Source organism: Vigna angularis, chromosome 6 (assembly GCF_016808095.1).
Source record: "Vigna angularis cultivar LongXiaoDou No.4 chromosome 6, ASM1680809v1, whole genome shotgun sequence".
NCBI classification, from domain to species: domain Eukaryota; kingdom Viridiplantae; phylum Streptophyta; class Magnoliopsida; order Fabales; family Fabaceae; genus Vigna; species Vigna angularis.
The window spans coordinates 1,296,799-1,368,887 of NC_068975.1; the positions used below are offsets into that span (position 1 = coordinate 1,296,799).

Sequence of the window (72,089 nt, forward strand, 5' to 3'; positions counted from 1 at the left end):
ACTCTCGCACTAGGGAGTTTTTCCTGGCCCGTTTCACCTCGTCTGTGCCTTCATGCGTTACCTCAAGAACTTCCCACATTTCTTTGGCAGTCTTGCATTGGGAAATCCTGAAAAATTCATCCATTGTTAGTGTAGAGGCAATCACATTCCTAGCCTTAACATCATACTGCACTCTACGGTTCTCATCCTGAGTCCACTTTGAAAAGTTTTTCAAAACGGTTTTTCCATTTAGAATTTGAGTGGGCTCATATGGACCGTTTAAAGTTGCATTCCAAACTCCTTTATCCACGGATTTAAGAAAAATCTGCATCCTAATTTTCCAAAAAGCATAGTTCTCACTAGCAAATAGTGGTGATCTATTTGTGGATGCACCTTCACTAAAGGTTTGAGAATTGAAATTCATTTTCGAGGATCAATCGATTAAACGGAAATAGAAATCGATTAGCTTTTCAAATATTTTATGAAAACCAGCTCTGGTGCCAATTGTTAAAATAAAATGGCTAAATTTCTCACACCGAGAGAGGGGAGGGAGGGGGGAGGGGGGGGGGGGGGGGGGGGGGGGGGGGGGGGGGGGGCAGGGGGTTGAATTGGTGAAGTGTAAAAACAAAAGCTTTTAAAATCATTTTCACAAAATGTGATGCCTTTACAGTTTTCTTGAATTGCAAGGTAAATGATTCGCAATGCAACGAAAACTTAATCGAATATGAAAAGAACTTAATCGAATGAATAAAAAAGAGTAGGGATCAAAAAATTCAAACGCTTTGTTTTTATACTGGTTCGGCCAAGCCTAAATCTAGTGTCCTTCCAACCACAGGAAGCAAATGCACTATAAAGATCAAGGTTTTTACAACAAGGTTTTTATAGAGATCTCATGTCAAAAATATAAAACACCTCTCTAACCCTCTAATCTAATATAGGTAGTAAACAACAAGACCAGCAACAAGAACACCCTCTTCTGCTGTCTAACCCTTTGAGGCACCCTCAAAGTCAAGAACACCATCATTCTTCTTCCTGTAATCACAACAGGGAAACCAAGTTAATCTTCAAAAGATTGCAAATCTTGATCATGCAGTAAACACCGAAATGTGCAGATTGATCAGACATTTGAAACACAGCAAGTTCTGCTCCTCAACAAATCTCAGATTCCTTGATCACCACGGTCAATCTTGATTCTTGGAGCTTTTCCCTTCTCTATAAGATCACACAACTTTCTGTAAAAATATGAAAGTGTTAGAATCACAAAAGTTCTTACTAAATTCAAATCAGCGTCAATTTATAGTTAAACACATATCAGACGCATTTTAATCGACTTTGCTACTAATGTAATCGAATACACCATTCAGTTATAACAGTTTAGCAGCAATCACAACAATTAATTGAATGTACAATTAATGCAATCTACTATCATTTAATTCTTGGTCAACACAATTAAAAATATGACCGTTATGTTAGTTGTGACAAGCATTTAACAATTTTTCAAAACATCAACCAACTTAGTTGAATATAAATCTCATGCAATCGATTAAGCAACAATACTTAGCACAATTTTGAAAACTTTTCTTCTTGAAAAATCTCACAGAACACTTGAAAAGATTCTGTGCAAACACACAAGTTTTAATTGATTCACCCCATAATGTAATCGACTTAAAACTGTTGTTTTACCACATATTTAAAGTTCAACTAAAGTGCATGTGGTTTTCCTTTTCCAAAAATATGTCATACATACACATATAAAATCACATATTTAACACATATATGCTCATACAGATTTAACATAGTAAAGAACAACATATAACATGTAAACACAGAACATGTAACAATGAATATACATGTGTTATTAATTATGTGTTGTCATCATAAAAAACACAGATATTTTTGAGATTGGGTTAAGCAAAACCTGTGCTTCTCCTATCAACAATCTCAACAAAACTAATTGCCATATCATTCTTTATTATACTACCCTCTTCGAAATATGACAATCTTGAGTTATTGTTACCCTTAAGGATACAAGAAACTCAAGACAAAAAAAAAGTGGCTTGTGAAATCGGACTTTCAAATTTTCCTAAAATTATAAAACAAAATATAGAAAGTCCTTATTCTAAAGTTACTTCCATAAAAAAATTCTTTGTTGGATTAGTACTAATTAGAAATCTATTTGATGCTTATTGTAGATATATTTTTGATCCAGGAGGAAAGCAATAAACCAATGTTGTGCTTCTTTATACCTTTCTGATTTGAGGACAAATCGTTTTTCAAGAGGGAGGGTATGATTAAAACCTATTTAGGAATCCATTCAATGGAGTATCAACTTAAGCCAAGGCTAAGAAAGGGAAGTAGAAGAAGGACTTTCAAAAGATCTATCTTTGTTTTCTTTCTCCAAGTGTTAGAAAGATTCTTTAAAATACTTATACTGTTGTTTTGTAGGGTCTAATAAGGCTAAGAGATCATGGATCAACCAGCCAAGAAGCTTGATTACCGAAGCAGAGCAAAACAACTAAGATAGGAAGCAAAATGGGTGTTTTTCTGGATTTGGCAGCATAACTTCCAAATTGAAGATGTAAAGGAAATTCTAGAACAAGAGGGGTGCCCAACCAAAACCCCCTAAAGCCCAGCCGCATGAGAAAGGTTTTTCCATGTGACCTTGCTGACTTGGATTGAAGCATGGAACATGTTCTTCAAAGAGATGGCGCCTCCTACACAAAATAATTTGAATTTATGAGGGAAATTAGCTTAGAAACATGGCCCTTCTTCACCTATAAATAGGAGGGTCATCCCTTTGTATTTTCTCACCTTTGAAGTATAATGAAATGTTGTTGAATTTTTTTCAAGCTTCTTATACTCTTGGGTCAAACTTTGAATCTTCATTCAATCACTCTCCTCTAGCTTCCTTCCTTATTAGGAAGACCTTCTAAGCCGTGAGACCTCATCCACATACCTCTCCTCCACTTAAACATATCAAATACTTCATTTACCTTCAATTTTCCGCTACATCCATGTCCACTGTTGTACTTCTGTGTTTGGAGCTGCTTCTGCGTGACTCATGCTTTGAGTGCCATCCATCAGAGTCTTTAGGTTCTTAGAAGTCCTCATGCATAATATTGTACACATTCATGTTAATGTATTATGATATATTTAATGTGTTTAAATATTTGACTTTACATGTTTTACTTATATGTGCCACGACTATTTGTTATATATGCTCTGATTAATTATTATATAAGTTTGATAATTAAAAATTAACCATCATGATATAAGAAAATCTAATAATGAAAATAGTATAGTAAAGTGTTTAAATAATGTCTACAAATCACACTAAAAGTTTTCAAGAGATTTTGAAATACAAATGCACTTCTACGCTAACTAAAAACCATATTGTATAGATGTGTATTTGTTAAAAATCAAAAAGAGGAAGCTTCCCAGCTTCCAACACGTTGAACTACACTTTCTCGTCTCCTATCGCCGATGTCAATGATCTTGTATGTACATTTATCTTGGTTTCTGTTGTCCATAAGGGACCAATGAGTGGTTCTTTAAAGGACCTCAATTGCCCAACCATTCGGCCTCAATATTTATGTTCAGCGACCGTGGATCTTCACCAAATGATTCTCGGCCGGCCTCACCGAAGGTCGGCGATCGTGGATCTTCACCAAGTCCTCTTTTCAGGGCGTCCTCCCAGGTCGTACTTTAAGCCTTCTACCTAGGTCGTCCATCCAGATCGTCCTCTCTTGTCGTTCTCCTAAGTCGTCTTCTCAGGCCGTCCTCCCAAGCCGTCCTCTCAAGCCACCCTCCTAGACTTTCCACCTAGGACATCCACCTAGCCGTCCATCCAGGTCGTCCTCTTAGGCTATCAACCCAGACTGCCCACCCAAGCCGTCAACCCAAGTCGTCAACCCAGGTCGTGCTCAATATGACCTAATAGTATCGTCAAATTATCAGTGATAATGACTCATTAAGTTCCTAATGCAAATTAAGTTGTGATTGGGTCGTCATTAGACCAACGAAAGGTAAAGGCCTATTATAACTAGTATAAATAAAGGTCTCAGGTATGACTTTAGGATTGTTAAGCACATTATATGCATCACTTGTTGTGCTAGCCAATCGGTTATTTTATTGACTTGCACGCCAATGTGCTTTTGACAGGTATCCCCACCCACACGACTTCTGCAAGAAGGAGGAGAGCGAACAATGTAACTTGAATGATAGATGACCTCTAAGAAACTCATTCGGTTTTCAAAACAACTTGAAGTGCTTTGAGTAAGAGACCTCAATCCCATATTCAAAACAGTTAATATTATCCTTCCCATTTTTTAAAAAAATTATGAAGATATGAAATTTTTGTGGTTATTTGAATTTCCTTCATAATCTTGGTTTCAAAATTTTATCCTATATGTTATTTATTAATTAAACCATTCACACTTGTACCCAATAGCATCACTTATCATAAAACTTTCATTTACCAACATTTATGTTTAGTATCAACTTGCTCAGACCACTCGGCCGAACTTGGCCTCAAGTGTTCGACCTTAACCGTTCGACCATACCATGACCTTAACTACTTTGCCAACCATGGCCTAAAAGGTACTCGGCCAAACTTTGCCTTAACCGTTCGGCCATACCTTGGCCTCAACTACTCGGCCACCCATGGCCTCACAAGTACTCGACCAATTTGTCTCAACTGTTCAGCCATACCTTGGCTTCAACTGCTCAACCACTAATGGCCTCATAGGTACTCAACAAAGCTTGGCCTCAAGTGTTCGGCCTCAACTAATAGGTCACAACTGTGCGGCCATACCTTGGCCTCAACTGCTCGGGCAACCATGGCCTTATAAGTACTCAGCCAAACTTGGCCTCAACCGTCCGGCCACCCATGGCCTCACAAGTAGTCGGCCAAACTTGGCCTCGAGTGTTCGACCATACCTTGGCTTCAACTGCTCGACCACCCAAAGCCTCAAAGGAATCCCAGCCAAACTCAAAGAAGGTCGGTGACCATGGATTGTCAGCAAAGGAATCCCAACAAGCCTCACCAAAGGTCGGAGACCGTGGGTCTTCACCAAAGGAATCCTGGCCAACCTTACCGAAGGTCAATGACCGTGGATCTTCACCATAGGAGTCACGATTGGCCTCACAAAATTTGATGGTAGATCTCCACGACATGTCACTTAAGCTATCCGACTCAACCGTCAAAGGCACGACCCGTTTTAGTCTTCCAACCACTCATCTTAATCAACGAACAAAGAGGACACAAAGAAAAAATCCAACCGGAGAACTCATCCTTATTAGGAATAACATGTGAAAAACCTCTTCGTAGAATAACATGATGCTCGGGCTGGAGAGGCTTGTGTACCATACGGTTTGCCACACCGGTGTGTACCGTACGGCCTACCTTGGGACCAAGCACCAACCAGGCCGTCCACCTAGGTCATCCTTCCAAGCTGTTCACCTAGGTCATCCACCCAGGTTGTCCTTCCAGGTCATCCTCCTAAGCTGTGCACCTAGGTCGTCAACCCAGGCCGCCCACCTAGGTCGTCCTCCCAAGTTGCCCTCACAAGGGTCCACCCAAGCCATCCTCCTAGAGCATCCTCCCATGTCATCTACCTAGGTTGTCCATCTAGGTCGTCCTTCTAGGTCGTTCTCCCAGGTTGTTGTCCTCCCAAGTCATCCACCTAGGCCGTCCTCCCAAGTTATCCTCCCAGGTCGTCCACTTAGGCCATTCACCCAAGTCGTCCATCCAGGCGTCCTCCCAGGTCGTCCTCCCAAGTCGTCCACCTAAGTCATTCACCTATGTCGTGCACAATATGACTTAACAATATAGTCTGATTATTAGTGATAATGATGCATTAAGCCCCTAATGCAGATTAAGTTGTGATTGAGTCGTCATTAAGTTAACAAAAGGTAAAGACCCATCACAACTAGTATAAATAAAGGTCCCATGTATGACTTTAGGATCATTATGCGCATTATATGCATCACTTGTTATGCTAGCCGATCAATTATATTATTGACTTGAGCGTCGATGTGCCTTTGATAGGTACCCACCCACACGATTTCAACAAGAAAGAGGGAGAGCGAACAACGTAACTTGAATGATGAAGTACCACTAAGGATATCATAGGACAATTTATACTGCTTTTAGTAAGGGACCTCAATCCCATATCCGAAACTGTTATTATCCTACTTGATTTTTTTAAAAAATTATAAAGATATGAAATTTTTGTGGTTATTTGAATTTCCTTCCGAATCAATTTTGCTTTCAAAATTTTATCCTATATGTTATTTATTAATTAAACCATTCACACTTGTACCCAGTAACATCACTTATCATAAAACTTTTATTTATCAATACATAACAAGATTGATTTGTAGTCTTTATTGTATGCTTTCTCTGGTGTATCATATCATATTACTTTTAAATGGTTCATATTGAATTTTATTTTAATAAAAAACCTTTAAAAATTTTGCATTTTAAAATTTAAATTTGATTATGATACAGTATAATATTTATTATTGTTGATGAAAACTTGAATAAATATTATGTTTTATTCTCAAGGAAAGTTTACTTTTGTCAGATAATTGCTTATTTAAGCAACTCAGCATCGTTGGAGAGGTTCAAGTACTTGTCAACTAAATTTGAAATTTTCAAATTCAACTTACTCAAACCAAATGAAGACTAATATATAAAAGAAAGACAAAAAAACTAAATTTCATTTATCATGGAGACTTTGAAAACACACTGTAAACGTGGAAGCCAGGGTATCTTTCATCAAGTCCAAACAGTCGAAAATTAGGGTCTTTAGTTAAATAATTAATACTAAATAATCCATATTTGATATCTACTTAAGTATGTGAAGGAATAATTTGAACTTCAGCTAATGTCCATACCATTACATGACTTCCACAGTAACAAATCAATCTACATAATCCGATCCGACAAGGAGGGCAGTCTTTTGAAGAAGTTAACCGCTGGCGAGGGAAGGCGGTCACGGAAGACAGGGTGTCGGAGATAGTAAAACCCGCAAGCCATGGCAACCATCTTCGACGGCACCAAATAAAGCACCATTGCCACCACCAAGCACATGAAAACAAACATCCCCGTCGCACGTGGGTCGCGCCACGTCACCACCGCCTGCAACCGCTCCCCCTGCGTTGCCAGATCCCCCAGAACCGTCTGCACGCGCGCTCCCAGCGTCCGCAGCCTCTCATACCTCACGCGCACCACCTCACTCGCCCTCCCACTCGGCGCCGCGTCGAACTCTTCGTCCAGCTCCTCTCTCTCCACCACCTCCGCCAGCGAAATCTTCGGGTCAAAATGCGGAAGCGGGTCACGCGCCCGGAACCTGTAGTTCCACGCGCCCACCACAAACACGTAGAAACAGAAGCTCGGAATAATGAGGTCAGGGAACCACACCAGCATCACCAGCAGCGCGTGCACCAAAACCGTGGCCGTTGGATTCCTCCATCCTCTCGTGTCCTCTACCCACCGCACGATGTCGATCACCCCCGCCACCACGTTTATTATCCTGTACCAGTTCGCGCGCACTTTCCTCATGCTGAAGTTGTGCGAATCCTCGTCCAGCATGTAAAACACCACTTCCTTCCTCAGAGGAGGCTCCGCCCTTTCCAAGTGTCCCGCCACCATCCTCACTGCTGTGCTCCGCAGCGCCTCCTGCTGCACTACCCCCAACGGTTTTATATGGTGCATCAACGGTAGCATCGGCTGCATGTAGAGATGGAGGAGATCCAAGCGTTGAGTGGTTAGAACGAATCTGATCGCTATCTGGATTTCACCCATTTTTTTCAAACCCGCGTTGGGAGTTAGCACCAGCAACGGGTAAGAATTTCTATACACTTTCCCAGTTTGCAGCGTAGAAATACGAACTCGTACTTTTCCAATGCGGAAATCAGGTTCGCCAGGGTTTTGATCACTGATCTTATCATTGTCGTTATCAATTATCAATGGCATTGTCCAGCTATTGAATACTCCGATGGTTAAAACAGATGAAGGATCGTAAACCTTCCACGTGTACTGTTCGTTCCACTTGGGTTCTGTGCTTTCCGAAACGGTTCGCGTACGAACCCATTTGTTGCCGTACTTGGCCACGCAGTACGCGTTGGTTGTGGTTTTACCCTTTACCGTCGTCTTCATGGGTAACAAGTTCTTGCAACCGATGATGCCAAGCTCGCACGTACCAACCGGAGGCTTCGAGAGCTGCCTTGCCGTGGGGCGGTAGTCGCTGCACACGTGCGCTGCCTCGTCCATCACGTGATACCCTCCGTCGAAGCACAAGCGCAGGTGCACCCTAGGCTTGTTCTGCTCCTTCTCGTTGGGGTTGTCGAACGTGAACCACCGCGAATGGACCATCCTGTCATCCACCCTCCTCTCTATGGCGTGCAAAGGTATTCTGAGCACCCCCATTGTCACTGGCCCGTCTGGTTGGCGGTTTTCCAGAGTGAAAACGAGGTGGTCGCTTACTGGCTCTGCCACAACGAATATGAAATCCTCGCCGTTCCATGAAACGTTGTCGTTTCGAGTGAGCACGGTTTTGGATTTCAGCACCTGGAATCCGAGTTTGGCTTTCACTTGAAAACATGCTTCCTTGGATGAGTTGAAGGGCAGCGAAAGAAGGTCTTGAGCCTCGAGAAGAGTTGCGCGGAGGTACCACAGTTTGGGCGACTGATAAACTTTGGCTCTGGAGTTCACATTTGCGAAGGTGTCGCTTTTCCACGCGTCGGGGAATGATTCGTCAGCCTGGGTTCCGATCCACGTGGCAATCATAAGGTCGCCATGGAGGGCGCCACCGCCTTCCAGCCTATACCACTGAGGTGCCAGAGGGCTGTCTGGCGGGTCCCGCACTGGAATCTCGTTGACGTCGAAACACACTCCTCCTAGTAAGGCTTGAGTCGCCGGTGGGTCCCACACGGAGACTTCCAGCACCGAAGAGGTGGAATCAGGTGCGTTGCGTGCGAAGGCGAACGTCTGGTTCCATTCAAAGACTGTGGTCTTGCGAGCGGGCCTGGAAGTCACGTGCTGCTGCCCGGAAACCACGATCTTCGCGACAGGGTTACCGTTGGTGGGAAGGTACCGCGCTTTCACCACTTGCACGAAGAGGTAGTGCATCTTCTCGACCAGATCAAACGAGGATTTTTCCATCAACAAGCTGCTCTCACTCGACGACTCTGAGGCTGCGAAACTCCCAGCTGATGCAGACCTCCTCATCGCCGGAGGAGGAGGACCGTTGGTTCCACCAAACCTTATTTCCGAATTGGACCTCGACACAGACGCTGCCTTAACGTCCAAATTCACGCCGGCTGGTAACGGAACCACCTGGTCTCCACTTTCTGACTGTTCAGGTATGTGCTCTGCTTCTGTTTCTCGTTCAACTAGCTTTTCCGACATTATTGGATCTCTAGGAGGTTCAGCTTCTGCCTTTTCTTCTTCTTTAGGTTTCTCACCTTCAGCCGTTGGTGGTGGTTCTTGCACTTTCTCCACAGTCTCCGTTTCGGTTTTTTTCTTTGGCGGTGCCTCCTCTTTCTGCGGCGTAGGAGGAACTGCCTCTTCGTTGATGTAGTAGATTTTCAAGCCTATTTCACCTTGGATCATGCTCAGCAAGTGCTTCTTCTCCAACTCGTAGTAAACCAAAGCCTCTTCGCCTTTGTTGACGAACTGCGAGGAACTGAGGCGGATTCTGCCGAGGGAGTTGTTCCGGCGTGTGGCCCCGTAGTTCTTGTCGTGGTAAACGTCGAGTTCGAGCATGTCACTGAAGATTTGAGACTGAGAGTGCGTGTCCACGTTGAACGACAGCGTTTCGTTCCAGACCGGGTTCAAGTCGCGAACCGCGGTCCTGGTCTTCCTCCGCTGGCCGTAAAAGTCGACGACCACATAGGGACTGGAGCTGCCGTGGCCGTCCTTCGGGATAAGGTGGTGAGCGTCCACAATCTCCACGATGAGTTTTCGAACAGTGCTCATTCTCTGAGGTTAGTTTCCTAACGTTGCGTTTGGATGACTTAGAGTTTGTTTGTCTATCTGATGGCCTAACTGATAGAAACCCTACTCCGGCAAGTTCAGGGTTTTTGTTGATTACCAATCCTTTGAAGCTTTTTGTGGAATTCTTTGATGTGAATGGCTAGAATATGGATTTGTGGAGCATAGGAAGGTCTACGAATTGAAATTAAAATTAAAAGAAGTTCTTATCTTGATCTGCAAGCACCTTTAGACCTTTCAAGCCTTTGGGGTCTTTTTGTCTGTCACTACAGACATTTTATTACTATTTTCTTTTCCCTTTGCGTGTCAGGGATTTACAGAGTTATATGTGTAAGATATGGAAAATTTGAAACAGTTATTTAATAATATTTTGACAATATATATATAAATTTATTATTTATTTTTATTTTATTTACGTATTTTAAATTCAATAAAAATAACACATGCCATATATTAATATATTAAAAAAAATCTATGTTAACATAAAGATAATTACAATTATATGTGAACATCATATTTATTTTATTATGATGTAATTGTAGTATATTGTGGTTGGAACAGTTTTATATTTCAAAGTTTGATCTAATTAGAGTATAATACAAAATGTGATTCATAAAGAAAAAAAAACGATAACAGCAACGATAATAGTTGTGTTTTTCTTAGCATTGAAGATTGTTTGTCAAAGCTTTGCTTTTTGGCCGTCCGAGTGACGCGGGAATTTTGGGAGAAAGAAATAGGGATGGGATTGGCTTTTGTGTCACCCACCGTTATGTTCAGCTCATCACTGGACGTAGCTTTAATATAATTATTCCTTATTTTGACGAAGACATCACACTACCTCTACCTTTTCACACAACCCTAGGAGGTAAGGATCCCTAATTCTCCATCTCATGAATTGCACCACCAATGCCTCTTTTTTTTTCTTTTCTTCACGGTAGTGGGTTGTAAAGCACTTGCTTTCTCTATCATTATTTCACCTATTCTTATGTTTAATCTTACAAATTGTTTCCAATAAATATGGGATCGAAGTTCACCCTCTCTCATTATTTACACATGTCACCGTTTATTTTTTTTTACTCTGTTTATTCATATTGGAAGACTATTTACAAAAGATATTATAATGTTAAAGTCGGTAAAAATTGATAGTCTTAGTAATAAATGTGTATTAAATGTAACCAATCTACCACACTACCTTGAACTTGTATTTATAAATTTTAGAATGAGTTTTGGATTAGCGTCGGTCTAATTACGATCTAACCAGTAATGATCTTATTTTGACTTAAGTTAATAATGATCATCAATCCTAATTGTCGTTTAAGGCTGACCGTTAGGTTCGAGTAGTCTTACCAATTGGTTTATGGGATATTATCAAATGGTTGGATCGTCCCCTCCTAGGTTGACCAGACGATCATACAATACATATGACCCCCAAGCCCGATCATATCTTGATGTGTGAAGGAGTTTGTAGTTAAAAGGGTTCTTGCTCTTGGGATTTGACCTCATTTCATAATCGATTGGTTGGTAATGGTTGATCACATGGGAGGTTATCCTGGGGATGTGTCAGTTGGGAGAAGTTACAACGGGTGGGAGTGGGACACGTGGCACATTAGGATTCGTGCATTCATTAAAATGAAAGGTCGTGAGGTGTGGGCCGTCAGATCTTCCATGATTTAACCGTCAGGATCTGTTCGTTAGAGCGCCCATTTCAGCTATAAATAAGGGTGGAGCTTAACGTCATTTTTACTATTGCTCTCAACTTTCTTTACGAGAACAAAACGGTGCAAACTTCTTTTTCTAAAGTAATAATGTTGATTGTTCTGCTATCTTCGTCTGAGGAGTGTGAAGGGAGGGGAGGCTGGGGTTATGCTGATAGCGATTTGGCGTCATCGGTACCATCTCTCGGGTTTTCAATATTCAAATCAATCGAGTGGGAGGTAGATTCGAGTGAAGCGGTTGTGGGTGTAAATATGAATAATGTCCCCGCCCAAGCCAATGTGGGTGAGATAGGTGCGATTGAAGTGGATGTAGCTGGGGAGTGGACTAGGTCCTATGCACCGGTCCCGCCTGTTTGAGGGTACGGTGGGGTTCCTCATGAGGTTGGGAAGTACGTGTCATACCTCATCACTAGATAGTTCTTGGAGGAATTTGCTGGTATAATGAACCTAGTTAGGGCAACAGCAGACGCCAAGCATTTCAAACCTATCGTGTGCAAGAAAAATGAACAAGTCTTCCATGGCAAGGAAGGTGCTACGCATGATTTGTTCTACATGTATTCTACCTTGTTCAAGGATATGGTCGTCTGGTTGCCCTTCAGCAAATTCCAGATGAATGTCTTAACACTTTGATACACTGTCATTGAAGCTATCAAATTAATACTATTTTACAAGACAACTTCAGTATTGTCAAGCTAGTAGTCAAGAAAATAGATAGGGTTAAAGTAACCTTGAGTCATTTCCCAACGAATACGAAATTGCTTTTCAATATTTGATTCTTATGGAGATTCTGAAAGGTTAGTAAATGTTATGTAATGAAATTAATGTTTGAAGAATGTTTGAGTTTAATTGAAGAAAAAATAGGAAACTTAGAAACAATTATAATGAAATAGGCTAATTCTACTACTTTTCCAAGAAAGATTCATCATTGGTTATTCATAGATTATTGTTCAATTGATTATTGTTTGGGTTTCAAATTAATTAAAGTAGATTCTTAATTAATTTGAGGGTGATCTTACAATCAATCAAAGTAGATTCTCAATTAAAGTAGATTCTCAATCAAAAGCGAGATCTTTTAGATTATTCACAATGAATTCAACCAAAGTACATTCTCAATCGAATCCTATTGTGTTTAATCATGTCTATTCTTAAATCTCCTAACCAAATTAAAAATTAATTAATCAAAGTAAATTCTCAATTAATTATAGTTGAAATTCTTACCATCAATCAAAGTACATTCTCAATTAGTAGCAAAAACCCGTTTAATCATATGAAAGTTCCTAAATTCAATCAAAGTACATTCTCAATCAAACCTAAAAATCTTTGAACTCATATGATCAATATGCATGTAGATTCAAACACCTTATGATGAAAAAATCATTACTTTTAACGTGATTGAGAGATGAAAGACAAAAGAAAGGGATAACTCAAATCAATAATCAAAAGAAACAAATACATTAATTCAACTTAACCTCAGAATCCATAATGAAATTACAGTGGAATAGTCCTATAAGATTAACACTCCATGAATGGAGTGGAATACATAGTAAAATAAAAGTGAGAGGAGTGGTGAATGATTGCTTCCACTGGAGGAGTTTGAGTGAATGAATGAGTTCTTGTTTCTACTTCCCTTGGGTCTCTTTATATAAGAATTTGATTGGGCTTGGATTCTTAATATTCTATTGATAAAATCTTTTATCTAATATCTTCCAAATAATTAATAGATTTAGATAATTATAAAATTATTTGGAAGATATTTTCTATTGATAAAATATCTTTTCTAATAATGTAATATCTTCTAATTATATTCTAAATAATCCAATATCTTCAAAATATATTTGATTATTGTGGAGATCTAAAAATATTTGAGAATATCTTTTCTAGATTCAAAAAGATTTGAGAAATATTATCTTTTGGTATTTATTGATATAGTTAAATATGGTAATTATTTAACAATATAAAATAAATTATCTTAAGATATATTTTCTCCAAATTATATTTTATCATAAACATTTATCAATTATCAAATCCCTCACGCTCCCCAACCCACCTCCATGAAGTACCTTAAAAACACTAGGAGGGGAGGAGGGGGGGTTGAATAATGTTAATGGAAAAATTCTTTTCACAACCTTTCTAATATAGCATGTTGTCAAACTTTATGATTTTCTTTTAAACGTTGACCTAATAAAGGATTATAATAAGAAATGTGTTTGGCGTGCTATTCAGAATGTACACTGTAGAGTTTGTAAGAACTTCCTTTGTTGAAGAGTAATTGTTTAGTTTGGAAGGTTCTTGTATTTTAGAAATAAAAACACAACTGTAGGTTTTATAAGAGTAATGTTTAGTTAAGAGAAGAGATGAATGCACATATATTTTATACTAGTTCACTCCTCTTGAGCTGCGTCTACTCTCCTCTACAGAGGATTCCACTATAATCTTCAATAAGATTACAACTGAGTATTCTCACCACTTTTGGTCTTAGTCAGCAAATAACCACCTGTTACCCTAGATTGGATGAGCATTCTCACCACTTCTGGTTTTAGTCAGCGAATAACCACTTGTTACCCTAGACTGGATGAGTATTCGCACCACTCCTGGTACTAAGCAACCTTGCCTAAATTTTCTCTAACTCAACCGAGTTCAACAAGAGTTTTAATTCTCTTCAGAATTACAATCAAAGATTGCTTACAAGTCGCTCAAACTATTACTCTCATAGAGAGGATGTAATTATAATATAATGTAGTCTAAACACTTGCAGGTGTTTCTCACTTTTCTCTTTCTCTCTTTCTTTCAATTTTTAAGCAATATAAATGAAGCTTGAGAGTATTTCTTTTCTTTCCTTCTCTTCTTTTTCTTTTTAGATGTATTTTTTTTTCTTGAGCTTTTTCTTTTCTCTTTTGAATGTTTCTTAGGATGAATATTTCGTTGTATGTTATCCTCTTGATTCTTCATTTGAAAGCTCTTTTATTTATAGGATTTTTGGATAAATGCTCGTTAAACTAAGCTTTTGGCCTTGATTCTTGTGCTTTCTCTTTCTTCGTGTACAACAATCGTTGGATAAAGCCAACTTGTTAGAGTAGACATGTTTTTTCAGTACTTTTCTTGAAGTAGGTTGTACATTCTTTTGGACATGGCTTCAAGTGAAGAACTTTCTTTGAGTATCTCTTTATTCTCTAACGTCCACTTCTGATATTTTGATTTGAAGTTTTTGGAGGCGTGTAGAATAGCTTATCTACAAAGAATAAAGTAGATTATGCATGCAACAAATATGTCTTTTCTTAACACTTTTGTTGCTTTTGAACATTGAGCATTTAATGTTTGCTCAGAACAACAAAGTGTTTTTAGATTTCCTACCGTTGAGGTAACATTTGACAATTAAGGTTTTCTTCTACAGAACCAAGCATTGATTAAAGACTTCATCGTCTGATTAAGTAATGTTTTGGCTCATGGTATCGTTTAAATAGAGTAAATGCTTCTAGTGATTTTATCTTTTCAGACAAACAACATTTAACTTACTTTAAGTTTTCTCTTGGTGTTTTAAGTTTTAGTATTTTAGTGTGTTTTGTCAATGACATCGTCTTGACATGTTTTGTTTTCCCGAGAGCTAAATTGAATACCCTTTAGGTATGATAAGCTTTATACATTTAGCTTCAACTCTCTTAGACACTTTTGACTTGTTAGTCATTTTAGCATTGTGTTTAGGTGTTTTGTCTCGGTTGTTTTTCTTTTTCCTAAAATCCTAGGTGTTTTCCTAAGGTTTTTTGTGTTGGGAATTTTGGTTCTAAGTCTTATGTTTCATCCTATGTTTTTTTCAAATTATTATTCTGTTGAATGTTATTTAGTTAAACTTCAAAACATGAGAGCATTTAGGTGTATAGACGATTTTGTATTGACATCGCATACTGATCGTTCCTCAAACCGCCCAGGATAAAGAGAAGAGGAAGTTGAATAAGGAGAAGTCTTCCACTTCTCAAAAGAGGAGTAGGAAGAAGTTACATCGAGCAGAACCCCTAGTTACCTAAACCCTAAACCATCTTGGGAGATCCATCTAGGGAGCATCAACTTATGCTTGAGCTTGGAGAATGGAAGAAGAAGAAGGACTTCAAGCACTTCAACCCTTGTGGAAGATATATTTTCAAGCTTGTTCTTAATTTCTCTTAAACCTTGTAAATATGTAATATAGTTTCATTAGGCCTTGTATTTGGCCAAAACATTTTGTTTCGCTTTGTTTTAAAATCGTAGCATCCTTAAAAGAAAGCTAGCGCACCAATAGGACATGTTCTAGAGGATTTACGCCTAAACTAGGTTTTTGGAAGAGTTTGGAAGGGTTTAAAAGGTGTCAACATCAAGGAAGGATCTCCTACATTGAATGTAGACGGTTAGTTAGAGGGAAGACTCTCATTCCTCCCCCTTTCCATAGTAACCTTATAGTCTCTTTGCAAATACAATGTACTCTAGCTTCTCCTTCACTTATAAAAGGAAAAGCATCCTTTGTATTTTCTTTAGAACTTGATTGAATGACATAATACTTTGCCAAATTTTCAAATTTTCTCTTCTTGGGTTCTCACTTTGGAGATGTCTTCTACAAGTTCTTTTCATACTTTTTCCTTCAATGTTGGCCCAACCTTGTTAGAGGAACTACAATAGACCACAACATTGAAAGCACCATCTTCATCTCTTCATCAAATTTTCTTTCACTACTACATCTCTTCATGGAGATCATCAATTTTGAATGAGCTCTCTCAACCCACATAGATGTAGTAGTGAAAGAAAATTGATGAATGATGATCTAGGGATAGGGAGAAAGGAAACGAAAAGTTGAAGTGTCAAGTAACAATAGAAGAGGGGTTGAATAATGTTTTTGTAAATCCTTTTTTAAGCTAATGTTTGACCATGGTGGATGGATGATCCTCATGATCAACTTGGTTCTTACGTTATAAACATTGTTTTGATCAATGCGTTTATGGTTACGATATTTAGCTTATCTCCGCAGCGTTTAAGAGAAGTGACTCTTAGATAAAGAAGTTTCTATTAATAGTCGTGCATGTTAAGGATTTGCTTTTCAGATAGGCTTAAATGCCTACTTCGTCCCCAAGTTAAGAGATGAATTTCAGTTTAGTACCCGGTTTTAAAATGAAGATATTCGGTGCCCATATTACGAAAATTGTAAGACTTGAGTCATATTCATTTAACGACGTTAAAATTGAAAACATTGAATTGAGTGTGGATGTGAGGTGTGCAAGAAATGTGGTCGTGGCAATGAGTTGGGCTACGTTAGTTGATGTGGCAGGCAAAAGAATACATTACGTGTTATGAAATTGGGGAAAATAAATAATTAAAGTTTTTAATCTTCGAAATTAAAACATTACGCAAGTTAAGTCATAGATTGGGGATTTTTGAATCGTTGAATGGGTTGATAGTGCGGAAGGATTGGCATTCTGGAAGGATTGACGTTGTGGAAGGATTGACGTTGTCGATGGAGATTGTTGAGCGAAAAAGATTGGTGAAGGAGATTGTTGAGCGAAAAGGATTCACGTTGCAATGATATTTCTTCGAAGCGAAAAGGTGGAAGGTGCGTTTTTTATCACTTTTTGATGTAGTTGCTTTCCCCCATGAAAGTATCTTGTCTTGTTGTCCCCTAAGTATGTTCTGTTGTGGTCCCCCTTGTTGTGTTGTGGTCCCCTAATAACGTTGGATTTGTAGTTGTCCCATTCTTTAGTGCTTTTTGTTTTGTTGTGCATACTGTCTGTATGGTTTTGGTCCCCAATTAGTGTGGACTGTTTTGTGGTTTTGTCCTCTTAGTGCATAGTACTATTTTGTCTATCGTTTTGTTGAATCTGTGGTTGTTGTTTAACTTGTGGTTGATGCATATTGATTTAAGGTTTAAGCCAAAATTGAATGTTGTAGGTGAAACAATGAATGCGTGTGATTAATTTTGTATGCCTACACGTGTGATAGTTGTTAGTAACGTGGCATCTTTACAATGTAGATGCATGTGGAGGTCATTAAATAATTATAGTAGAGACATGTGAAGGTCATTAACCAACTGCATGTAGTCTGACACTTTGTTTGGAGAAACTATATAAACAATGGAATGAAAGAATGAAAGAGATAGAAAAACCCTAGAAAGAGAAGAGGAGAGTTTTCACATCCCCAAATCTACCCCCAAGGGGTGAAAAGTGTGTTTCTATGCTCAAGCCATCAAAAGATACATTCCCTAGGATGTTCAACTCCTTAAATAGAGCAGAAAAATAACATAAAACAGGTCCAAGCCCACTAAATAACAGAAAACGGGTCCAAGCCCACTTATGACGCTCAGCACCCTAAGTGGGGCGCCCAGTGGTGGTTGCGACACTAAACTGACGCTCAGCAGTGGCGCTCAGGCGTGAGACAGAAGAAATTGGCGCTCAACGCCATTTTTCTACGCTTAGTGCCATTTTTCTGCACTTTGGTTGACTTTTCATTTTGGTTGACTTTTCTGCACTCTGGTTTCCAACTATTTGGTACTTTAACTCTTCTTTCAAATCATTCCAATAGCCTACAAAATCAAGGGAATTTAGTAATAAAATCATCAAGTATAATCAACTCTCTTATTCACAAAACTAAAGCAAAAACATGAGTTAAAGCAAGTTTCTAAGTCAAAAAAGGTGCATTTAGTATCAAAATTATATCACAGATAACGGTATTTTCAACCGTTATCACAACCCCAAACTTGAAACTTTGTTTGTCCTCAAGCAAAACGTAACTTAGCTTAAACAAAATAATAATACTACAATGATCTAGCACACCAAAAAGCATTTTCCTCTAGGACAAGTAAATCACTCATTTTTGCTTATCATAGAAAGATTAGTCAAGATATAATGATGCTTTAGCCAATCAAGCTTCAACTATGGTGCTCACATAATCAAGACATACACAACAGATGCAAACCTCATAAATAATCAACAACCAAGCAAGAATGTTATCATAAAGTGTATGGAACTATTCCTCACCAAAGACAGTGTTTCACTCAAGCACTCAAAAGTGTTTCACTCAAGCACTCAAAAGTGTTTCACTCAAAGGTGTATAATAAGATGACACTCTTACACTCTACCATCACAATGTCGCATGAATCAACTTTGCCTTTCATTTAATCACATATCAAACACATTCATAAGCAAGTTATCATCACAAGGACTTTTCAAGGCTTGTATTGAGGCCGGGCTAAGAAGAAAATTGGTTTTTCTAGACAACAAAATTCTTGAGTCAAGAGAGTGCACAATTCATTCATCCACATTAACAATTAATCTCTTTCTTCTTTTAAGTGAGAAACCACTATTCAACTCATTCCCAAACTTTACTTGCATTGAGCTTCACCTTTTCTTTTCTTCTCTTTTGTTTTTTTTTCTTTTGCCCAATGCTCTTTAATGAATTTCAAAAAGTTCTTTTCGGTTTCTCACAACCCCAAACTTGAACCAGTCTCCATTACCACAAAAACATTATGTACTTAACTCAAGGTAAGGATTTCAAAAAGGTTTTTTCCACTTTTCAAATTTAGGCTCAAGGTTCAAAGGATAAAGAGAAACATTGTTCTTTGTTGGGTTCACCTATTGGCATTGGCTCTAAGGGAGAAGAAAACATGGCCTTGATCATATGTAACAAGCAAGCAAGTGGTTCAATCATAGAAAATTAGGAAAAATCAATCATGCTTCCAAAGCAATAACATTCAATCAATCAAAAAACTCTGGAGTCCAACCTCTCACCGGTTAACTCAAGTTCCACAATTTAATAACATCATGCCCAACAAATTAATCACAATTCACATCATGCATCTATTTTTAACAAAACTACGAGCAACCACCATTTATGCCTAAAAGCCTCACAAATCATTAACTCAACATGCATCATAGAACAATAGAGCAAACCCAAGAATATTACTCATCACAAACAGTTTATCACATCATACCCAACCATTACAGCACAATTCATTAAACCAAGTACATAAGCAAGCTAACATAAAAACAAAATAAACAAAATTTAAATAAGCATAAAAATTAAACAAAAACATAAAATTTTGATCCAGCAGCATCCATCAGTAGATGCTTTCATCTGAATCTTCGAGCGTCCATCAGTAGATGCAAATCCTTCACATCAGCATCCATCAGTAGATGCTCTCAGTAACATCCATTAGTAGATCTATAGTCTTTCTGATCAGCATCCATCAGTAAATGCTGATCTTTCTCATCTTCATCGGCATCCATCAATAGATGCCTTCAGTAGCATCCATCAGTAGACGCTTAATCACATAACATCCATCAGTAGATGCTTAATCACATAGCCTCCATCAGTAGATGCTTAAACACAGCCTCCATCAATAGACACTATCATTCAACACCCTTATCATAGCAACATCCATCAGTAGATGTTGTCATCTAAGTCCTCCTAGCATCCCTCAGTACATGTTGTCCAGCATCCATCAGTAGATGTTGTCATTACTGCAAAGCAAAATCAAATCCAAAAGAAAAAGTCAGAAATTGGGGTGCCTCCCAATAAGCGCTTGTTTAACGTCACGAGCCTGACACCATTAAGCACAATCTGCATCTATTATGTTGGTGTTCCTTTTGCTTTCATCACATCAACTTATCTGCAGCATCTTCCTGTTCACCATCTTTACCCTCCTTGAATAAGGAGTCTCAATCTAAATAACTCCATTCTCTTTGATATATTTAATCACTTCATGCACAGAGTCTTGGTGAAAATGTTTCTAATTGCACTTGAAGTCTAGTGCTCAGCGCCCTTAATGGGGCGCCTAGGCGTGTCCTGCGACCTTCTTCCTCCTTCTTCTTTTTTTGATGATCTTGTGCTCCTAGTACAGATTTCGAATTTAATCTTGCAGACACTCAAGAACACTACCCTAGAGCACCTAATTAGCACAAACAGATAAAAAAAATAAAAAGATAAAAAAATAAAAATAAAAATAAAAAAAATGAAAAGATAAAAAGATAAAAAGATGAAAAGATAAAAATAAATAAATAAAAAGATGAAAAGATGAAAAGATAAAAAGATAAAAAATTGAAAAGATAAAAAGATATAAAGATAAAAAGATGAAAAGATAAAAAGATAAAAAGATAAAAAAAGTCTAATCGGTTAAGAATCACACAAATAGAATAGTTATGCCACGAGTCCCCGGCAACGGCGCCAAAAACTTGTTAACACTTCGGCAAGTGTACCGAATCCTATCAAGTAATAATAAATGGTAAGACCAATTATCGTTTCCCAAGAGACTCACGACACTAAACAGTTATGTAATCGCTTAACCAATTAAGAATTAAGAACAATTTTTGGGGTTTTTGAATGCAAATGCAATAAAAATAAACATGAATGCTAATTTGATCAATTGAGGCTAAACACAAGGGTGAATAGATGATATTGAAAATATGAGATGAATATGTTGTTGGGGTTTAGATTTCACCTAATCACTCTCATGCATATAAGAATTCATCTTCATTAATGTTAACGTCACTTTCTAATTTACCATAAACCCAATGTCTTGGTGAAGAAAGCCTACTCTTAATTACTAGATCACAATGTCTTGTATCCCCAGCATTTAATTATGCATTACATTCGCACAGAAGCTTAAAGGCAACCAACCCTCCTATCCCTATGTCTAGGTAATATTGCTTTTGGGAGAATTTCCCCAGTTCTAGATTTTCCCATATGTGTCCATATCGACAAAATCAATAATCATGCAATTAAATGAATTAAACAAAGCATGCATAGAGCGTAGAGGAAAAACCCTAACAATTAATGAAATAAAGCATTTATAATATAAATCAATTCAATACATGAGAGTTTAAGAGGTTATATCTTTCCCAACAACAAATAAGGTTTAGTTTCCCATTATCATGGAGAAACTATATGAACAATGGAATGAAAGAATGAAAGAGACAGAAAAACCCTAGAAAGAGAAGAGGACAGTTGTCACATTCCCAAATCTACCCCCAAGGGGTGAAAAGTGTGTTTCTGTGCTCAAGCCATCAAAAGATACATTCCCTAGGACGTTCAACTCCTTAAATAGATCAGAAAAGTAACAGAAAACAGGTTCAAGCCCACTAAATAACAGAAAATGGGTCCAAGCTCACTTCGCTGGCGCTCAGCGCCCTTTTTCTGTGCTCAGTGCCCTTTTTCTGCACTCTGGTTGACTTTTCATTTTGGTTGACTTTTCTGCACTCTGGTTGACTTTTCTGCATTCCAACTATTTGGTACTTTAACTCTTCTTTCAAATCATTCCAATAGCCTACAAAATCAAGGGAATTTAGTGATAAAATCATCAAGTATAACCTCAACTCTCTTATTCACAAAACTAAAGCAAAAACATGAGTTAAAGTAAGTTTCTAAGTCAAAAATGGTGCATTTAGTATCAAAATTATATCACAGATAACGGTATTTTCAACAGTTATCAATGATTAAACGGGTTTTTGCTATCAATTGAGAATGTACTTTGTGGTAATAATTTCAACTATAATTAATTGAAAATTTACTTTGATTAATTAGCTTTTAATTTGGTTAGGAGATTTAAGAATAGACATGATTAAATACAATAGAATTTGATTGAGAATGTACATTGGTTGAACTCATTGTGAATAATCTAGAAAGGTCTTGCATTTGATTGAGAATCTATTTTGGTCAACTACATGATTGCCCTCAAATTAATTAAAAATGTACTTTAATTAATTTGAAACTTGAACAATAATCAATTGAACAATGATATGTGGATAAACGATGATGAATCTATCTTGGAAAAGTAGTGGAATTAGCCTATTTCATCATAATTGTTTCTAAGTTTCCTCTTTGTTCTTCAAACATTAATTCCATTAACATAGTTTCTCACTTTCATTCTTGGGCATTGCATAACATTCATAAGATTCAAATATTGAAAAGCAATTCTGTATTCGTTGGGAGACGACTCAGGGTTACTTTAACCTTATCTATTTTCTTGACTACTGACTTGGAAATACTGAAGTTGCCTTGAAAAGTAGTATTAATTTGATAGCTTCAACGACAACGTATCAAGTACCTATGGATGCTTGTCACATTTTGTTGGGAAGGCCTTGGCTTTTTGATAGAGAATCTCTACATAATGGCCACACCAATGTGATAACCATCACTCAATATAAAATAAATTTGTATTTCATCCTCTGACACCTTCTCAAGTGGAAGAGGATCAAGGACAAATGAGAAAGAAAAGAGAAAAAGAAAGAGAAAAAGAAGAAGGTAAAAAGAAAATAAAAGACACCTTTTTTTCTAAGTGCCAAAGCATGATGTACAAGTTCCAAGAATGCCCCAACAAAAAAATTATGATGTTAAGGACCAAAAACTTGTGTAAAAGTTTAAAGGTCTCATTTCCATCTTCCTCTAGAAGCATGGCAAGAAAAGACCCAAAGCATCCTTGTTTAGGAAATAAAATTTTCAAGAAAAATGCTCCAAATTTCAAAGACCTTAATCATTAATTTGATTTAAGGTATATCCTTATTGGGAGCTATATCTTTCACATATTCACTATCATAACACTTTTTCTAACTTGTGTTATAAAATGGGTATTTGACCCTGGTGGAAAAATAAGGAATAATTAAAGATTATGAAGAAAAGAAAGTTGTCTTTATATTTATGGGCCAAGTAGTCTAGATTTTATTTAGGCTTTATATTTAGGGCCTAGTAGTGTACGATTTCAATTAGGCCCTGTATTTTAGGCCAAGTAGCATAGGATTTTGACCAAACAAGTCAAAAAAGGGCCAAGGCCCAAAGTTGACTATGCTTGGATGTCCAAAATGGGTGTGTTGATCAACGGGTCAACATTTTGGCTAAGCTTGGAGAACAAGGGAGAAGAATTTCGTCCTAGAAATGTGGAAGCTTCCCATTGGAGAGTTTTCCTCCTAGTTAGTGGTCATGTGTCACTCTAGGAATGGAGAGGTTTTCCATAGGTAGTGGCCCCTTGTCACTCTCTCATTTGAGAGGATGTTTGCCACTTGTCTCCCTCCTATTGGAGAGGATTTCTCGTTGCTCTCTAAGACAACCAAGGTGGCTCTTTTAGGTTAAAGTTTCAGCCCATTTTTAGACACCTTAGCCTATAAATAGAGGTGTTCTCCATTATGTAATCACCTTTGATTTAGAGTAATGTTATGTTGCCATTTTTGTGCTATACTACTCTTTTAAGGTCACCCTAGGCTAGAGCAACCCAAGTTGCCTCCTCTAGCCACCTTCCTCTAAGAGTTGGCCCAACCTCTCTTAGAGAACCACCAAACACACCTTCCATCACCATTTAAACACCCAAAATCGTGACAACCTCCACCTTATACCACCACCATTCTGCATTCCATCTAAAATCTTGAGCATCTTGTTCTTGTTGGCTTGGTTGCTTCTAGATTTGGCTTGTTCTAGCTAGAACATTGCCATCAAATATAGATATGCATTACACAAATGGTTTATGACTTACGGAAGTCATACATCATTCTTAGCATTACCTTCTTGATATTCTTGTGATGACTAACCCTACCAAATCACAACTATTAAATATGCTCTTATTTATATTTGATCTTGTTAATTATTCTAATGAATAATGTACAAACTACAACTCTGATACATCATGCTTAATCTTATTAAACTCTTTGACATATTTCGCTTAAACTATGAAATGATTAAACGCTTAAAACTGTATAGTCTAATATATCTGATCAAATATAGTTTAACTATTTCAAAATCCTCATAGATATATTTCGTTTAGCATGTGTATTTGTTAAACATTAAAAAAGGGAAATATTCTTAACACAAGATCGTCAAGAGAAACTAAATAGTTTAGCAACCCATGTTTTGAAATTTAACATACAATACTCAACAAAATATTGTTTATTGAGTAAAGCTTTTAAAGATTGTACTTGGGATGAATAACGTTGAACAAAATATGTGTTGAATGAAATAAATATTTGTAATGTTTTATGAAAATTGCATTTTCAATACATACACATATACATACATACGTATGTATGTATGCATATATATATATATATATATATATATATATATATATATATATATATCTATATATATCTATATATATCATTTGGTAAAAAGGATAAAGCGTTTGAACACAATTTTCACTAAACATAACTAAAGGATGATTTTATCAGACAAGCTGACATGTGTCAATATGTGTTAAACACGCAATGTGCTTAACGATCACTAACGTTATTGAATGTACGAAAAAATATTTTTTATTTGTATGTTTTGCTCTCTTTATCTATGTAGATAAATAAATACGTTAAGAAATAAGAAGACATTCCAAGAATGTTTCCTCAAAGCTTTAAGCTCTGAAGAATCGTACAAGCTACTTTTGAAGAAAGCTCTAATAAAGCACAGTCACTCTACAACGTAGAGCTAAATCTAACTACCTACCCTAAAAAGGCTATGAAGTCTACATGGAAGTCAACTCTATGTCTAACGATGATCTCTTTAAGATGGCTATATAAAGAGGACTCGTTGAAGAGAAGACAATAACGAAGAGAATAATTCTTTAAATCCGTACGTGACTACTTTTTATATCTTCTAAAGTTTTTTATTCAAAGAGAAACAACTTTTACATGTTTTCAAAAGTTCATTGTATTATTCATATATCCTCACTACGAGAGGATCTTCTCTCTTGTAAGAACCTAAATATACTTGTGTTAGATTCAAAAGTGCATTCAAAACTTGTATTGTTTAACTTAATGGAGTTAATTATTCTAGACAATTTGTCTAGTGTGGATACCATGTTTGGTCAAGTTGACTAGTGTTGAACCAGGAGTGATTGATAATATTCGATATATAAGAAGAGTAGTTTATATTCGTTATAATATTTGTAAAAGATTAGTTAAATCTCTTAGGAGATTTTAAGGAAGAATTGGACGTAGATGAAATTGAAGCAAAACTGCATAAAAATACTTGTTATTATTTTCCTTCTTTAAAATGTTTTCCTAAAAGTTATATTAAACATACACGCATATATCAACTATTATAGATAGTCTAAAATAGTCGTGAAACGTTGATTTACAAAAAAGAGTTTTAAAACAGTACTCAAATGGTTTTATCTTGGGAATCATATAATATGCTAGGATTGGTTCACCGATCACCGACCTAACAAACGGCTAATGATGTTGGCTCGCCAGTGATGGTGGATCCTGTCTGGTGATACTTTGTTATAGGGCTTGTTGCAATTCCTGATTCTGCTTCCTCAGCTCTTCATGGGCCTTCATGGCAGCCAACCTCTGCTCTGTGCTGGGCAGTCGTCGCCTGTTGTTTCAATTCTTCTACTGCCTGCATAACATGGGTGAGTTGACCATTGTCCGCCATTGTTATTTTGCTGAGTTCCTCTTCTTGAAGTGATTCGTTCTTTCTCTCTCTCTCTCACTCCCTTTTGTTTCTATCCTTTCTCGGGATTGGTTGTTTATATACTGTTTATTTCCTTCAACTGCCATTAGTGACGTGAAGCACGATGGAATCTTGGTTAATTGTTCCGTATCGAGTGATATACGTGGAAGGTAGTGGATTAGTTAAGCGAAAAGGTCTCCCGATGACATTTGGGGGAATTCGGTCTCTGATCATTGTCACCAGCTCTACCTAATAATACGCAAATGCTCATATCCCCCAAAGCAAGATACGAGCTACACACAATTACCTCGTCCGAGTGATGACATACGAACCACTAGCCCTTACTCAAATTTACAAGTAGTGAAAACATAAAACCTGACCAAGAGGAGGTAAACATCACCTTCAGCTTCATGTCTTTTGAGGGAGATACAAACTACTCACGATAAACACGCCTATATATATATCTTCTATTTATTTAAATTACATTTTACATTTAAATAAATATTGACAACATGAAAATGCATCTCATTTACACACTCAAATCATTACAAAAATAAAAACTAATGTCTTATTTTTAATTAAAAGTTGAATATCACATCCTCAATATTTGTGCAGAGCATTAAAATAATGATTTTGCAGATTTAGTTTTAATTTTTTTAATAAAAAAATAAATGGGTTGATGAATTACTACACTAAAGAAATCTTAAATGGCACCAATTAGTGATCATCACCTGCGGCGCATCCCAAACTATATCTATCATGTTTCAAACAATAAAATACGGTATATTATTATGTGATGGATATTTAATGTTAAACCACGCATAAATTGTATTCAGTATTCAATAATTGATATGCATAGTTATGAAAAACATTCATCATATTTTTAACAAACAAAAAAATAAATCATCAGAGTTTGATGCATTCAAGAAAATTATAAAGCCTCATCAAATAAAAGAAAGGATAATCATAGTTACATCCTCCATTTTCAGAGCACATGCAATTTCTCTATACCAGATTTTTTTCTCATCGTCCAAAATGCAGCAAAATAGCGATTCTGCAAAGAAAATATTACTTATTAAGATCAAATTAATGAATAAAATATTTTTATAGAATCAAAATTTATATTATATTATATTATATATATATATATATATATATATATTAAAATTAATGAGTTTTCAAGATCCATTCACATCAGAAACTGTCTCTGCACACTTAAACATTGAATTCATATGTTAAAAGTTATTCCCAACTCAGATTTAGGCAGTTTGAAATTTTGGAACTAAGAAGTTATGACATGCTAGGAATTTAAGAACATAGATGCAAAAGGAGATGAGAGTTTATGCAGAGTTAGAAGCTTACTTGCATCATTGATCTAGGATTTGTGGTGTAAGTTGTCTCAATTGTGCTTTCTTTCTACAACCAACACAACAGGTAATGCAAATATGATTTAGATAATTCAAACCTTGCATAACTAGAGGGTATTATCCAACAAAAAAAACTTACCTCAAATTCAAATCCATAACTTACTGCGACACTCTTAACATCTTCCAAACTCAATTCAATGGACATCTCCTACAGACAAGTTTCAGATAAAAATTAGCAACAAGCATGAAATGCTATACTAATAATACTAATAATAAGTAAAAAAAAAAATGAATTATACATCTTCCTGTCCATACACATCTGCAAAGTGATATAGTAGAGGTCCCAAGTTTATCCAAACCTGTTATGATATGATATCAATATCATCTGAATATGAAGAACAAAGATGAAATAAATGGCAACAGATAAATCATTATCTATTTTGTGATTTTGATTCAGGAACTCACTCCCCCATCTTTCAAAATTTTTGAAATTATTTCAATATACTCAACAATGTTATGAGCGGTATCAATAAAGAAACACGTCACAACTGCATCCCATGCACCTGCATTGGTCATTTTAAGTGGTTAGAAATTATTATACTAGGGATAACATGTTATACACCACATTATTTAAATATTCATGGTAAAGTAAGAATTATAATGTTGAGCACAGTTTGTGCAAGATCAATTAACTTTTTTAATAATATCTACAGACAGCAACAATTGATTATAAAACTATACAGCAGTAATGTTGTAATTAGAGGAATCTTTCTAGAGAAAACATCTGAATCATCTTCTAGTTATTTTTTAGTATATTGTTACCTTATTTTCCTTTTTTGGAAGATTAAATTGTTACAAATAGGTGTAAGGAAATCGCTCCAGGAAAGACGCCACCATAGTCGTCGGCACGTGTAGCCCACGTGCCTAGCTCCAATGAGATCCACTCGTTGCCGCCGTCATAGAAAAGGGTTGTCAAAGCTTCCTGAGTCTGTTCCATGGGTTAGTGACATCTCATTTGGCCCAGATTTAAGTAGATATGAGTTTTGAGTTCTACTCCTTTTTCCCGATGTAGCCCACACATCATTGTTGTCTCGGATAGGGTTCACCGGAGACACCTGATTGCGTTCCAAGGGATGTCTAAGGTAACAATTATTCTTTTGGGTCCTAATGATCTTCCAAATGTGGTGGGTGCCTATCGGTTGGATGTTAAGAATTTCTTACAATGGAGCCAATACATTCAAGATTAGAACACATAAATGGAGGAGGTTTTCCAAGTTGGGACAATGAAGATTCACTAATTGTGACTTGGATGTGGCATTCCATAATTCCTGAGATAAGTCAAAACTATATGTTTCATTCTTCTACCAAAGAGATATGGGATGATTTACAAAATACTTTTTCATTAAAAAAAGGATTTTGCTACATGCTATGACATTGAAGGCAGGATATTTAATTCAAAACAGGGCTCCTTTTCTGTATCAGATATCACAGAATACTGAATGAACTTTTGATTGAATTAGATCAGTACCAACAATAAAGATAAGTAAAACAAATGCTCCCACACATGCTTAATCCATGGAAAGAGGAAGAATCTTTCCATGGACTGAATCATGAGTATGACCCAATCAGGGTACAAATCTTAGGAAGAGAAACATCAACATCCCTATAAGACATATTTTTTATGGTAATAGGAGAAAAAACTCGGAGAGCTGTCATGCTTGATGGGGGATCTTGAACATAGGCTCTGCCATGACAATCAGAAAGGAAGTTCACAAGAAAACAAATGCCAAAGGAAAGTTGTTTGAAAAAGGTAATCATGGAGACTATTGTTCATATTGTAGAAGATCTGGACATACCAAGGAAACATGCTTCAAACTCCATGGAAGAAATAATGTTCTCGAGCGCATGGGAAACATCAAAGGGTCTACTCAAAGATGGGTAAATCATACTACCTCAGAACAGGAAGCCACCAATGAATCTAGTACTTCACCACCACCAGATCTTGATATGAAAGTTTATAAGGAGGAACTTGAGCACTTGAAAACAATGGTTGAATCAATGAGTAAGCCCTCTGGATCATGTACTCTGTCCATGAAAGGTAAGATTTTTCTGAATATTGTTGGTCATGTGTCTCAAGGTATTTGGATTCTTGATTCAGGAGCAACTGATCATATGACACTTTCTCGTGTGTCCTTCAACTCATAAGGTAAAAGAAATAGAAAACAACTTATTACAACTATGAATGGTCAGGGTATATACCTATATGCAGCTCTAGGAATATTATTTTGGAATCATCTATTATAGTAAAGGATGCTTTACATGTTCCACAATTAGCCAATAGTCTTATCTTTGTGCAATAACTCAAAGGATTTAAATTTTTCAGTAACATTTTTCTCAACTTATTATGTTTTCCAAGACCTTGCCACAAGAAAGACGATCATAACTGCTAAGGAGCAGAGTGGGTTGTATCTGTTCGAATCTGATGACCAAAGCAAAATAAAAATCATGAGTCAACAAGTTACATGAGACGTGGGCAAATTCCCAAATATGACTACATCGTAAAAGGCTTGGGAATCCTTCATTCAATCTTATCAAGTCCTTATTTCCCCATTTGTTTACCAAGAAGTTTGTTGAGTCTTTTAATTGTGATATTTGTTAGTTATCAAAACATCATGGTGTGTCTTATCCTATTAGTAATAAAAAGAGTACTTCTCCATTTAATTTAATTCACTTTGACGTTTGGGGACCTGTCTTAGAATTTATTTTCGGAACCAAATGGTTTGTTACTTTTATTGACGATTGTACTTGTGTCACATGAATATATCTTATGAAAAATAAATCAAAAGTTTTCCAAATCTTTATTAATGAGCTATTACCTCCTGCTTCCACTCCTGCTGAAGAACTGGAACAACGATCAAAGTTCTTCATGTTGTTGGCATTATACGGACTCTCTGATGATTTCTCTCATGTCCGTGATCAGATTTTGGGTTCTCTTGCCATACCCAACTTTACTTCTACTTGTTTTGCTCTCTTGCGTATACCGAGCAAACCAGTCACTGAGACACCTTCTCATACTGATGATTCCTCAGTTATGGCTGTCCAACGTGATGATCGAAGTCGGTCTCGCAAGCCAGGTAAAGCACGTCCAAAATGTGACCACTGTGGCAAGTTAGGCCACAAAATTGATAAATGTTATGCACTTCATGGAGGTCCTCCTCGACCTGTACCAATGACTAATTCTGATCCACCTCCCCGATCATCGTCTGCAGACCATCCTACTTCATCTAATACTGTAGAAAACCCTGCAATCTTTCACGAATTTCTCAGATGGTATGAGGATCGCCAGCACTTTAGTTCCACTACATCTGCATCGGTTGCACGTACAGGTACACCTTTTGTTGGTCTTACTCACTCTCACTCCCACGGACCTTGGGTCCTTGACTCAGGCGCCACCGATCATATCACTGGTAACAAATCTTTGTTTTCTTCCTTGTCATGTCCGGATAATTTACCCTCGGTGACAATGGGGGATGGGTCTAGAGTCTCATCTCATGGTGTTGGTACTGTTAATATTTTTCCGTCTATATCCATTGATAATGTACTTTATGTCCCTAGGTCTCTCTTCAACTTATTGTCCATAAGTCGTCTAACTCATACCCTTAATTGTGTTATTTCATTTACCAAAGATTCTATTTGGTTGCAGGACCGGAGTTCAAAACACATGATTGGCACAGGATGTGAGTCTCATGGCCTATATCATCTCCACCCTTCTCCACATGTTGGCGTAATCATGGAGTCACCATCCCTTCTTCATGCTCAGTTAGGTCATCCTAATCTTGCCAAACTACAGCAACTTGTTCCGAGGTTGTCGAAATTATCATGTTTGTCATGTGAGTCTTGTCGTTAGGAAAGCATACTCGTAGTTCCTTTCCTCGTAGTGTCACAACGAGCGCCGTCCCCCTTTTCATTGGTTCATTTTGATAATTGGGGACCTAGTCGTGTTAAGTCCACTTTAGGTTTTCAGTATTTTGTTACCTTTATTGATGACTATTCCATATGTACTTGGTTGTTTTTAATGAAGAATCGTTCTGAGTTGTTTCCTATTTTCCAATCATTTTTCAATGAAATAAAAACACAGTTTGGGGTTTCTATTCGAACTTTACACAGTGATAATGGCCGTGAATACCTTTCTCAACCGTTTAAACATTTTATGGCTTCTCATGGCATTCTTCACCAGACCTCATGTGCTTATACTCCTCAACAAAATGGGGTGGCTAAGCGCAAGAATAGACACCTTATTGAAACAACTCGTACACTTCTAATTCATGGTCAAGTACCTTCGCGTTTTTGGGGTGATGCAGTTCTCAATGCATGTTATCTTATAAACCGCATGCCATCTTCAGTCCTAGATAACAAAATCCCTCATTCTATCTTATTTCCTCAAGACCCTCTACATCCATTACCTCTTAGAGTTTTTGGGTCTACATGTTTTGTTCATGATTTTAGTTCTGGTCTTGATAAGTTGTCTCCTAGATCTCACAAATGTGTCTTCTTAGGATTTCCACGGTCAGAAAAGGGCTATAAGTGTTTTTCCCCTTCCCTCAATCGTCATTTTATCTCTGATGTCACTTTTGATGAATCTTTTCTTTACTTTTCACATCTATCTTCTAGTTTTGTACCTCCACCTGCTATTGTTGATATTCCTATTTTTTGTGATCCTCCTCGTGATGCTCCATCCATTTTGCCTCCTCCTTCTTTAGACTTTCATTCACCACAGGATCGTCCTTCACCACCACCCCTTCAAGTTTATAGTCGTCGCAATCGTCTCTCTCATGACTCACTTCCAGTGCCGTCTCCTATGTCTCCTCCGGCTCCAACAAATGAGTCTGACCTGTCCATTGCCCTCCATAAAGGTATACGCTCTACCCGTAACCCTTCCCCCCATTATATTGTTCTTAGTTACCATAGATTATCTCCATCTTTTTACACATGTCTCTCATCCATTTCTTCTGTGTCAATTCCCAAGTCTGTGGGTGATGCCTTAACTCATCCTAGTTGGCGTCAAGCCATGCTGGATGAATTAAGTGCTTTACAGAAAAGTGGAACTTGGGAGCTTGTCCAATTACCATCTAGAAAGTCTATTGTTGGTTGCAGGTGGGTGTATGCTATCAAGGTTGGCCCTGATGGCACAATTGATCATCTGAAAGCTCGACTGGTTGCCAAAGGCTACACACAGATTTTTGGTTTGGATTATGGTGATACCTTTTCTCCAGTGGCAAAAATGACCGATGTTCGCCTCTTCATTACCATGGCCGCTCTTCGACAATGGCCTCTTTACCAACTTGATGTCAAAATTGATTTCCTTAATGGTGATTTGCATGAAGAAATTTATATGGAGCAACCGCCCGGCTTTGTTGCTCAGGGGGAGTCATCTAGATTGGTATGCCATCTTCGCAAATCCTTATATGGCCTAAAACAGTCTCCTCGGGCCTGGTTTGGTAAATTCAGCTGTGTTGTTCAACAATTTGGTATGTCTCGTAGTGAAGCGGATCATTCAGTGTTTTATCGCCACTCAAGTGCTGGATGTATCTACTTAATAGTGTATGTCGATGACATTGTTCTCACAGGAGGCGACTATCTTGGCATCTCTCAGATGAAACAGCACCTTTGTCATCATTTTCAAACCAAAGATCTTGGCAAACTAAACTCCGGTACTTTTTGGGTATTGAAGTAGCACAATCCAAAACTGGTATTGTCATATCTCAGAGGAAGTATGCGGTAGACATCTTGGAGGAAACAGGGTTAATGAACTCTAAATCTGTTGAGACACCTATGGATCCTAACATCAAACTCCTACCAAATCAGGGGGAGCCTTTCTCAGATCCTGAACGGTACAGAAAATTAGTTGGAAAATTAAACTATCTTACTGTTACGCGTCCTGACATTTCCTTCGCAGTTAGCATGGTGAGTCAATTCCTAAACTCCCCATGTGAAGACTATTGGGATGCTATTGTTCGCATACTGAAGTATATTAAAGGATCACTTGGAAAAGGTTTGCTATATGGTCCTAACAACGATACAAAAATCGTTTGCTATTCAGATGCTGATTGGGCAGTTCCCCTTCTGATAGGAGGTCTACTTCTGGATATTGTGTCTCTATTGGTGGCAACCTGATATCTTGGAAAAGTAAGAAACAAAGTGTTGTGGCAAGGTCCAGCGCAGAAGCAGAATATAGAGCTATGGCATCAGCTACTTGCAAGCTTGTGTGGCTTAAACAATTACTAAGTGAATTGAAATTTGGAGATGCCACTCACATGACACTTATATGTGATAATCAAGCTGCTCTCCATATTAGCTCTAACCCTGTCTTCCATGAAAGAACCAAGCACATTGAAGTTGATTGTCATTTTATTCGGGAAAAAATCATATCCGAAGATATCAAGACTGAGTTTGTTAACTCAAGTAACCAGTTGGCAGACATATTCACTAAGTCCTTACGAGGACCTAGAATTGACTATCTTTGTAACAAGCTTGGAACATATGATTTATATGCTCCAGCTTGAGGGGGAGTGTTAGATGCTAAGATGTGTGTTTATGTTAATTGGGCTCAGCCCATTCTGTATCAAGGGCCTTGGCCCATATCTTACATTATAAATAAACTACCCTATATGTATGAAAAGAACACAAGGGAGATTTCTCCTAATCTTCTCTATTTATAACACTCTTAAAGTAATTAGAGTTCTTCTTTTTCAAATGTTTATTCCAAAAATTACTAGGGAAAAGCTATGTTAACTGCCATATATCTCATCAACAGGTTATCTTAAATGGCATTAGTTCTATAGAGTCTCTATGGTCTTTTGTTCCTTCTTCCCCCTAATAAAAAATCTACCTAGTCGAGTCTTTGGATGTATTGATTTTGTTCACTCTCATCATCTTAACCATATTAAATTAGATCCTAGAGCTCTTAAATGTGTCTTTATTGGGGTATCCTTCTAATAAAAAAGTAAACAAATGTTATCATCCTCAAAGTCATTGTGCGTTTATCACCATGGATGTCACCTTTCATGAAACAATCCTTTTATGTCAGTCTACCACTTCAGGAGGAGAAAGCACTTAGGGGGAGAAAGCACTTGAAGTGGATGAGCTCTCCTTGTCATTACCATGTTAGTCTTTGCATAATGCAATGAATCTACCATAGTCCATAATGAGGAAGAACATGAAGAAGATAAATTTTTTGGCAAAAGATATGAAAGAAGAAAACAACTCAATTCGACTCTCGAGCCAGAAAATTTGTCTAATCCAGATCCCTAAAGATAACAGTGAGGAGGTAAGTATTACTGAGGATTTACCCATTGCATTGAGAAAGGAAAGAAGATCATGTGCTAAATATCCTATTTCTAAGTATGTTTGCACTAATAATCTCTCTTATCTGCACAAAAGCTTTATTGCTACCATTGATGCCACAAAAATTCCTACCTCAATCCAATAGGCCATGAAACTTAAACATTGGAATCAAGCCATGAAAGAAGAGACGAATGCTTTAGAAAGAAATTCAACTTGGGAGATTGTTCATAAGCCAAGAGACAAGAAGGCAGTAGGGTGTAGACGAATATTCATAGTGAAACATAAGGCAGATGGAGCAACAGAAAGATATAAAGCTAGATTGGTGACAAAAGACTATACCCAAACTTATGGGATTGACTATAAGGAGACGTTTTCCCCTATGACAAAGATGAATACAGTTCGAGTTGTTCTCAATTTGGCTACTTATTTTGGTTGGGACTTATACCAATTGGATGTGAAGAATGCCTTTCTTCATGGAAATCTAGAAAGACGAAGTGTACATGGAAATTCCCCTAGGTTTTGAAGTGAAAAATGAAAGAAACAAGGTATGCCTCCTAAAGAAAGGATTGTATGGTCTTAAGAAATACCCTAAAGCATGGTTTGGAAGATCTACAAAAGCAATGGTTTCCTTAGGATATAAACAAAGCCAAGGAGATCATACTTTATTCATAAAGCACTCTTCTAAAGGTAAACTCACTCTATTGCTTGTCTATGTTGATGTTATGATTATTGCAAGAGATGATGAAACAGAAAAATTAGCGTTAAAAGAAAAATTGGCAGCCTAATTTCAAATGTAAAACCTAAGAAAACTCAAATATTTTCTTAGAACATAGGTTGCTTACTCCAATAACAGAATTTTCATCTCCCAAAGGAAATATGTACTTGATCTCCTCAAAGAAACAGGAAAGTTGGGTTGTAGAACCTCAACCGTTCCTATAGAATAGAATCACAGAATTGGAAGTGAAGAAAGTGCTCCTATAGAGAAGGCCTAATATTAGAGATTGGTAGGAAAATTGATTTATCTATCACATACAAGACTAGACATTGCTTATGCAGTTAGTGTAGTGAGCCAATTCTACTTATTTTTTTCTCTAATCTTCCTAATTAGAAAAAATATCCGTAGAATCTTCCTAATTAGAGAAAATATATGTAGAATCTTCTAGCTTATTTTTCAGTATATTTTTTCCTTATTTTCCTTTTTTTGGAAGATTAGATTGTTACAAATAGGTATAAGGAGAATGTAATAGAAATGAAATAGCTCAAAATATATATTAGATCTCATAATCTCAGACTCATTCCATAATTCAAAGTCTGTATTGTTCATTTGACCCATAATTCAAAGCATAGGTAGACAGACACATATGAACAGAACCAGAACACCCATAATATTTTTAAGTTGGCTCTCTTAGAGCTGCTGATAAAATATTGATAATTAAAAACTATAAAATATATAAGGCTGTTGGTAATTTCTCCTACCAACTTGGCTTGAATCACTGTAGACTTCAACGAAGTCACCTCCACACATGGAAAAGCCTTCAGTAATTCCTGCACTGCTAAGATTCAAGAATATTATGATTATAAGATGTCATATACCTTACCAGAAGATATGTTGATGTTTTAATATTTCTACAATACATTCGCATATGTTACCATATATTACTTTTTGAGCCTAGAAGAAGATTATCACTTTCAACCAACAGAAAATTGCAATGTTATATTCTAATTATCCCAAAAGACTAAGATGCTTGGAGAATAAGAACAAATGAACCTATATTACATCTCTAACAAGCTAAGACAGCCCCTCGTGTATGACCCTTTTAGGCTTCAAGAGAGGACAATTTTTTTATTTATCTCTATTACATGAATAGAGTTGCATGGGTCAAACACGATCACTAGAACTAATAATTTTGTTCTCTAAAATATGATTATTATGGTTTGATCCCCAACTTATTAAGCTGATATCAGATATTGTCCAGAGATGCAATACTAATAAGTTATGATACCACATCATGAAAAACCGATCCCAAAAGTTTAAGTTATTCGACAAAGACACATGAATCATTTCATATTACCATTACCTGGCTGGATGAATATCTGGTATTGAAACAGGACGAAGTTGATCACTGTCTGATAATGAATTGCAATTGCTGTGAATCCAAGGATAAATTGTCCACTCACCAGCAGTTTGGGATCTTAATATTTCATGAAGAAAAATTGATTTGAGGACAAAAAGAGAAAAGATCCAAATATTAGAGAACAGAAATCATCACTTTGTGAATTTAACACAAATCAGCAAATACTGACACTAACAAGATCAACATGAAATAGATAAGTCTTGTTCATACTGGTTAAGAATAAAACTCGAGCATATCATCATGTAATATGAAAATTCATTTCCCTGACTGATAAATCCTGCATTAAAATATAAAGTATTAGTTATAATATAAGTATACTAATCATAATTCCCACGTAAACCTGGTAATACATACGCACCTAAACATGAAATCTCAAGGGCCAACCGACCAAGCCCAGCACCAGGAACTAAACATGCAGGTGGACTGTTTAAGAAATTCCAGGCTTTATTAGTGAAAAACAAATTGTGCCAAAAAACTGCAACTCAGAAGAAATTTCTGCCAGTATCAAGATGTTAAGTTTTACCTCTCTTTACTGCGATTAGGAAATATCATATTAAGCTCTTCAAGAATAGGGTTGTAGCACTGATCACGTTCCTTTTTACCCTTTTAATATACATTTTCAAAAGCATAAAAGTCGATAATGAATCAAGTTTTTCATGATAACCAAAATAAAAAATAAATTTATAAAGAAATAAAAAAAAAAGCAATAAATCAACATGCAGTACCTCTGCTGCCCAGTCCCTAACTATGTTCCTTATAATACATCGTACCTGAGGTAAAGCAGTAAAAAAAAATATAAGCAACAAAACCATATAAAAGCCCCCACTTTCACAGAATTCCCTCAATGAAGGAAAATTGAAAAATACATAGAATAAACTACATAAAATTACGTTAAACAGCAGTAATGATTTATGAATTATTACAGCAAGCTACCAGTGTCAAGTACTAGTTTATTTTCTTTCTCAACCTGTCTGTTTCTAAAGCTTTGCTAACTTCCGAGATCTGAATTCATTTCAGGCAACACTACAGATTCATTCCAGAAAATGACCTAAATTTCATCTAACTCCAATACCATAAATTCCCTGGTGTTGTCCAGACACCATCTATTATGAACCATTGATTCATCCAAAATAAAATATTATAAATAGTAGTTTATTCAAATAAAAATATCTCCAGGATCTCCTTATTGATTAGAATAAAATATCTTCGGAATATTCCTATTTATTTCAGCATATTTTGTCCTGATTTTAGAGAGATTGTTATCAATAAAATTATTTCTAATTTTCTTGTGTAGGTCAAAAACTCTACCCATTAAGAACCAAACCTTTCCATTGTCCTAAACTGACAACAGAAAAGAATAATGCTTAGAATATAAATATACCTTATCTACATCAACTAAAGGAACATTCAATCGTAAAGATGGTTCCAACCATTGTTGCTGAGATGAGGGGACTGGCACCTGAAATAATGATGAAGTAAAAATGGCTATTGATCAGGATGCGTATTAGAGTAAAACTAATACTGCAAAACATAATCATTAGCATATACTGAAGGCTAATTCTATTAGAAAAAGAGAAGATGTAGAAATCAAAAGATTACCATAAGGTTTAAATTTGACATAGAATCAATACACTAAATGGATACTAAGAAAGAATTCTTTCTTTACAAATCAAATGCCCATCTAGAATGGTACCAATGAGATTTGAAGGACATTTATTACTTTCCCTAGGTAACACATCAGAATTGCCATCGACTAAATTGTTATGAATACACTTTAATTTTGTAAGGATGTCTGAGAGAAAAATGGAAGGAAGCATGACAAAAGAGATGTGTCAACTAAAATAACTAATTGATATTATATTGGTGATAAAGTGCAGGAAGATGTCACAAGCGGTAAAATGAAGTTTTTGGTTCATTCAATTACTCTTAAAACGTATCAATACTTCTTTTTTTCAAGAATTATAACATTGACATAAATTAATCACAAGGAATTTGCATAACTTATGACCAGCTTGGTGACTCTAAAATATTAAAAAGTATAGAATATTACAACAGACAAGGAATTACATTGCCATTGGAATCAGTAATAGAACTTCCACTACAATATTCAGTAGTTTCTTTAGTATTTATCAAGCCCGGAGAGAGGCTCCCAGTATTTGACTGGTGACGACTCTCAATGTCCACCTCCTGTTGTTATCTACAGAGTCAAATTTCTAAATGAAAAAGAAAAAGAGAATGATTGAACCAATGAAACGTCATAATTCTTATCTACTGAATCAACAACGATAAGGGAGTCACAAATGCTACAGAAACCTCATTTGGATGCGTAAATCCTTGTGGTCTGCATGTATGATTGCTATCTTCCCCACAACAATGTTGATTAGAAACAGAACATGTTATTCTAACAGGGGCTGACTCACATGAGCAAGCATTAATCCCTTCAGAAACTAAATGATCTTTTTCAGCACATTCGCAATGTGGATCTTCACTAAATTCTATGTCCTGGCTCATGTCAAGTGGAGGTTCGAATACCTACATTGTTCATTTTAACAATATCAAATATGTCCAAAACACAAAATGAATTAGCCACCAACAGAGTAAATTCTGACCTGAAGCATGCCAAATATGAAATGGGAATTCATTGAGATACACCTGCACCAATGGGAAACACAACAAACCAAAATCTTCTTAGACAACAGACGTCACATTCAATATCCAGTCATATCTGTTTCCATTACTAATACATTCATTTCATACTCAGTTAATCATTTTATAGCTCAATGAAAGCATGAATTGAGAACAAAAAAATATATTTCCAAATATCACCGACATTTAGAATTGTGCTAGCTAAAATTTCAATTTTCCTCTGAACAGGAACATATTTTTATTCCAATTGAGCTATATTAAGATATTTAACTGGTAATTGTTTTTAAGAAAACTTATACATTCAACAAAAAACATACCAGGGTTATCAAAGCTTAAAATGGTAAAAGAATCCTAAGCTTCAGCAATGCATATTGAAAAAAGATATCAGTCCTAAGAAAAACCAGAAACAAATTGTTAGGATACGACCTCCTGTTATGAAAGTTTATGAGAAGAAATAAGAGAAATACAGCTAGTTGATTTACTTAGCTGAGAAATCTGTTGGTTTGGTGGGAAATGTGCAACCCAAACCAGTCTTTGTTTGGTTTCAAGAATGCTGTTATTCAAAGGTTCCAACTGGTTTTGATGGGAGACCCCTTTGAATCATTGTTGGCCCAGAGGTAGGAGAACTCAGTGTTATGATGATTGTTAGATAAATTGTGCTTTATGTTAATTAGGAAAACATAATCCCTATGTTAATTAGGTCACTTTTACATATTCATTTGTATTTGGACTTAGCCCATATTCTCATTAATATAAATACATTACCCTATGTATATTTTCTAAATAAGGAAGATTAATCTTATACCTAGTTTTAAAAAGTGGATTTGAAGACTAACTCAACCCCACAAACCAGTTTATAAGCTGAGGTTTTCAACCACATATATACTCTAAATTGGTCTTATCTTTAATGGATCTGAGACTTCCAACACACCCCCTAATGTCGAGGTATATACATCTCATAAGTGGGACTACACATTAATATACGATCCGATAGCGGCCCGATAGCAGGTGAAATAATATGCCCAACAAACATAAATCTTGCTAAGATAGACTCTAACTCATGGCTCTAATACCATGTTAAGAAGTGGATTTTAAGCCACAGACCATATAACACCATTCCCTAAACACTTCTTCACATATTCCCCATGTCCCAACAGCAAGAAAATTTCTACAGCTGATGGAACCCTCATAACTGCAGCTAGACAAGGAGATGTCCAAATAACCCCAAACATAATACTAAAAAATTTTCTTCATGTCCCTAAGTTATCCACAAGTCTGATATCTATACAAAAACTTACCAAGGACCTCTTATGTAATGTAGATTTTCATAGCAACTCTTGTATAGTGTAAGACAAGAAGTTAGGGAGGACAATTGGACATGCAAGAGAATGGAATGGCCTATACTACATGGAAGATTTGAGCTGCCCATTGAGAGTCACTCACTAATATCTGAATCCTCCATGGCCAACAAAGAAAAAATCCAATTGTTTCATTGTCGTTTGGGACATCCTTCATGGGTCATAAAGTTAATATTTCCTTCCTTGTTTAAAAACTTAAATCTAGAAGATCTTCATTGTGAGGTGTGTGAGCTTGCCAAACACAAGTGTGTACCTTTTCCTATCAGCAATAAAGTAAGCAATTCTCCATTTTATCTTGTTCATACGGATCTGTGGGATCCCTCTAATATTCCTAGTACTTCAGGGGCTAAATGGTGTATAACCTTTATAGATGATTGTACAAGGGTAACATGGCTTTTCCTTCTTAAACACAAATTTGAGGTCAAATTTGTTTTTCTACAGTTTGTTTCAATTATTAAAAATCAATTTGGGGTTAGTATAAAAATAATTAGATCTAATAATGCCAAATATTACTTCAATCATACTCTAAATTCCTTTTGTCAAAAGGAAGGAATAATCCATGAATCCTCATGTATAAACACACCCCAACAAAATGGGATCGCAGAAAGGAAAACTGGGCACTTATTAGATCAAACTAGAGCACTTCTTTTTCAAAATAATGTTCCAAAAAGATTTAGGGGGTAAGTTGTTCTCACTGCTACTTACTTGATTAATAGATTACCTTCTACTGTTTTATCCTCAAAAAGCCCCATGGAAGTCTTAAACTTATTCTACCCACATATAATCCATACAACAGTCTCAACCAGTGTTGTCAAACTCGAGGATTGTAACAAGATTGGAAGGAAAATAAAAGATCGTAACACAAGGAAAATCGTAACTCAGACTTGTAAGAGTCACGATATCCATAAACAAGTGTGTTATTAAAAATAATAAAAATAACTCGTAATAATAATAACTATTACAATAATAATAATAATAACGATAATAATAATAATTATCTATGATTATAATAATTGTTGGGAATCCAAGTGTGAGTTTAGGTCCCACATTGGATAGAAATGAGAAAGTAGAGCAATGTATAAAAGTAGTAGACCCAACAGTGGTATCAGAGCCGATGGTTTGTCTTGGTGACCGGCCTAGACGAGTATAATGATCCTTATACCGAAAGTTTGCCTGACAAAGAGTATTCAGGTAAGCAAGTCCCGTTAAGATGAACGGCGGTTGGAAAGGGCTACTCGTCGTTGTGGTTGTGGTTGGGAATGCTTCCGCTGGAGGGGGAGTGTACCAATGTGAAAGGGACTCACCCTTGAAGGGGAGATTATTGGGAATCTAAGTGTGAGTCTAAGTCCCACATTGGATAGAAATGAGAAAGTAAAGCAATATATAAAGGTGATAGACCCAACAATAATAAGTTTAAGTAGTAAAGTTTGTGCATAAAAAGAACCAATGAGTGTGCATGTCAACAAAGCAACCACTCGAGCTACCAACAGAACAACTAAGGCTACTACATCACTAAAAGGAACCTTAAAATAAAAAAAGGTGGAAAGAACAATAAAAAGTAGGGAAATAGAGGCTAAGCATCGCTAACTGCGAGAGCGACGAGTGAGTGCAACGGCAGTGAGCATCAACGACTCCGAAGCGACATGCGCAAGCAAACATAACCCTAATTGAATAAGGTAAGAGCGTTGGGCTTCTCATGGGTTGGTCGATCATAGGACCAGAACGATCGATGCGGCACACAATCCCCCAATTCAGCAAGTATCCTTAAGTACTCACTTTGATCCACACCGCTTACGATCTGCCCTCCATGTCAACTTGCTTCGATTCGCATTACTTATGATCCACTCTCTGCGACAACTCACTTGGCGATCCAAACTCACAAGATCATGCAAGTTTACGATCTTACACGCGATTTAACAACACCAGTCTCAACCCTTGCCAAAAGGATTAAGGGATGATCTTGAGTTGAATTTATATCCAGAATGCATGTTGGATTGTAGAATAAACGAAGGCAGCCATCAAGAGATTCTAGTCAAATGGAAGCAACTACCGGATTTTGGAAGCAGTTGAGAGGAAGTTTCAGTTACTATTGAACATATTCCGCAATTCCACCTTGAGAACAAGGTGTATCTTGATGGGTCGAGTATTGTTAGGATACAACCCCTTGTTATGAAAGTTTATGAGAGAAGAAATAAGAGAAATATAGCTAGTTGATTTACTTAGCTAAGAAATTTGTAAGTTGTTATATAGTTGGGGGTGAGGGAAAGTTATGTATATATACATATACATATATATACATATACATATATATACATATACATATACATATATATATTTACACATATATGTGTGTGCGTGTGTGTGTGTGTTTTTAGGTCTGAGTGAAGGTAGGACAAAAATAGTTTTGTTGTGGGAGGTTGCTAGACCCTCGAAGTGCCAATGGATGTATTGAGAACATTTTGTGAAATTGAAAGAATTATGCAGAACTCTCATTTCTTTTCATTTGAGAATTCCTTATGTAAGAATTTCTAATCCAGTTTCTATAACAAATCGAACAAAGCCAGTACAACCTAGTTATAAGGTTAGTTATAACATCTTTGTTTGGCTAATTATGGTGATTAAGTTATTCTAGAAGAAAATGCTTTGATTTTACAATCCAACCAAGTCCAAGGCAAAATTAATTATTTATATATCATATTGATATTTCCTTGATTACATCAAAGTTATTAGATTGGGTAAAAACAAAAGGAAACATAAAAGGAGGGTTCAATTATGTTTCTAATAAACTTCTCCAAATTCTTTCAAAAACATGTTAAATTACAAATTGGAACAACTATACGAGATGTACAAAAGTACCATCTAAGAATGTTCAGTTTTTATAAAAGTTGATATTTAATAACTTTGTATGATGTATAGAGCTAAAAATACCTAAAGAATTGCATCTTAATTTCTTACCATGAAAATAGAGAAAAGCATTACTGTTGTGTTATAACCACAAATACACATCATTCTTTTCTTATTTGATCTCAACTAAAATAATTCCAGAAATTCCTTTTCTTGGTCCACAAATAAAGCATCATCAGAATCAACTTCAGAATTCTTGACAACTTTTTCTTTTCAAGACTAATAAAAGAGAGAAAAACTATAAAGCAATGAAAAAAGAAGTTAAATATACCTGCGTAATCTTTGAAACTTTTGAGGATAGTGGGGTAACAAAGCCTATAAACCCAAAATACGGTTCAGTACAGAAGGGGATATAAAAATGAACAGAAATTACAAGAAAACAACTAAAGAACCGTGGAAACTGTGTGCATCAGACTGTTAGACACCGTACAGTCCATTAGTGCTCTAACTTAGAAGCTAGATTAGGAGTTAATAACTCCTATTGTAAATCCTGGATACAGAATAAAATTATGCAGTTTTAGATAGATCATTGACACAATTCCTGTATTATCTCTATTTTCATATGACAGGAAAGCGGACTTCAACCCTTCTCTTTACAACAGGATTCCATTACAAGCAGCATTGAAATTTGGACAGAATCAAAACCAAGTGGCAACCAATCCAAGAGATCCATTAAGTGTTTGTCATATTGTTTTTTTCTGCATTATTTTCAACAGTGACTGACAGACAAAAGCTCAATCCATACAGTCTGAATTGACCAAAGTGTACCCATCTTGCTCAAGCTTAGGAAGACACAAGCCAGAAATAACAGTGTAATCCCAAGAAAATATTGCTATTCTCTAGGACAAAAAAAATATGTAATCCCTTAGAAGCTTTAGTTTTATTACTATTCTCCAATCAAAATTGGAGCTTCACATCACTCAATGATCTGAGTAACAAAGATTTTCATAAAGATTGGCTTAAATTAGTGAGACGAAACTTCTAAAATCACATAAAGAACCACCCCTAAGTTTTATCTTACTAAAGGTTAAAAAAAAAGGTCTAAATCCCCAATTTTGGCCATTACGTTTAAATTCTTTGGACTCTTCATGTTCACAATTGTAAGTGCATTTGTCTGCAATTTCCCACTTTGTCAAGGACCTCCAGGAAACCACAACTTAATTGCGACCAGAATTTAAAAGCTTAGTCCTATTCTATTTATGCCAGATCACAGCAATTCCTAACAAGACTGATAATGCCAGAAAAAGGAAACAAAGCACCAGAAACTGAACAGTCAAACATCAAGTTAACGACATAGCACTACCAGAATATCAAGCAAAAGTAGAGGACAAAAATACCTTATGGGCCGGTGGAAGCTTCCTGTAAGACCTTTCATATCTTCTAACATCCTCCTCTGCAGCATCAGGATAGCTGCATTGGAACAAACAAACAAAAGATACTACGGTGTTACTAGAGACATATTTTTTGTAAATAATCTTATGATAAAAACAAAATATGACATGTAAAATCACTGTAAAATTTCATACAAAAATAAACTACAAAAATTTTTACTCATACAGCTAAAAGAATTCAACAATACTTTTGTGGTTTTACACATTTGTAGCTGAGAGCTTTTGAATTTCGAACATGAACCGCTACTTTAATTTGATGAAATAACATCAGCAGTAACAGAAAGAAAAAATAACAAATCAAATAATACAACGATAAAATTTAAATTTTTCATATTCGAAATAATTAGTGAAACATAAAAAATCATCATTTCCATCTAGAAAGCCGAAACCAGATACCTGCATCAGGCTCTCAGGTCTATTATTTATAAAGTTAAATAAAAAAAAAGTACCTTCGCCACATAAATCAAAACAAACAGTTTCTTATACTAGCGAAATCGTTACACTTTTTCTCTGGAAAACAAAATACGATAAAAAGGAAAGTAAAAACCAAAAAGAGTGAACTATAAATAAAAGTTAAAAGCATTCATTTTTTTCTTGAAACACTTGAACTAGCTCTAGAATCTGAACATCATGAATTGACAAGAAGAAAAGTAAAAATACACTTCATTTTGGCTTAGATTGTTGAACGGTGATTTGAAAAGTACAAAAGTTTGAAGAAAAAAAAATGAGAAGAAACGAAGAAATACTTGAGGTAAGCGCTAATGATGCGTCTGAGGGATTGGATTTCAAGGGCCTCTTCAATCTTTAAACGGCGTCGTTGCTCCTCCTCTGCCTCCATAACTGTTTTTTTTCTCTTGCTGCTCACTCTCTTAAGCACTGCGAAGAGGAACAACACCTCTACTATAAAAATAACAACAATAAACAATATCAAAATACGCCATGACTGTGTGGAGTTGACCCAATCACTTAAGGCCCAACATGCTTTGATAAATAAAAGGCTTTCTTCCTTCACCCACGTTTTTATTCCTGCACTCACGTTTTCTTCTTGCACCTCCAAATACTTTAATTATAAATATATATATATATATATATATATATATATATATATATATATATCATTAAATTAATTAGGTAGGGAGTAATTTTTGCTTATCCACCTCCTCTTTTTTATATGTGTTAGCCAGTTTTGACGAATATAATAGCAGTTTGTATCATGTGTTTCTAACTTAGTATAAGTAAGAGAAATCTACCTCATCATGAGATTCATATGATGTATTCTCTTCATTTGCTGCAACTAAGCACATTTTGGCATCCTCATCCTCGTTATATGTGTTCAGATTTTTGATGTTGACGCAATCAAACTAATACTACTAAACTATAGTAACTTTAATATTGCTAAGATAGTAGTCAAAGAAATAGAAAAGATAAATTCAACCCTAAAGATTATTGTTCAATTAATTATTGGTTATCTAAAGATTATTGTTCAATTAATTATTGTCTTAGATTTTCAAATTTATCAATGTAAATTCTCAATTAATTTGTTGATGTTCTCACTATTAACCAAAGTACATTCTCAATTAAAAGTAAGAACTTTGTAGATTAATCCTAGTAAATTTAATCAAAGTTCATTCTCAATTAAATGCTATTATGCCTAATCAGTTTATTTTTTTACTTCTTATATTAAGTAAAAAACTAATTAACCAAAGTACATTCTTGATTAATTCTTGTTAAAGTTTTCACCTCTAATCAAAGTACATTATTAATTACTGGAAAAAACTCATTCAATCACATGAAAGTTTCTAACTTTAATCAAGATAAATTCTCAATTAAAATAAAAAACCCTTGGACTCATATGATTGATATGTTATGTAGATTTAACACCATGCTAACTTGCTATAATGTAAAAATCATTACTTTTACTTTATTAAGAAGCAAAAAACATAGATAAAAATAAATCACAACAATGATAAAAAAAACAAATGAATTTATTCATCTAATCTCAGAATCCAGTTAAGAAATTACAGCACAATCAACTCTAGAGGCTTAGCACTCCATGGAATGTAGAAATAACATGAAAATAGAAGAGGAGAGGGTGGAGAGTATGAGAGAATAGAGGGAGGATGAAATTTGAAACCCTCAAAGGGTTCCTAAGCTCCCTTGATGTGTTTCCTTAAGTCTCTTTATATATAAATTGGATTGGTCTTTGTTTCAGGCTTTTCTATTGTTGTAATCTTCTTTATGATAATGTAATCTCCTTCAATTATCTTCTAAATAATCCAATAACTTGAAAATATATTTGATTGTTGCGTAGATCTAACAATATTTGAGAAGATATATGCTAGATTAAAAAAATTTAGTAAATATAATCTTTTAATATTTATTGATATAGTTAAATAAGATAATTATTTAACAATATCCAATAAAATATTTTAAGATATATTTCCCCAAATTATCTTCAATCATAAACATTTATCAATTATCAAATCCATTTTAGTAGAAAAAATGGAGAAAACCGCAAGATCCATTTTTTGTTGTTTGCTCGGATTAACTTCTTATGGTCTTGATTATTTGTCATTCTTGAATTTATCTTTAAGGTGACATGAAACTTTAATCAATTTATTTTTGGACCTCAATGACCTCAACATAGGTGCAACTACACCAACACACATCAAAATATCCAAAGAACATGTATGCAATTAAAAAACTATTTTTAAATGTTTTTGTATCTCATGCTAAATAAACCTAATTATAACAACTCCTAATTAAAATATTCTATTAAAGTACAAAAATCAATTAAGAATCCAATATTAAAGGCTAGGTGCTTATCCGTCTTCCTAGGTTCTCATCAACATCTTTTTCTTTTTGTATCTGGGCTCGACTGACTTTTTCTTCACCTTTTCAAGCTCGGGACATTCTGATCTAAAATGTCCAAGTTTGTTTCACCTTTTCATGTTCATCGCCTGACTCCTTGGAGGATTCATATGTTCTAAGAGCTTTGATGGGTGTCTTCTTGACAACTTTGAGCACGATGATTTTCTCTTTCTTGATAGAGCCATCTTGAAGAAGCTCAACCTCATGAACCTCTAATATCCCTATCAGCTCTTCTAGACTCATTTCGTCTAGATTCTTTGATGTTTGTAGAGCTGTGACTTGAGGTCTCTATTGTTTGGGAAAACTTCGTAAGATTTTACCAATGTGATCGAAGTTGTCATATGACTTTCCAAGGGATTTCTGCTTGTTGAGGATAGTTTGGAGTCTGTTGAACATGCTTTTAATTTTTTCGTTTTCAAGCATAAAAAATAGTTTGTACTATCTTGTTAGCAGGCTCAGCTTATTCCTTTTGACTTTGCTTGACCCTTCATAAGTGACAACCAAGGTATTCCACATTTCTTTGGCTCCTTGGTAAACGTGAGCATTCATGTATTCTTCTTTAGAGAGCGCACATTAGAGACTTGCGAGCTTTGAAGTTTAACATGTAGTGTTGCTTCTACTCGTCAGTTCACTTGCTTCTTGAGAGTGGCTCTCCGTTTTCATCTACAGAGATGTAGTTATCATTCTCCACAACATCCCACATGTCAATGTGACATGATTCAAAGAATGTGTCATGATTCAATAGTCGAACTTCTGATCCTTGAATAGGGGAGAATGATTGACGGCATATCATTCTTTTTCCATTCTTCAAGATCGTTTCCTCGAGTCCTGCTAAGAACTAACCTTGCGAGGTTAACTTTGATACCAATTGAAGTACCTGAAATATAGCATATTATCGAGCTCGAAAATTTTCTTTTAAATTCTTATATGCTCGAGTTGATAAATATTGGAAAATGATAGATGTTTTTATCTTGTTATTCAGAATGTATACCACAGCGTTTTGTAAGAACTTCCTTTATGAAAAGTAATCGTTTAGCTTGAAAGATTCTTGTATTTGTAAATAAAACAAAATTAGAGGTTTTTGTAAGAGGATCAGTTATATAAGAGAAGAGCTAATTGCACAAGTATTTTTATACCTCCAACTAAGCTATGTCACATCTCCTCCTAAGAGGATTCCACTATAATCTTCACAATATTACAACTGAGTATTCTCATTGTTGATAGGGGAACAATGTGAATGTTAATCCGAATTGCCATGTGTTTAGTTTATGATGATGACAACACATATATGTTACTATGACAACAACAAAAATGTGTCTTTATGTTTTATACATATGTTGCTAAATTGTTTGTTCTGCATACGCACTATGATCATAAATGTGTTTAAATATATTGTATGCATTCTCATGTATTCATATGTTAAAACTACTTGCACAAAGCAAATATGTATGAAGTAATCGATTACACTAGTTTAGTAATCAATTAAGTTCATAAGATAGCTTATGCTTAAAACTGTGGCAAACTACAGAAGTTTCAATCGATTACATAAATTATAAAATCGGTTAAAACTCGTGTCTTTGCAAACACCTTTTTGAAATGTGCAGTGATGTGTTTTTGAAGAAAAGGTTTTCAAAATTGTCTAAGTGTAGGACTTAATCGATTACACTGTTACGTAATCAATTAAGTCTGGTACTTAACACCTCGTCGAGATTTCCTTGAGTATTCGCACCACTCCTGGTACTCAGCAACCCACCAAGATTTCGTTGAGTATTTGCACCACTCTTGGTATTAGACTAATACACCTAGATTCCTCAACTTAAAAGATTCAATTGTAAGTATTTTAATTCTCTTCAGAATTGCAATCAAAGATTGCTTACAAGCAGTTTAGACTAAATCTATCCATGAGAGGGTATGAATACAATACAATACAGTCTAAACACTGGTAGATGCTTTTCTCTTACAATACAACACAAAAGTAAGAGATTTGACGCTTAAGCTCGAGAGTCTCTCTTTCTATTTTCTCTTCTCTTCTCTTTTCTTTTCCTTATATATATATATATATATATATATATATATATATTCTTATTTTAGCTCTTTTTCTCTCTTCTTCTCTATAGGATGAATATGGCGTTGTAAGCTTTTCAAACTTGTTATCCTTTATTCTATCCTCTTGATTTTCTTCATGAGAGATCTTCTATTTCTAGGCTTGATGAATATTTGTCCGTTAGACAACATTCATAGTTTGTAGCCTTGATGCTTGTATTTTCTCTTTCTTCTTTTAACAGCAGCTATTGTGTAAGTCAACTTTGTGAAAGCAGATATGCTTTTCAGTCCTTTGCTTGAAGTAGGTTGTACAATCTTTTTAGACTTTGCTTCAAGAGAGAAACATTCCATGATTATCTCTTTTGTCTCTATCGTTCACATTAGATTTTTTATCTGTAGCACTATGGATGCGTGTATAATAGCTTATTTACAAAATTATAGTAAATTGTGCATGCAACAAATGACTTTTCTTATCACTTTTGTTGTTTTTGAACATTAACATTTAATGTCATTTAATTCTTGCTCAGAACAACAAAGTTCCTTTTGATTTTCTACCGTTAGGTAGCATTTTGCAATTAAGCTCTTTTAATTTGAAGATACCAAACATGTAGATACTTCATCATAAGATGACGTGTCTGTTTCGCTCGTGGTATCATCTAGATACAAGTAAACACTTCTTTGTATGTGTACCTTATATGCAAATAGCGTTTAACTTTCTCGGGCTTTCTTGTATCTTTTAATTAAGTCTTTTAGTCATTTTAGTCAAAGACATTAATTGTCTCGACCCATTTTCGTTTTCGAGAGAAGCCAAATACCTAGTACAAGTATCTTAAGCATTGAACATTTAGCTAAGTTCTCTCTCAGACACTTTTAGATAAGATATCGTCTAGTCAAGCGTCTGGTTGTTCTAGCCTAAATGTTTTTTATTTCCTAGGACCTAAGTTTTTTCCTATAACTTCTAAGTTTTATGTTTTAGGTTCTAGTTTTGTTTGTTTGGGTTTCTAGCTCTATGTTTTTATCCTAGGTTGTTTTCTGATCTTTTAACCCGTTTTAATGTTATTTGATTAAACTTCAAAACATGAGATTGTTTGTTCATATAAACGATTTTGTCTTTAACAAATGCCCCTTTTGTTCATATATTTTTCTACACATTCCATGGCCCATATAATAGTGTAGCAACTATGCCTTCCTACATGAAAAAGAATGAACCCTTGCACCACAAGATAACAAATGTTATTTTACGTAACTAGCCAAACAACCCATATGCACCATTCGTTCATACATGAACATCATTGCACCAAACCAAAAACCCATACTACCCATGTATTCATACATGACCATCAAGAATCCAAAACCCTTCTTGTTTTTCAAAGTCCGTAGAGACCTGTGCCCATGCAAACCTTTATTTTTTGTATCCCAACATGAACCCAAAAAACTCTAGTTGTTTTCATACTATAATGTAATCATAGGCAACCACAACTACATAAACCCAGCAGCTAACATTGTTTCCGTAAACATCACCACCGTGCATGATCCACTATAAAACTAAGGAAAGATAGGAAGCACAAGAGCCTTGCCCTTAATTATACTGTATGCGTATACATATACAAACATGCAACTCTACCAACGCCTATGCCTATACGAACACTACCCATGGCCCTTAAAACCTATCTCAAAGGTAATCTACCTTATCCGTAAGACTGAAAGCTACGTACCCTTACATGAGGACCATTAAACACATTCATTTATACAGCCACATTCAACCCTAAACTACTTATGAAACTCAAACACTCTGCCTTGAAACCACTTATGCACTCATTATATTATACCACATGCACCATCCATTAAGTTGAAAACCTAGAATCTAACAAATATCCACGTTAATTGACATACACGGAAATACCCGAGGAAGACCTTAAGTGAACCAAATAAACTACCCCCAATAATACCCCAAGTGGAGTCGTGAATGGCCTAAGAAAATAATCCTTGTGCCAAAAGTTCATGCCTATTTGAACAAAAAGAAACCAATAAATAACATTCATGAAAAGTTGTAGCCCAAAACATATATCTAAAGCCGACACCCAACACGTGGTAGAGTGAATTTTCTCACTATCTGTACATCCTGATTCAATAATCTCATGTCAATCTAGACATTCCAAACGCATGTAAATGATACCAATCTTCTGAATTCAAAACAAAACACCCAAACACCTTAAAAATTTATCAAAGCATTCAAAACCACACCCTTTCTTATAATATCATGCCTCTACCACTAAGCTAGAAACTTTTCAATGATATTTATGCACAAAAATACATATATAACACATACAAATGCAACTTATATCATTAACACAATAAATAAATAAAATTATAACTTAATTTATTTATTCGTCAATAATTTTAACACTCAATCGCACAAACTAATTTATTTATTTTTATTATTTTTCTGAGTTATATATAATCCAAAATTGCTAATATAGTTTTCTCATTTATATCTAAATGATAGGAACGGTGAAGATTTTGAAGTTTTTTTAACAGAGAAAAGTTGTTTAGAAATAGAGAATTTTAAATTATGTACATAATGAATTGAAATAGGTTTGCATACTCTTCTTTAATCATAGGCATGGTAGAGAAGGTAGGAAAGTTAAAAGTACATAGTAGATGGATTTCTTCATAGACAACGCAAAGTGAACTTTTGACATACGTTATGTAGACATTTTATAATTAAGAATAATGAAATAATTGTCTAAAAAATAAAAAATATAAGAATATAAAGTGATTTCAAAAGAAGTGAGTAAAATACCATATTTGAAATTTTTATAAAATTTTAATATAGAAATGACAAAAAGAATATTACTAATGATGTTCTTATTGACCAACATTGTGGAATTCTTATATAAATAAAAAGTAATGTAAAAAGAAAGTTCAATTGTAGTTTTAAACTTTCTTTTTTTTACTTTTTTTTACGTATCAGATTTTTTTATTTTGAAAACCATCTAATGTTTTTAAGGAATTTGAAAAGCCCCACCTGTCATTTTGTTTTTCTTAATTGTTTCGCGCGCCATGTACGTACTTTTCTTTCATTTTGTTCACTGATTCTGGAACTCCTCCACATGCCTATTGTCTTCACTTTTTCCTATTTTCTTCTCTTTCGTTAAAGCAATTGTTTATGCCCATTTCAACCAATAAATGGAAGGAATACCATTTAAAAATGATTAAAATTCTATACACATTTAATAGATTTAAAACACTTACTCAAATTAAACATCATTTTCATAAGAGTACACTCATTTGGTTAACATAAGGTAGCGCCATCAACATTCAAACTTTCCAATCACCAATCACTCACTCAAAAGACTGCAACGGTCCTTTTCATTTATTATTAGGCAGTGGAAAAGTGGTATTGAGATGTTGGTCTCCAGAGGATTCAAATGGAAGATATTTTTGGTTCGCATAAGCTTTAATTTTACTTCAATCATCATACACCCAAGAATAGATGATTATTATTATTTCTATTATTTTTTTTTTTGTGGGTGTAACCAAAATGAATGATAAAAAATCGATGTGAAAAAAATGAATAGGCAGTGCTAATGGGCATGTGACTTTTGGGACCTTTTCTTTCTCTTGTGAAGGAAATTCCGTAGGGAAGTCTTAATTGAGAAGCCTTGGGGGGCATGCATTAGCAACGGCTGTGACTGCAACGAAAGTGACATGGCAGAAGCTGCTCCTCTGCTGCTACCATTCATTTCTTGACTTGCCAACCATATTATCACCCTTGCCTGCACAAAATTACCTACCCAAATTCAACCCTCTCTTCAAATAAAAAACTGTTACATCACATGCTTATTTTTCATCTTCATAAATTTTAATTACTTTTTCAATTACTATAAAACGTGTAGTTAATTAGTCCCATTGAAAGATGATCATTTTTAATATTAAAGTGAAATAAATAAATAAAATTAAAAAGTCACTTATTCTACGTCTAATGGAAACATGTCTAAGCTAATTCATAATTATATATGTAAAGAAGGTTTAAAATGTACTAGTAGAAGGGTTTGTTTGTTTGTTTTTGGACGTTTCTGTATGCAATAAACAAGCAAGCATGAGCATTAACTCCTCTCCCGATTTAGAATTTGTCCAAAAAAAGGATGAAGAAAAATTCAAAGATAAGATTACCTGAAGTTCTGTGACGTCAAACATGTGGCGACCACCACCACCATGTGGAAATGAATGAATAGGTGAAGGAATGGACACGTGGGAAATGAGTTACACGTGCTACAAAACATGATGGCCTAGGTATAATAGGATTGCGTTGTAGCACTAAATGGTTACGTAGCTCGGTGTTGAAAAGCAATTAATGTGACGGTAACTGGTTCTGTATTTTCACGTGGCTTCTATTTGATGGCAGCTACCTTTGCTTGCCCCTTTCAAGAGGAAGTTACCCAAATTGGAAAACTTGCTTCCTTCTCTAACCACACCTACTGCATTCTCTCTTCTTTCTGTTTCCTCTTCTTTCACGTGATCCAATTCCATTCCCTCACACTAATTCTTCGTATAATCATGCTCGCTCCCCACAAATCAAACACTAATTTTCCCATACTTTTGCTTCTCCCTCACCATGCATGCATTAATGGCACTGTTTATCCCATGTACAACCAACATTTCTACGTACACACAAGTGAACAATGAAACGGTAAATACATAATGAATACAAGCGCAATGAAATCGATTAAGCCTATCTTTGAATAACTCAAAATACATTTATTAGAAAAATATTTACACATTTACACAATTGTAACTAATACGATCAATTTGATATTATGATTAACGTATCACTTCATTATTATTATTTACTTGAAGTAAATATTATTTTAATGAGATTATTTGATATCAGTAATGACCTAATCCTATAAATATAATTAGTATTCTCTTCAAAATACTCAACCACTCTAATAATCACATTAATGGCTTGAGCATCAGAAAATCTTTTTTTTAGGTGGATCTTGTAGGGATGTTCAACACACACATACACATAGATCTCTACACTGATAAGATATTGTCCGTTTTGGTTTAAGCCCTAACGGATTTGCTTTTGGTACCACTCCAAAAGACCTCTTACCAATTGAGATATTTTATGTGTATATAAACCCATGTCCATCTCTTATTTTATCCGATGTGGGACTTTGTTTGTACCCAACAGATCTTTCCTTACATTCCAACCTTAGGAGTGCTCGTTAGAAACTTTAAAACTGCTCAGATCACATCACCAGTCCAAAGGACCTCGTTTAAGACCCCGATAAGAACATTTGGCGTCCCCTTGGGGCCTTGATACAACTTTTTCCCAACCTCACCTTCCCATGGTCACCACCTAAAGTCAAGCCCAACCTTCTCACAATATCGAAGCAAATGCTAATCCAATAGAACGAAGAACAATGCAGGTGCTATGATGCTGAGCTTGCAGCCCTACATGCTTAACATTAGGCAGACCTTCAATAGTTCAATAAAAGTTGATTGACCTGGAGAACGAGAAATCACTTCCCTAAACTCCGCCTAACTCCCAAGAAGAAAGTTTGTGTCCTGGGCAAAGCACAACTAGCTAAAATGGAAAGCTTCGTGTGAAAGTCGCGATCGATCCCCTCGACGCAGAACTCAAAGAGTAAAGCAAGATAACCCGATGCAAAATGGGGGAAACTCGCAAATGTTCCCACGACTTAGGACAAGATCATGGCAAGCACAAATGTCGCAATCCACACCAAGATAGGGAATCCGTGAAGTCCCAAGATTTCACGGGACATCCCGATAGCCGCATAAACCAGGGAGAGCGTCAGGCTAAAATACAGGAAAATAAAGGGGGGAGGGTGGTCGAATAGTGTTTTTAAAACTTTTTCGCAAATCAACATTTAACGACTATTGCAAAGATTAGACAATCTACAATAATTGTTAGACGTGTGTAAATTTAATATAACATTTAGGAAAACATTTTAAAGAAAGAAAGCAATAGCACAAGTATTTTGATACTAGTTCGCTCCAATCTAAGCTACGTCTAGTTCTCCCTTAAGACCTCTTAAGGGGTTGCACTAATCTTTAACAAGATTGCAACGAGTATAAACCACTCCTTATACACAATGAGTTATCAACCACTCCTAGTTAAACAAGTATTATCGATTACTCCTAGTTGCAACCCTAGACAATCTGTCTAGAACGTTTAACTCCATTGAGTTAAACAATAAAATTGTTTGAATTCACTTATGAATCTAACACAACAAGTGTTTTTAGGTTTTTACAAGACAGAATATTACTCTCATAGAAAGAATATATGAATAATATAATGAGCTTTGAAAAACTTGTAAATGTTTTTTTCCTTTTGAATGAAAGGCTTTTAGACGATATGAACTTAGAGGAAAACCATCAATGTAATGATTCAAAGAATTGTTCTTATCATTTTTTTATTCTCTTCAATGAGTGCTCCTTATATAGCCTTCCTCGAGAGAAAATCGTTAAACATAGAGTTGACTTCCATGTAGATTTCATAGCCTTTTTAGGTAGGTAGTTAGACTTAGGTCAACATTGTAGAGTGATTGTGCTTTATCAAAGTTTTCTTCAAAAGTAGCTTGTACGGTTCTTCAGAGCATAAAGCTTTAAGGAAACATTCCCAAAATATCTTCCTATCTATTAACGTCTTTCTGATCCTTGTGTAGAGCTTTCGAATAAAGCTCGGTATTTTCATTATCTGCACAAATAAAAAGAGCAAAGCAAGCAAATAAGTATTTTTTTGTACATTTAATAAATGTTTTAAGCGTTAGTGATTGTTAAGCACATTATGTGTTTAAATCTTATTAGCACATGTCAGCTCGTCTAATGAAAACATCATTTAGTTATGTTTAGTGAAACTTGTGTTCAGACTCTTTATCCTTTTTACTAGATGATATGGCGATAAGACACACTATAGGAACTTTATAGCGTTTAACTCTTTTTATCTACATGCTATATGCTCTTGTGATATCTTATATTCATTCTCATCTCATTTGATAATGTTTGACGCATTTAACTAATATCCTAGATGATTCATTTCTTTAAACGTTTTTTGTTCAACATTGTTTGGATATAAAATCTTGAGCTTCAGTGTTTAGTTAAGCATTTGCTAGACGTTTTCATACGTCAGACATTATTTGTTAACATTGTCTGTTAGATGATATATATGTATTAGAAAATTTTATAAATGCTTAGTTGATTCAACACATATTTTGTTCAGATTTATTCTTAACAAGTACAACCTTTAGATGCTTTATTCAATAAAAAATATTTCGTTAATTATGTATGTTAAACTTCAAAACACGAGTTGCTAGACAATTTAGTTTCTCTAGATGATCTTGTCTTAACACGAGCTTCTTGGGAACATAACTAATTTTTTTTAGAAAATCGGCAACATCAAGAACATTCATTCTTTTACTATAGAAGTGGCACGTTTATGGATCCCCAAAGGAATCCTCATCAACGTTTAGAAATACGACGAGACAACCAACCCGACCACACTTCTAAAGGCTTATATAATCCAAGTTAGAATTCATACTCAAGATGAAAGAGTTTTTTTTAGGTTATTTCCAACCACCATGTGCAGATTGACTCTAGAGTGGTACCACACCCTACCCCTATACTTAGTGAATTCTTTTGAAGTATATTGAGCACCATGTTCATAGGTTCGTTTGTTGATTGAAGGCAATGCCCACCACATCGATAGCCTTAAAATACATAGAGCAAGGGGAAAATGAAAACCTTAGTTGTTGTTATTTAAAAAATTAGTTAAATGAAAATAGGAGATATTTGGGAGAAAACAACCTCGTATAAGCAACTTTGTTTTGGAGAATTTTCATCTTCTTAGTTCTCATTGTAAGCATTATGCTTAGTTAGTTTGACTGATTGAAAACCCCATTTGGTGTATTTATCAGAGACTCTTTTGCATCCTATTATTGATCATAGTGGATTTTTCTTTGGTCTGGACAACTCATGGATTTTTTCCCTTGCATTGAGGGTTTTTCCATGTTACTAATTTTTGGTGTCTTATTGTGCTTTAGATTCTGTTTTTTCTCTATTTGTTTGGTGCTCCTCGCAGATTCTCACAAGAAGGGGGATTGAATTTTCGTTGTGTTATTACTCTTTCTTATGTTGCTATTGTTTTTTGCCATTTTTTCCATCAGTAAAGGTGTGGTAATAATCATATGCAATATAATTGGGTTTATTAAGAGTATAACATGTCAATGATTGGATCTGGATGATTCAAGTGATGTAATATATGTGTTTGAGTATGTTTACATGTGTATATGATGCTTGAATGCATGTATGATGTGTTAAGTATGTTTCCACTTGATCTAGGGTTGATGTATGAAAGTTTGAATGCCCAATCCTGTCTAGGATGTATTTCGATTCGGTAATAATCGATTAAAATTAGGTATAATCGATTATCTACGCATTAGTTTTGAGTGTCGTTTTGGGAATAATCAATTATTTGGGATGATAATCGATTATCCCTTTCTGCGTGATGTTTCTCAATATATTTCATTGAGATAATGTGATAATCGATTATGATTGTACATTTTTGTGAAAAAAGGAAAATTGGATGAAGAATGAATGTGGACCAAGTTTGAGGAGTTGTAGAACATGATGATAATCAGATATTGAGTTTAGTGGTTATGTTTAGGGTCAATTTGACTTGTGATTGAGAGTGAAGCATGAGTGAGTGTTGGGATGTACCTAAGTATGTGATTGATGAACATGACAATGAAGGATAAGTCTACTTGTTGTACCTCGTAAATCCTGGTTCTATATATGGATAAGTGTTTCCTTTTGCCTTGTGTTCATTGAAAGAATTGTTCGGGTATTAAGCCTTCCTTGTGTGAGGGTAAAGGTTTGTTCCTTGTTCTTGTGTGGCAGGACTACATATTCCTTAGCTTGATTGCGGGACTACTCGAGCAGATATGTAGGGGAGGCTATAGATGATCTGTAGGGGAGGCTACAAATGTCATGTAGGGAAGGCTACATGTGGGCTGTAGGAGCGACTAGAGTCGGTGAGGTAGGGTACAAGAGTGAGATGGACTCTTTCCACTATGGTGTTATGGTACGGTGATGCTCATGGTGTTGTTCTTGACAGAGATAGTCATGATGGTGGTGTATCTATGATGATGATCATGGTAATTGAGATGCTCTAGGTGTTCCTATGTTGATAGCGGTTTAACTATAATGGCTATAATAGGTAGTTAGCGTAGGTGTTAATGGGTACATAGACCAAGGTGTTGAGATTGTTGATAGGGGGAGCACTGGCTTAGCTGAACCCACAATTTCAGTGATATCTGTGATTTTGATGATGACAACACATAATTAATAACACATGAGTATTTTGTGTTACATGTTCTATGCTTACATGTTATATGCTTTTGTTTACTATGACAAATATGTATAAGCATATTTGTAAACATGATTGTGTTGTTCATTGCATATCACTATGTTTAATATGTGATTTTATATGTGTATGCATGACATAAGTTTTTGGAAGTGGAAAACCACAAGAACTTTGGTTGAACTTTAATGTGTAGCAAAACAACAATTTTAAGTCGATTACATTATGGGATGAATCGATTAAAATTCGTGTGTTTGCACAAACTTTTATCAAGTGTGCTGTGAGTAATTTTGAAGAGAAAAGTTTTTAAAAATGTGCTAAGTGATTTTTCTTAATCGTCTACATGCAATTTGTATTCAACTAAGTTAGTTGTTATTTTGAAAACTGATTGAATGCTTGACATAATTGTCTTAACGGTCATATTTTTAAATATATTGACCTAACATTTATTGTAAGTCGATTGTATTAAATGTGCATTCAATTAATGTGCTTGACTGATGTTAGTTTGTTATAATTGCAAGATGCATTCGACTTCATTAGTAACTAAATCGATTAAAATGCGTCTGATGTGTGTATTACTATAAATTGACGATTGATTTGAATTCTGTAAGAAATTTTGTGCATTTGACAATTTCATATCTTTTACAGAAATTTGTGTGATCTTACAGAGAAAGGAAAAGCTCCAAGAACCAAGATTGACCGTGGTGATCAAAGACTTGTGGTTTCTTGAGAAGCAAGACTTGTTGATTTGAACGTCTGATCAATTTGCATAACTAGGTGTATTCTGCGTGATCAGGATTAGCAATCTTTAAAGATTGGCTTGGATTCTCTATGGTGTTTGTAGGAAGAAGAATGATGTTCTTGACTTTGAGGGTGCCTACCAAGTATAGACAACAAAAGAGGGTGTTCTTGCTACTGGTCTTATTTATGTTGTTGCCTATATTTAGATTAGAGGGTTAAAGAGATGTTTTACACTTTTGATGCAAGGTCTGTGTAAAAACCTTGTTGTAAAAACCTTGATCTTTATAGTGCATTTGCTTCCTGTGGTTGGAAGGACACTGGATGCAGGTAGGTTGGCCAAACCAGTATAAAAATCAGTGTTTGCATTTTCTGATCCCTACACTCTTTTATTAAGTCGATTAAGCTGTCAGTATATTCGATTAAGTTTATTGCTGCATTGCATATCTTTTAACTTGTGATTCAAGAAAAGTGTAAAAGCAACTTATTTTGTGAAATAGATTTTGAAAGCTTATATTTTTACACTTCACCAATTCACCCCCCTCTTGGTGTGAGAAACTAGGCCATTCTATTTTAACACAAGGGTCTAAGTGTTTGATGTTGGAGATGACATCAATGGTTAAAGATCGAGGATTAAGGATCGAGTAATTCATTATGTTTGAATTGTTTATATTAGATGATTAAGAATCCAATTATTATTACTTCAATGTATGAGGTGTTTGATTATGATTAATATAATCAAAAGGTGTGTATCTTAGTGTGCGTTTGATTATGGTTGATATAATCACAAGGTATGTATCTTGTGTGTTTAATTATGGTTGATATAATCAAAAGGGATGTATCTTGTTGTGTGTTTGATTATGGGTAATATAATCAGTATGTATGTATCTTGTTGTTATGATTGTTTTATCGGTAGGTTAACCCATACATGTTTGTGTGTGTGTGTGCTTGTGAATGAAATTATCGGCGATAATCGTATAATGTGTTATACGTGAGCAGATGATATTGCAGATGTTCTAGAGGCATGATAGATTCGTGAGATGATAGAGGGAAGATTTGGGTTTCTTTAAAAAGTCCTTTTGGTATAAACTTTCTAAACAAAGTAATTATAGTTGTTTTATTTCCTTAGTCATTTTAATTACTTTTGGAATAATGTAGTTAGACAAGGCTTTTGAAATTGTTGATAGGGGGAGTAATATGAGTGCTGAACCTACTCCCTGATGTGTTTGTTTTTTATGATGACAACACATTGACTGTAACAGCACAAATGTTGTCATGACACTACAAAAATATGTTTCTATGTGATGAAATACATATGTGAATATGGAAATGCTTATTGCTAATAAATGCATATGTTGACATACTGTTGGTTCTGCATACTACTGCTTATGATGTGTTTATATCTTTGTATGCATACTATATGTTATGTGTGATGAAAACCACAAGCAAAAAAGCAAAAATGTATGACATAATTGATTACAGTATTGTTGTAATCAATTAAGTTCATCAGACAACTTATGTTTTGAACTGTGCCAAAACAACAAGTTTGAATCAATTACATTAAGTGCTAAATTGATTAAAACTCATGTCTTTGCATAGTTCTTTTTCAAATGTGCTGTGATGAGTTTTTGAAGAGAAAAAGTTTTCAAAATTTGTTTAAGTGCTTAACTTAATCGATTACACAAGTTATGTAATCAATTAAGTCTATTATCTTTTGAAAAATTTTTAAGCTTAGTCATAAATGCTATAATGGTCATATTTTTAAATATGTTTGACTAAAATTAAATGCAAATCGATTACATTAATTGTGCATTCAATTAAGAGCTGAGTTAGTTGTAATTCTGTTACACTTGGTTTTTATGTAACCGATTACATTAGTAACATAATCGATTACTTTGTGTCTGATATGATGAAAACTTTAAATTGACGCATTACTTGTGTTTTAAACGACTTTTGATCAATTGCACACTTTCATATCTAACATTTTTTATCAGAGAAAGTTTTACAGATTACACATATGCTCCAAGAATCAAGAAGTGAAGATTGGGAAGAAACTTGAAGGATTCTTGAGAGGATTGGTTATAACTTGACTGACTGGTCTAATTCGCACTACTGAGGTGTATCTACTGTGATCAAAAAAAGTTTCTGCACTTGTTGATTGTGTTGTGTCCCTAGTCGTGCACGACAGGAAGAAGACTAAGGAGCTCTTGGACTTTGAGAGGGATTTCTCAAAGGGTCTCTGCAGCAAGAACATGTGGTTCTGTGTGTGCAGGTGTTTTCTTTTCTATATTTGATTGTGAGTGGGAAAGGAGTTTACATTGTGAGAGTGTGTTCTCTATAAAACCTTTTGTGTAATTCTCAAATCATTATAGTGAAATATCCTTCAATCTAAGATTGATTGGAAGGGTGACTGGATGTAGGCATTGAGGTCGAACCAGGATAGAAACCTTGTGTTTGTTCTTCTTTCCCTATCACTTTTACTTTAAACTGCATACACGTTTGCTTACATTGCAAGAAATTTTAAAGATCATTCTAACTTTGCAAAAAGATTTGAAAAACATTCTTTTTTATAAATCACCAATTCACCCCCCTCTTGGTGTTGAGAAACAAGCCTCTCTATTTCTAACAGAAACTATTATGTTTTGAATAAATTATGCATGTTGAAAGGTTAGTGTTTTTAAAAAATACGTTTCCGCACTATGATAAACTTTTGAAATTTACCAGCTTTTGTAAAACTGTGGTATCCTAGAATTTAGGGCGTTACATTTGGTATCAAAGCCTAGTTTTCGAAAAATCTTTTGGGGCTGTTGGGGTGTGAGCTCATCTAGCTTTAGGTGCATTTCTCTGAAGTGTGAAGTATTATGTGCATTGTATTTCGATTTTTGTGGTGTTTTGTTTTGTTGTGCAGCCTTGAAGCTTATTGTATGTTATTTGCACAGTCTAACTTTAGTTTTCACAATGTTTGTTTGGACGTTACCAAGTGGTGGGGTTGTATATGGAATAATAGAACTAGCTGAGTTTAGTCCTATGATGGTTTGAAGCAGGGTGTATTTCACTAAAATAATTTAGAAAATATAGGGTCTTCTTGATTATATGCGAATGTGCGGAGTTAACCCTACTTGAATTGTCTACATTTGTTGCGTGAGTGATATGAACTAGTAAATTTTGTTTGAGTTGATGTTTGAGGGTTTGAATATGGTAATTGTGAAAGATATTCATGACATCTTATTCATTACTAGATATGATGAATAGATTAAATTTTATTGTGCTGCTAAGTTATTCATTCAATTAACGAAATGTACTTTAAGAGTTACTTTGTGAAATGCTTGCTTTAGTGAATTATAACTTTATAAGTGATATGTTATTAAGGTGTTTATGTGGTAATAACTGGAGTAATGGTTGATTGTAGACAATATAACCTTTGATGCTTTGACGTTCATGAATTAGGCTGTACAAAGTAGTATGGGCAGGGGTGAGTATTGATAATACTTGGAAAATGTTGGAATGGAATGATTGTCGAGTCCTAGTATGATAGGGTGTAAATTTTTAAGTATACTGATGATGGTATGTTTGGATATGTGTTCATGTGTGTTTGCTTAAGTGCGATGTCATGTATCAGTTTAGATTAATGCTTTTGTTGTGTGGTTTTAATATGAAATTAGATGTTTGGGTGCTCTGTGCTACTAGATGAGTGAATATGGGTCTGGACGCGAGTTTCAAATTCATATGGTGTGCTAATATGGTTTTGTGGCTATTTTATAAAGCATGGGTTGTTAGGAGCTTATTACATGAATTTACGTGATGTTATTTGAGTTATTTAGAACTTCCCTTAACTGTTTAATTGTATATATTATTGAGTAACAAGGATATACTAGTTTGGAGTATGTTTGGGACTAGATAGAAATTAGACAACTTTGTAGGAGAGAACTGTGAGTGGTAGGATACTTAGAGGGCAATTATATACTTGTTAAAGAGTTGGAAATGATCCAGTGTGGGATGGTGATACCCTTAAAGTTAGGGTCTCTCTTTCACCTGTGTGAAGTAGGGGAAGAGGATGAGTTATAAGAAGAGCCGTAATGGTTTTTCGGGTTCATTGATTAGCTTAGTGAGAGAGTCACGGTGTTGAAATAACCATGTCGTGTGATGACGGGTATGCTTTAAGTATATCTGTTGGCTATACTTCGTTAATCTGGGGTTGTACCTTTCCTCTTTCGAGGGGGTAGAAAGGTAGTCACCTTTCCTCTTGCTAGGGGGTAGAAAGGTGGATCCCTTCATCTTTAAAGGGTAGTGGAAGAGATGAGTCTCTTCGTCCATGATGAGTGGTGGAAGGGACTAAGATTTGAGTGCTGCCCTTTCCTCTTTTGAGGGGGTAGAAATGTTGTCACCTTTCCTCTTGCGACGAGGGTAGAAAGGTGGATATCTTCGTCTTTAAAGAGCAGTGGAAGATATGGGTCTCTTCATCCATGATGGGTGGTGGAAGGGACTATGATTCGAGTGTTGCTCTTTCCTCTTACGAGGGGGAAGAAAGGGATGAATGTATTGCTCATAGGGTTCCGATTGGTGTCGAGTTTAGTGTTGGGGTAAACAGTTGGCAACATGGGAGACAAGTCCAAAGCCACAGTGTAGGACCACTCAAATCATCTTTTTTGATAAGCAAGAAAGATACGGTGAAGTATGAAAGTTGAGATACATTTATAGTGGTGGTTGGATAGGCACGAGTTCCCTTAAATTGACAGATGTTGTAGAGCTAATGGGTTGAACATGATTTCGTTTAAGGAAATGTATGTGTGATTATCGTATTGGTTGTTATAGTCTTATTATGAATTGATATTGTTTTGTGTTATGAAATTGTAATAAGGTCTTAACTACTGTGATATAAATGTTATATTGGTGATTTGGTGTAACTCACAAATGATTGGTAGAGTTCTCTACCGGTGTAGGTGTGGTTCTTGGGGTGTGCTGCTTTGATTATACTCATGGGTGGTTTGGGTTGTAATGATATAGAACTGCAGCTAGGATTGCATAAGGAAAAAACCTATGAATATAGGGTTTGTAAGGGGTGTTTTTTTTCGGGTTCATTGCTCTTGTAGAGTAAGTTCATTAAGTTTAGATGGGTAGGCACCCAAGGGGCTTTCACGCGAAACTAGTAGAATATGATGTATGGTTTTGATCACTAATGTGCGTGGATTCATTAGTTTGGATACTAGCCTGAAGCTACCATATTATAAATTGCGTTTGTTGTTATGTGAGAACAGTACTCGGTGTTTTTCAAAATTCTAGGATTTACATTTGGTTTTTGTGTTATTTTACAAAAGGTACGTATGGATATGTGTCACTGTTGGTGTGTTGCAAGATTATGGGTTATTGTATGGTCTTTTGTGATGTCCCTAGGTAGTGAAAAAGGCTTTAACCAAATGATGTGATAGTAATTGTATGTTGTTTTCTCTGATGCACTTTGTCTTGTAAATAATTGTAATTGGATTAGTTTCTCTACTACATATTAGTAAATGATTACGAGGTATTTGAATAGTGTGCTCTCTGTGAAATTAGAATACTTTGGATGAAGGGTTGTGTTAGTGTGTTCTAGTATGATCAATTGATATTGATTGTTATACTAGATTCATTATGCATTGTAGGTGATTCATACTAGTAAGAGTTATGACAATTTAGAATGATGTATTTTTCCTGTTAAATATGATTGTAACAACTTCAAGTGTATGAGTGTAGGCTTCGATTGTATATATTCAAGTCAAAGATTGTTTTAATAAAGTTGGAGCATGATAGTGTGCCTACGGTTACAAATGGTTATTTGAAAAATTGTTTGGATGAATGTTTTTATGGATTATAGGTGACTGTTAAGTGGTCATATTTATGGTTTGGGGATCTATATTTAAAATATTCTAGAATTGATTTAGTTTTATGGTGAATCTTTGTAGCTTATTGTTTGCATGATGAGAATATACGTAGAGTTTTCTTGCTATTTATAGTTGTGCATAGATTGTGGTTTTGTTTTATATGATGTAAAATACATTAAGCAGTTTATTGTGATGTTCCTTTGATCTGTTCGGGAATTATTGTTGTTATTGTATTATGAAAATTATGTTCTTAAAAGTTTATGTAATTTTGGGGGAGTTTATGAAGTTTAGCATTATCTGTTTTCGGATGACTACAATTTTTGGGGACGAAAATTCTTTTAAGAAAGGGTGAATGTAAGATCCGGGAAAATAGGAGTCTTAGAAATAAATTAGTTTTGAGACTTTGGATTTTCGTTTGGAAATTAGTGTTCTTGAGTGTATATTTTTGTTAGAACATAATTGTTACGTTATTTCTTTATTTTTATATTTGCCTAAGGGAAAAATGGTCTTTTACCTTTATTTAATTGGTATAAAAATTAAGTAAAGGGGGTGTAGAAAAGAAAAAGTGAAAATTTATTAATCTGGATATTTAATAAAATGACATTATGTAAATCTTTTAGAAGATTTAGTTGTTCTTATTTTAAAAATTAGTTAAATGAAAATAGGAAATATAATCTGGGTGAGTTTCTGTAATCAAGCCATAAGGTTATATCTCTCTAAACAATTTATTGCTTTGATGTTTGGATGTTTTTTGGGAATTATAACATTCTGTTTTGAACAATCCATGTGCTTAATACTTTGACTGCTATCTGAATGATTGGTTTGACATTTATATCTGAAATACTCGACTAGATTTTTGGAATTAAGTTTATGATTGATTGCACACCTTGTATGAGTAAATGAAACTGTTATGAATAAATACAATATGGTATGTCATTTTGTTATATGATCATTTGTTCACTTTCATTCATGGATCATGCATTGATACACAACTGCTATTCTTATCATGTTTATTATGTTACTAACATGTTACAATGTTAAGGAAGTTGTGTTTGCAGGTTTCAATATGATCATGACAGGTTGAATGATTAAAAATATGAATTTGATCATATTCATGATTATAATCTGTTAAATAATTTGCACTGCAGTTTTCTTAATTTGTTACATAAATCATATAATCGATTAAGTGATAAAACTTGGTTTTACACGCTTATAACTGATGTTTTAAATTTCTAAGTTTTAAATGTTCTTATACACATGTTTAGCATGTTATACATATCATTTGTTGCATATTACTCAAAATCATTTTGAAATTCATCACATATGCATCATTATGAAATGACAACTATGTTGAAGGTCTTCTAAAACATTTTTCATATATTCTGGTGCATCATAAGTTGATATCATACATTTAAACTACAATAATACTCTATGCTTTATACAAATTGAATATATTATCTTGAGTATTATGAATTGCACACGATATCATATGATATATTCATTTGAATTCAATATAAATGATGATGGCAACTCCTTTAGGGACTTCCATCCAAAAGAAGTATCAACTTAACACTAAGGCTAAGAAAGGGAAGCAAGACTTTTAAAAGTTCTTTATTGTTTTCCTTATCTAAATATTAGAAGTACTCACTTTTCTAAATACATTTACAATGTTTTGTAGGCCTTAAATAAAGGTTGGAGACCATGGACAATCAACCAAAAAAGCTTGGTGAGCTAAAGGAAGCAAGGGAGGTAAAGGAAGAAGGAAAAAGGGTGTTTTCCGGATTAGAGCTAATAGCTTCCGAATTCAAATAACAAAGAGAATTGCCTTCCGGAATGAAACTTGCGCCCAACCACTAGCACCATGAGCCCAACCATTTCGGACAACTTTTACACATTTTGCACATTTTTAACGTGTGCTTGGCTGAACCTTGCGTCCCAAGCTCCTTAGCTTCTCCAGCACCCTTCACTTGTGATTCTTAGAAGCTTTGTAGATCAGAAATGGAGTCCTCTCTTCACCTATAAAAGAGAGGCTCTTCTCCTTGTAGATTTCAACTTTGAAGAGATAAAGAAATGTTGTTGAGTTTACTCCTGGCTTATCCTCAGAGATCAAACCTTATTGTGCTTATTCAGCACCCCCTCCTTTAGCTTCCTTCCCCCTTGGAAGGCTTTATGAGCTTGAGAAATCTCACATAATCACCAAACCTCCACTGAACCATTCATCAAACACTTGGCGTGCACCATAGATTTCTCTCATCCTTCCATCTGCTGCTTCGATTCTGATGTGCGTGGGTACTCTAGCATGAAGCTTGAAGCTGCTTCCATCAAATGCTCTTATATGTATTTGTTATATACATTTGTTATATTGTTTCAAGTTGATGAAGTGAGCTCTGATATACATTCTTTTGATCAAACATATCATGCTCACATTCTGGTATAGTGATACATCTCTTAATGATAAGGGGAGCATCACAATCTTTAATGTTCTGTAAGGATTACTATCTTGATGTTTATTTTTGCACTTATTCCATGTTACTTTTTATGCCATTTTTTACTAATGCCCAAAGGGGGAGAGTAACTCAAAAACATGTTTCCCTTTGTGCATCACAAAAAAAAGGGGGATATTGTTGACAGGGGGAGCTATACCCACCTATATATCTATGTTTTTTTATGATGAACAAAAGAATGTTTTATGGTTTATTGCACAACAAACGACATAACAATTGTTTTATCATGACTGTCTTTGTGCTTGAGATGCTTGATACATGTATTCATTATGTGTAAATGAATCATAGGTTTAAATAGATCGCACATTACATTTCTGGCAGAAATAATCGATTAGACATAGTATATAATCTGTTAGATTTCTCCAGATATCAATATATGACTAACAAAGACAAACAACTGTGTAGTAATCGATTACATTAGTTGTATAATCAATTAAAACACGTTGCTATGTCAATAAGTGTTTGATAAGTGCATTGATATGTTTGGAATAAAAATTGATTTGAAAATTTTCTTAAGTGTTGAACATAACCAATTACATAAGTTTCCTAATCGATTAAATATGTTTGATGTGTGAAAATCAATTTCATTTAAAGCCTTAATTGTTTCTAACGGTTATATGAATTTATTGTTGGCTTGTATGATTTTCCTAATCGATTGCATGCGCTGTATAATCTGTTAAATCTTAAACGGATGTAAAATTGTTAAAGCAGAAGGAGAAACTTAACAGATTACATTAATTGCGTAATCAATTAAAGTGCGTCAGGATTAAAAAATCCTATATATAATTGTCTTGCGCACTGTTTCAATACGAATCTTTGAACTATCAATTTCATAACTAACTTGTTGATTGAGTATTGATTGTAGGAGTGTCTAAGAACAAGTCTTGGAGAATCAAAGTTCACATTTGGGTTAATCATCAAGATTCTTGGAAGAAAATTGAGCTAAAAGAGTTTTGATCAATTATGCACTGCTAGTGTACTACTGTGAAGATTAAATTCATCATTTGCAATCAGAGGATTGTGTTCCTGTGCGAGTTAGCTAGGAGGAGAGAACCGTGGTGTTCTTCATTGAGAGTTGGGATTACTCTCATCGTGTTTAGAGAGTTGGGATTGCTCTCTGTTTTGGTAAAATTGTGAGGGTATTCATATCTTGTACTATAAGTGTTTTTTAGTGGGGTGAGAAGTACATTGAGAGGGTATATCTTTATATTCTCGTAACTCAATCATTATAGTGGAATCCCTTCAACTAAGGTTATTGAAGGAAGACTACATGTAGGCTTGGCCGAACCAATATATATCGTTGTGTTGATCTTTCTCTCCTTTCTCTTTTATTGTTGTTTCATCATACTTGTTTTATTGATTTCAAGAAACACAAAGAACTCATAAAGTTTTTTATAGGATCAATTTTTAAAGGGCTAACCAATTCACCCCCCTCTTGGTTGAGATATAAGGCATCACCTTTTCTAACAAAAGACATAGAAGAAAGATAGCCAAATCAATAATCAAAAGAAATAAAAATATTAATTCAACTTCACCTCATAATCCATAATGAAATTACAATGGAATAGTCTTAGAAGCTTAACCCTCCATGAATGGAGTGAAGTACATGGTAAAAAGTGAGAGGAGTGGTGGAGTTATTGAATATAGAGTTCCTGCAATTCTGTTTCGATTGCTTGGTTTCTTTTTTCAGGTTTCGTTGTGGTTAATTGGGAAAATGAACTTGGTTGCGCAAAAATTGAGGAAGCCATGGTGGTGTGAAGTGTTCGCGATTCTGGTTTCCTAATTTCTGGGTTTGCAGGTTCTGGTGGCTCTACGAAGGGGATACACAACCTAGGAGGCTCGTGGTGGTGGAGATGATGGAAGCAGGTTCTCTTGGTTCGCGAACTGGGTTTTCGCATGTTGGGGCCATTGTTCTTCTGCGATGAAGAAGATGTAGATGGTAAGATGTTGATGGTGGCGCAATTCAAGTGCTCATGTTGGCCGGCGACATGGAAAGAGGAAAGTAGGGTTTCTAGGGTTGAAGATGATGACATGTCAAGGGTGATGATGTGACACATTGTCATTGGTTGATTTGGTATGTGGAGGATCATGTAAATACAACTGTATGCACTTTGTTAAGGACAACATTAAAGGGTAATAATAAATCCTAGGATGAGTATCTTCCCCATATTGAGTTTGTTGAGAATAAAGTAGTTTATTGGACTACTAAGATATCTTTTGTTTTAGGTTGTATATGGTTTTAATCCACTCACATCTATGGTTTTGATACCTCTTCCTATTTCTTTTGATTTTATTCATTAAAAAAGGTATCCAAATCATAATTCATTAAGCGTCTTCAAAGAGATAAACAAAATACAACAATAAAGGGAAGAAAGAGATAATCATCAATGAAGGGGATTTACTTTGGCTTCATTTAATAAAAGATAGATTTTCCAAACAAAGAAAGTCCAAACTTTGCCCTCAAGTAGATGGTCCTTTTAAAATTCTTAGGAAGGTCAGCAATAACGCCTATCCATTAGACCTTCCTGAGGATTGTGGAGTTCATGCTACCTTCGATATTATTGATCTTCGTCCTTTTTCAGGAGATTATGATGTTAAGGAAGACCCTCCAAATTTGAGGACAAATCCTTTTCAAGGGGGAGGGAATGCTGACTTATGTCCAAGCAAAGAACAAAGTCAAGGACCTATAACACACATTATGATGAGAGGAATCCAATAAGGGATGAGAGATACATCAAAAGAGGGTGACAATATGCATTTCTTCATGTTGAGATTGTTGATAGGGGGATCACTGGTTTAGCTGAACTCACAATCTCAGTGATAATTGTGTTTTTGATGATGACAACACATAATTAATAATAACACATTTATGTACGGTGTTATACATGTCATATGCTTTTGATTACTGTGTTATATCTGTAAAAGCATATATGTGAACACTATTGTGTTTATTATAGCATATCACTGTGATTGATATATGATTTTATTTGTGTATGCATAACATATGTTTTCGGAAATGAATAACCACAAGCACTATTATTGAACTTTAAAGTGTGAAAAAACAACAGTTTTAAGTCGATTACATTATTAGTGAAATCGATTAAAATTCGTATGTTTGCACAAATATTTTTCAAGTGTCCTGTGATGAATTTTGTGAAGGAGAGTTTTAAAAAATGAGCTAAGTGTTTCTACTTAATCGATTGCATGCAACTTGTATTCGACTAAGTTTGTTGTTGATTTGAAAACTGTTTAAATGTTTGACATAACTGTCATAACGGTCATTTTTTAAAATATGCTGACCAAGCATTTATGACAAATCTATTACATTAATTGCGCTTTCAATTAAAGTGTTTGACTGCTATTATTCTGTTATAACTGAGAATTGTATTCAACTGGATTAATAGTTCAATCGATTAAAATGCGTCTGTTTTGTGAAATACTATATATTGACGCATGATTTGATTTCTGAAAG

General features: G+C 35.2%; 2 protein-coding genes across 8 annotated transcripts; both read right to left on the reverse strand.

The window, feature by feature from the left end:
• Positions 1–6,682: 6,682 nt before the first annotated feature.
• On the reverse strand, positions 6,683–10,118 carry LOC108343521 (protein QUIRKY). Its single transcript, XM_017581854.2, has one exon. It carries the CDS (start codon positions 9,962–9,964, stop codon positions 6,911–6,913), a length of 3,054 nt encoding a protein of 1,017 aa, XP_017437343.1. The 5' UTR covers positions 9,965–10,118; the 3' UTR covers positions 6,683–6,910.
• A 16,755-nt stretch (positions 10,119–26,873) lies between these two features.
• LOC108342859 (uncharacterized) lies at positions 26,874–46,110 on the reverse strand. 7 transcript variants are annotated; one of them, XM_052879744.1, is made up of 19 exons: positions 45,162–45,234; positions 44,096–44,139; positions 40,045–40,155; positions 39,880–39,952; positions 39,526–39,568; positions 39,230–39,448; positions 38,984–39,103; positions 38,298–38,375; positions 37,642–37,686; positions 37,440–37,519; positions 37,275–37,339; positions 37,127–37,193; positions 36,860–36,973; positions 36,258–36,331; positions 27,903–28,000; positions 27,737–27,796; positions 27,577–27,645; positions 27,433–27,486; positions 26,874–27,124 (listed from the first exon to the last, which is right to left on the reverse strand). In XM_052879744.1, exons 5-19 carry the CDS (start codon positions 39,556–39,558, stop codon positions 27,056–27,058), a joined length of 1,245 nt encoding a protein of 414 aa, XP_052735704.1. In that variant the 5' UTR covers positions 39,559–39,568; positions 39,880–39,952; positions 40,045–40,155; positions 44,096–44,139; positions 45,162–45,234; the 3' UTR covers positions 26,874–27,055. The 7 variants fall into 7 exon arrangements, with proteins under 7 accessions (XP_052735704.1, XP_017436212.1, XP_017436216.1 ...); XM_017580723.2 differs by lacking the exons at positions 39,880–39,952; positions 40,045–40,155 and adding an exon at positions 45,962–46,110; XM_017580727.2 differs by lacking the exon at positions 40,045–40,155 and having other exon boundaries at positions 45,162–45,237.
• Positions 46,111–72,089: the final 25,979 nt, after the last annotated feature.

Excerpts from the sequence above, each read along its gene's own strand:
- LOC108343521 (XM_017581854.2), bottom strand. The coding sequence starts at position 9,964 with ATGAGCACTGTTCGAAAACTCATCGTGGAGATTGTGGACGCTCACCAC.
- LOC108342859 (XM_017580723.2), bottom strand. The coding sequence starts at position 46,053 with ATGGAGGCAGAGGAGGAGCAACGACGCCGTTTAAAGATTGAAGAGGCC. Across the intron at positions 39,449-39,525 it reads TCATATTTGGCATGCTTCAG|GTATTCGAACCTCCACTTGA; the intron begins GTCAGAATTTAC and ends TGAACAATGTAG. Across the intron at positions 27,125-27,432 it reads ATCCTAGATCAATGATGCAA|AATCGCTATTTTGCTGCATT; the intron begins GTAAGCTTCTAA and ends TTTTCTTTGCAG.